The sequence below is a fragment of the Pinus tabuliformis genome, chromosome 6 (assembly GCF_031772625.1).
Source record: "Pinus tabuliformis cultivar Carrire ecotype Pingquan chromosome 6, CPIR1, whole genome shotgun sequence".
In the NCBI taxonomy this organism is placed as follows: Eukaryota; Viridiplantae; Streptophyta; class Pinopsida; order Pinales; family Pinaceae; genus Pinus; species Pinus tabuliformis.
The window spans coordinates 790,277,377-790,349,465 of NC_142292.1; the positions used below are offsets into that span (position 1 = coordinate 790,277,377).

A 72,089-nucleotide genomic window follows, 5' to 3' on the forward strand; every position below is an offset into this window, starting at 1 on the left:
AAACTCTCTCCAATGCCTCTTTGAGGCTCTATGTCAGCCCTCTTGGCCTTTTTGTCAGCCTACAACCCTCTACATCAGCTTATAAAAACTCTCTGCTGACTCTCTGGCCCTCTGTGTCACTCCCTCTTGTTGGCTTCGCGTAGCCTTCTCTTACTTTTCACTAGTATTTTGGCACTATCTCTACCTCTCTTTTATGGACTCACTACCGCTCACTACAAATCTGATCACTGGTTAGATTTCTCTTAGCAAACCCCGCTCCAGAAAATTGAACTGACTGATCAATCTTGGTGTATCACTAACTGACCCTCAAGCCTCCTCTTATACTTTTTCTGTTGAGTCTTTAACAACTAGTGTTAAATCTCTAATCAATAGATAATATCATATTTGGCTTGATCTATTTCATTTAGAACCTTCTAACCCAGCTTTATATTAATACCCATTAATATTTTTATTTTCCTAAGTTTAGAGTTAGGAACCCATTAAAACATTAATTATTTTAATATCTCTCTCACCAGGTAGAATTTCCCCAAACAAGTTCCGGGTCTTGGATATCTCATGTGCTTTAGCCTCTCCAACAATTTTCGTGGCTAGAGCACATCTGATTCTACCCCAAATCAACACTCCCTCTTAGCGGGAAATGTGCTCTAGTAATGCTTCACCACTGAACATCACTCTAATCATTTGGCACTGGTACCTATGTTGATGCTTGGCCTACTGCCTAACATCCTCTTCACTGTTGCATCCTATATTGTTTCCCATGGCTCCACCATTTCCATTACTACATATGTACCACACCTCCCTCTTCATTTGTGCTACTACTGGTCCTTTGTTCCAACATTGCATCTACACTGCAACCCTCTCTCGTCATGTTCCACCTTGTTGCCTATAGCACTACTACTGCTATTGCTACACAGCAACTTAGCTACTGAGATGATGGTAACTGATCTACCTAACTAGTGACATCCTTGTCTGGCTACAAACCCTCCTAATGCTAGAGCTCTCTCTATTGCTATCGTGCGCTCCCTCTAATTCCTCTGTGTTGCTGCAACAATTTTGTGCCTTCCCCACTGCTACAGACCCCTCTGTGCCTTCCTACACTACTGTAACCTCCTTTGTGCCTATCACACTGCTGCAACCTCCTCTATGCCTCTCACACTGTTACAACCCCCACTACTATACTATATATCCTTGCACTCTAGAACTCTCTGTTGCTCCATTTGCATCCGCTTTTACTGACATCCGCCATCCTGCTATTGTAACTTCGCGGCTCCCATAGCTAGATATGATCCAAGAGTTTGGGTACCATAAGGATCCTTCCCCACATCCCCTATAGTCCTCCTAACTATAGCTCGATGTCTCTCCACCTCTTCTCTAGATGGACATGAGCACTCATGGCACAATCATCATCACCTTTTACCTGCTTCTCTGGCTTAGCTAGCGCTGCCTTGGAATCATAAGCCTCTCCTTTATTATTATTTCTGGGACACTGGGTTGCATAATGGCCCAGCTCCGCACAGTTCAAGCATTTTATCTTGGATATTTCCTTCTTCTTCCTCTTCCCTTGTTGCCCCACAGATGCTAGAGCCACATCCTCTTCCTCCTCTTTCTTGTTGCGACCTCCTTTGTTGCTACTTCCTGCATTGGTGAGCCATCTGATCTCTTTTTGGTGAAGAGCTACCAACAATTCTTCCCATCCTAGAAGATTCTCTCTTCCCAAAATGCCTTGGATGAATGTCTCCCACTCCTTGGAGATTACGTTCAGAGTGGTCCTCACCATTAACTCTTGATCCGGTGTCAACCCTATGGAAGTAAGTTGGTCCCGAATTTGATGAAACCTGTTGAGGAATAGATCTATTTTCTCCCCCTTCTGCATCTGATACAACTACAGTTGTTTCTCCAGTAGCATCTTCCTCTACATGGAAGTTCCTTGATACAATGTCGTCAAGGTATCCCACATCTCCTTTTTCATATTCTTCTTGGCAATATGTTGAACTACATGATCCTTGACTCCATCAACGATTAGGCACTTTGCCTTGGCCATCACATCCTCATACCTTTCGTTTTTAGCTTTGTCAATTGGGGTAGCCACAGTTCTCTAGGCGAAGGGCTTGATGCGATGTCTATCTAGAACAGACAGGATCCTTGCCTTCCAGATGACAAAGTTGGATTCTCTGTCTAACATGTCATGATCCCTCATTCTGTTCATTCCCATTTAGGCTCTTCTTTTCGACTCTCTCTGAGTCTCTACATCCCTCTTGGAAGTTCTCTCTTTGACTCCCACTGAGTCTCTACTTCCCTCCTAGAAGTTCTTCTGCCAACTGTCGAATTACTCCTCTCCAATCCCTTTGCTCCTGTAATGCTGATCTAGATTTCTTGGCTATAAATCCACCTAGGTAGCGACTCCCTCTACCTTAGTTTTGTCCCATTAGGTACTTTTCTATTTCGACAGCAAAAACACCCCACTAACTTCACAATCCACAATCTTCCCACAACTTCCTATACCCCAGCAACTGAAGAAACTAAGCCTCTTGCCTTTGCGCAATCTGGGTAGTGGTTGAATTGCTCCTCTCGCCAGCTACGTCACTCCTACCTAGCTGAGCAGGATGACGTGGCTCTTCCTGAGCCCCTCACTACTTCTGCACTGACCCTTTCTCTGGCTCGGAATGATGACATAGGCCCTCTATGTTACTCCTTCTATATTGCTTTCTTCCTAGGAATAATTTTGTTTCTCTCTCTACCTTTATTTTATATTCTATATCCTCACACGTTCAACACAATTAAAATCCAAGTCTAGCTCCACAAATAACAACACAATCATTGTCTTCAAGGAATAGTTTTAAGGCCATCCAAGGTTACCCCACAGTATTGTGGGTAACATCTGCCTCCAACTTGGATACAAGTGTTTTTCTTAGGAGCACTTGAGGACCCCAAAATCTCATCCTTACAACAATATTTCTATAGTGAAATTTGTGTTCCAGTGTAGCCACCTCAAGCTCTCAAGGAGGAAATATCCTTTTACTATGTTATATTAACATATAAAATAGGGAAATGTCGAAGTTTTCATGCTTGTAGGTTGTAACTTTGTTTAATATTGTCTTAAAAAACTAATTAAAGCACCTTTTCACCAAAAATATTTTCAAGTTTGTATTTTCCTAAGATGTCACATATCTTTTCTCCAGCAAGCCTTACATACCCTTTTGATAGTAAGGATTCTGCATTATATGTATACATATGGTTGCTTCCTTCTGATGAATAAAAAAAATAAAGACCTAAATCTTCGCACAAAATAATTTATCTTTTGCTAACTATACAAGGCTTATGTGTACAGTTCATTGATATGAAATTCAGAGATAGGTATAGAGTAGGTTCATCTTTTATTTGGAGTAGACTCATGAACCTTGATGGTTATCCTTGAGATTGTGCAAACATTTATACTTATGTTAGTGTCATGATGGCATGTTTTCTTAGGATGGATGTCACTCATCCATGTATGAAAGTTCTTAATTTTTCAAATGTTTCATATTTGTTCTTCAATAAATAAACCCAACAATTTATGGTGTAGTCATCAATAAATGTCATCATATATTTATTTCCATTTACAGAAGGAACAAACATAGGGCCACACAAATCAGAATGAATGAGTTCAAGCTTTCTATGTTCTTTGGAATGAGAATCATGAAATCTTTGTTTGTTGTGATTTCCTAAGGTACAAGCAGCACATTACTTACGTTTCCTAGGAAGAGTTGGAAAACTAGTAGCACCATTTTTCCTCAACAAAAAAAGTTTTCCATAGTTCAAATTTCCAAATCTAGCATGCCATAAAATACTTGATACAAGTGTGCCTTCATCATAATGATAACTATATGATTTTATTTGTGCATTAGCAGAGGTTCCTTGCAGATTCGGAAGTACTTCTTCTTCTATCCCACTCATGATTGTAGGTTTTGTCATGGTGAAGATGCTAAAGGTTGCGAGGTTCATTCTAGTGGATGGAAAGGAAAATGATAATTCTTCTTCACTGAGGAAGAGAAGATTAAAATCCTCTTCTTTGGTGAGAGATATACACAACATGGGGACACTAGAAAATACATTTGTGCCTTTTCATGCCATCATCGATCACATTTTCTCCTCCATGGGTTGTCGTGTTGGTTAGCTAGTGCTGGGGCACAATATGATGGAGACAATCAGGGATGGGGTTCATCAGTGTGAAGGATGTTGTGATGCCATGGGCCTTGCACCCTTTTTCTCTGCTTATTTGCTAGTGTGTGTTTTTAGATTGCATTGAGGTGGCCATGGTTAGAGATTCATAATCAGTTTGGTTCCTATCATATATGGTTTGGGTTATTCCATGGTGGCTCTATTGGTGGCCTTGTGCCATTTTCTTCATGGTTATATGTTGGAATTTTTACCTATTTTGTAATGGTTTTATACCAAAATTTGAGAGATTTACCGTTTTCTAACGGTTCTTTTATGTAGGCCTACACCCCAATTTGCTAGATTGCAGGTAATAAATTTTACTAATGGATGAAGGGTGTTTAAGGCTATTATAGTGGTTTTAGGCCCTATATTTTGAATCTGGGCTCTGATACAATGTGTTATTCCTAAGACAAGGCATCAAGAATTTTGAACTAGCATGTGCCCATGTTACATTTTGTATATTCATTTGAATTAACAACATTTTTCAAGCATGTAAATATATATGTAGAAATATGTATTCACACACATAATATTCATAAACTAATTTAGACAACATCAACAGTAAGAAGAGTACATGGATTTTGTGAGGTCCATGAAGTCAGTTTCCTTTCCATGAGATTCAAGCCCACCTAACTGAATTTGTGGCCCAACGAAATAGGAACAACCTTTCTGACATCCTAGCCCTACGAAACCTCCACAAATTCCCTTACCCTATGTTCCCAAGCCCTAGTTACCACCCATAGTGTTTTCAAATTAAGTGCTTAAATCATGAAGTTCCTATGACCTCTCTTAGCCTTCTTAGAAAACCCTTAATATCCAAACTCTTTCAACTTTATTCCTCTCCTCTCTCCCAAAAACTTCAACAAACCCTAAGATGAAAAAGTTACCAGATTTCCTTCTCGCCATCCTCTCCTTCCAAGACTTATTCCATATCCTTCCCCAAAATGTTTATTCCCCATGAATGGTTCACCAACCCAAATCATAAAATGAAAATATAATTTCGGCTTAAAATTACATCTTTCAAAAGATTATTTTATATTAATTTTTATTTTGATGTCTAAGTTATTATCCATGAAAGAGCTACCCATTATGTCTTTGGGAAAAATAGTAGAAGAAACTGATACCTATTATGCTTGGGGAGGAATTGCGCAAAAAACTTGCTACCTGTTATTTCTGGACTCCTAGCAAGATCATATGCCTTGTGAAAAGGGATTCATGGCCCCTAGGAATGGAATCATCTTGGTCGATTTGATCCATAGCCTATCCTCTAGGGAAATCTATGAAGTAGACCAAGGTAAATCTGCAAATCCATGGATGCATCTGTGTCGAGTGGGGAAAAAGGGGCTAAGAACACTTTGGCTATCTTGGTGGAGGAGCATGCCGAGACTGAAGCCAACCTAGACTCCCTATTTAGGGCTATGGGATTTCAAATCCATGGACACCCCAATGTCTAGTGGGGACAAAGGCGATAAGAAAAACAATGGCTATGTTGGTGGAGGGTCATGAAGAGACTATGGCGAACTTGTAATCCATGTTTCAAGCTATCGGATGAACGAGTTACAAGCTGCGAATCCATGGATGCACTGGATGCATCGGTGTTAAGCGGGGACAAAGGGGTTAAGGACAACACTAGTTGTCTTGGTGGGGAGCCATGCCAAGACTGTGCCAAAGATGGAATCATTGTTCATGGCTATGGGATTAGTGGCTTATCTGGGGCATTCATGCTCAGGCCATAGCTGCAAGATAGCGAATCAAATTATGGTTGTGACCAATCTGGGAGGTCTGAGCGAGGGCCTTGTATTTCCTGACAAAGTTTGGCTGGATGTGTCCAAGTACATGTCTCATTCCTAAGGAGAAGCAGGGTCAAAAGTGATGGAACATCTATTTGGAGAGAGGCGCATTGGATGAGATTTTTCGCTTGGTTTTTTGCATATTATATGATTAACGATATGTGTATATTGGTATGGCATTGCAGGGCACTAAGTAAATTGGGATTTCTCTACCCTGGACTACATTGTGTCACCAACTTTATCTATCTATGAAGGCTAATGGAGATGGGCGGTTGCATTTTCATCCGTTTATTATTGCCACTGAGAGGCTTGGAAACGATTCTTTTTCAGTTGCACCACTCTCAATCTAACATTGCGACTATCATGGCATGCACTACAAAATGGAGGTTTTCCACAGCCTTTGCTCCATCCAATGTCTCCATGATTTTCAACAATCACGACAAGGGTAATATTTTCACAATATCACCAGAAATGAAGTTATTACTATTAATTACATGTTGAGGTATGGAACCTCAACTAAAATTAGGGTTTTATGTCTTAATTATACTTCTTTCTCAAATCTTATAGATTTTTTTCCTTTGCTAAAACCCTTGGAGATGACATTGATAAAAATTTCCCTTTGTGACCCATTGCTATATTTTTGGTTTATTTTAGGGAATTTTGAACTCGATTTCTTATATCATGATTAACATACATTGTATATACATTAGAAGGATATATATCTCATTTAGTTGTGTATTTTTTGTGAATATTCACCTCCATTTTTCATGTCATGGGTAGAGTCGCAAATTAGAGACCTCGAGATGCATGCTTGCTCTTAGAATTCTTTGTGGTGTTATATTTGTGTAAAATAAAAAAAATCCTCGTTCCCTTTTGAAATTTCATTCTGGTTGGGCACACCATAGTGAGAATTAGGGCTAGAGGAGCTCACAAGTTACCAAAGTTTAATTGGAATTTTGGGTATGAATGAGGTTTCCATTGAAACCGAGCATATTTTCCAATGTTTTCTTTCATCTAGTGACTGTAGAAATGTATCCCTAATAGACATTGTCATTTTTTATTCATTCGTAATCAACAACTGAATAGAGTGGCAGTACAGAGTGTGGTTTACTCCTACTAGTTTTTGTCTCAGCAATTCTTTCTGGGAATGCTTTAAGAAATCTTCCCTAAAAGCTACATTGCCTAATGAAAACTATGCAGAAACAAGTTGCATGACTTAATCGCTTGTCCTGGATAATAATACTTTGAACTATTGATAATGTCAGTAGAGGTGGCTCTCATGTCAACCACTCAATGAAATGAAATGTAGTGCATAGTTTCTTATATTAAAGACAGAACATGAAACGTCCAAATGGAAATAGGAATACAACAAACTGATGAAAGTAATTCCCTTAGAATGAGGTATTACTGATTAGAAGTAATTTTCCAAATTTGGAGGCATATGTAATATAATGGTCCCCAGGATGTCTTTATATACATAATGGATAGGATTAGAGATGTTTCTTGAATTGGCAATTTACGCTGTAAAAGGTGTGTCTATGTTTGTTCCGCACATGTTCATATTTCTATTGATGTAATAATCAAACAAATCCAACGAAGCACTCCTAAATAATCTATCATAGGAGAAAGTTACCCTGTCACAAATATGTTGTCATCTATGGGCACTAGTGGTATTTCTTTGCTTCTTATCTTCACCTCCTTCATCACAAGAAACCGCTTGTCTCATGGGAATGTGAGGAGGTCAAATGAAAGGCAACCGTGTTTCTATATGCAAAATTTAGATGAGTGGACTATGAAAATTAAATACAACGAAATTTTAGTAATGCCAAATTTCATACCCAAAAGCATGTGAATTTTTCGAAGCAACATTTTATGATTCAGATAACATATCCTTTTTGTAGGGTCTCCTGGGAATGCGAGTAGGTCATATGAAAGGTAACCATGTTTTTATATGCTGACTTTAGGTGAGTGGATTATGAAAATTGTAAATGTGATTTATTCGTCGAAGACATAGAGAGTTATTACATAGTGCTTGAATTTTTGCGAGTTATTACATAGTGCTTGAATTTTTGCGAGTATAAATAATTGGAGGTAATAATTATTTCAGTTAACTGTGTAAAATTTACCATTAGTTAATTGTAATAAAACAAATTTTAATATTTTTTAAAGTGTATTTTTAATAATTTAATATGTTTGTTGTGCAGTAAATTTTATTAGTCTTCATAAATAGCAGATTACATGAAAGATTATCATGTCCCATTGATGTGTCATAGGAAGATGAAACAATAATCAAAATCGTACCTCTAAAGAAAATTGGAAACTAACAAAACTAATAGAACTAAATTCAAATGAGCTCAGTTAGGATATTGGTATATTTGGTCATTGGTATATTTGGTCATATATATAATCAGTTACAAAAATAAATCAATAAACATATACATGATCCATCACATGGACCAGGCCACTGAGATAGGCTACTGCTAGGTTTGTCGAGGGTCTATTGACTGTTGGAGGGATGTTGAAATACAGTTCAATTCTCACCAACCTGGCATCCATCATTTCCAACCAGCAATCATAATGTTTCAGGTATCCATACATATGATCTAAGGATTGTAATAGGTCCTTCATAGACTCATGGTTGTCCAATAGTGTGCACCTCAAAAGGAGATTCAACTGGTAGTACAAATCTATTGTCTACATATATTAATTAGCTCTAACTAGTATGTGTCCCCTCTCAAGGATCCATACTCTCGACTCTACCAACATTTCTGAATATGAGAGGGTTCTTTGAGAAGAGGCTTCCCCTTTAGACCCGATTAATTCTTCCTGCAAATACATACATACATACTTCCGGACTTTTACTCATATTTTTTTACTTACTTCAATCTCTTATTTATTAAATTTGCAGTTTTATTTTTTGGAAAGATATCCTTCGTAATTGTATCACTATATATGTCTTTCGTCCATGACTTCATTTGGATATTTGACCACTGCATTTATAGATAATCATATGGTTGTGTACCAATTTTCCTCTATATTTTCTGACAACACAAATTGAAGATGCTGACACTTGTATTTTTCTTCGGATGCTTTCTGCAGAGAAGCTTCATCTAAAAAGTGAGTTTTATTTCTTCCATGGTTCATCTCAATATTTTGGTTTCTTGTATATATTTCATAGATATAGATTACTGATTTACAACTTCATAGATAGATTTTTGCCACATCCTCATTGGGAATGGATGTGATAGCATTATTTTATTCTGAATATCGTTTTTCACAGGAAATCTTCCAATGTGCATACTTGCTAATTTTTTTTAGAAATGCAACCGCAATAATTTGTTGCATGCATTATTGAATATCTCGAGTCGTAGGATAAAATGGATCAATACCAATTTTTCTATGTGAACATTATTCAATTCTTAGTGTTCAGTGTCCATAGGTGTTCATACCCATTCTCTTATGCATTGGTTTTGACTCATTCGTGTGTGACTTGCAAGTTACAAAACCCATGTTTGCCCATTTAATATTATTGACTAAGGGTCATTGTTGCTAGTTTACTTCAGTGATGAATAAAAGTATAAAAATGGTTGTTGTACTTATCTTACATGAATAGTTTCGAATTACTTCCATCACGAGGTTGTATATCATTCGTATGTACCAAGTATTGAAATCTTGTTTCATTTAGAAAGCTCTCTTCCATATACAAATTAGATGTTCTTTGCTAGAGTTTGAAATCCTTGTGACCTTATGATGGGTAAATGTGGATTTATTATGATAACGTATCTTTTATTCATTTGATAAAAATTTTGATCATTACCTAATTATTGTTAATACCATGTAAATTGTTCTCATTTTGTGTAGTAGAAATAAAGGTGTAATCAAGAAATTACTTTTAGCCAAAACCCTTTAGTACATAGCTTACTCTGTTTCTATCAAGTATTTTGAATGCATTTTACTTGATTAATGGAGTATTATGTACGAGTGAGACAATGCAGGAGCTAAAGTGAAAAAATACACTCCAGGATGTAGAATCAGCATTTGAAATTACTAAATTTATCTATCCATTCTGAACAAGAAGAATAGTATATTACGAGCTGAGGAAGATCCACCAAAAGTCAAAAGAATATGTACTCGAGTATAATAAGAGATACATTACTCTACATTGTACTCAATCGTCTTAGCAGATTACTATAGTGAGGCGTGAAAGATGATGTCTCCGAAGAAACTATAAGCATTTTCACTGTTGATGCAACAATACTTTCAATCCAAAGAAGAAAACATACTACAACCCTGTTTATGCCAACTTCCCGAAATCTAGGCTCCGACAGAAGAAGTTACCCTCAACAAATAAATTATCTTCATTGGTTTCTCATCCATTGTTAGTGATACTTCTTATAAACTTTTCATTTATTGTAAACCTACATACCTGATATACATACAAGTATAACTTGCAACCAGTGTTGCCTAATTAAGCATTAATGTTGCCTCGGAATGACCCCAAGGCCTTACTAGTTGCTGCTCTCAAAATGTACAGGTGGTAGGCAACAGCTAGTGCAACTCCCACAAAAGGACCCACCCAAAAAATCCACTGCACAAGCAAGGCATAGTCATCAGGGTTCTATATTTCCTAAGCAAGTACTAGTCCAGATGAATAATCTTAACTTGAATCAATCAACTGGTATTAATAATATTAATAAGGAAAAGCTTCACAAATTTTCAGATATAACAAGTACTAAGATCTAGAATATAAAATTCATTGGTCCATACTGAATAACTTTTAAACTGTAAAGCAAGTCATGTGCATACATTCTAACATATAGAATAGGCACATTGCATCTACCATTATAACTTTCTCACAAGAAACAAGTTGCAGTCACATGAAAACTCAAAAGATCCCAATATGGTGTGTTAGCTCCTTCTATTGTCCTATACTACACTTGTTGTATCCAAGCACTCTCTTTATATATGTCAAACCTTAAGCTCCAGAATGCGCTTATAATATACTATCAATATACCCTAACAAGGACAAAAAAATGGAAATAAACACTTACATTGTCATCTCAGGATTGTTTGTGGACATAAATCACTATTTCTCTGAAGTTCCTTACAGGGTTGATGCCGGTCCCAGTGATGGGAATGGTGGCCAAATGTACCATGAAAACAACAAAACCAATAGGAAATGGAGCCAAGACCTACACACCAAAAGCAGGTCTAATAAAAATTCCTACACTTTGTATGTCCCTATGCAAATATGAAACTACCACATATATGTATATTTAAACATACAGGAACATGGGAGTCCCAAGCACTGCGCTTGGGGTCAGTTGCAGAGAAAACAGTGTAAACAATCACAAAGATGTCTATGGATTCAGCAGCCAGACCCACATCCTTGGCATATCCAAGGTGCACAAAGTTAGCTTCGCCTCCATATCTGTCTTAGAAAATCTTACGAAATGCTTTAACCAATCCAGTCCCACAAATGGCCCCCAAACATTGGGCTATCATATACAGAATAGCCCTTGGCAAGGAAACCTTCCTAGCTAAAAACAGGCCAAAAGTGACAGCAAGATTGATATGCCCTCCTGCAACACCAAACACCAAAAACAAGCAAAAAAAAATTCGGAATCACAACCACAAGAGTGTCTCTGTCACTATGTTTCTCCAAGTCTTTCAGCGCTAACAATATTTATACATGATAATTCATCGTCTTCGAAGCTTTACTAACCTGGAATACAAGTAGTGCAGTAAACCAAAATGAAAATCATGCCCTCTAACGACCAGGAAATACCGAACACCCCAAGACTCCCACAGTGAGATGAGGTTCTAGCATATCCAAACATGGTGGCAATGGTGATATAGAGAAAAATAAATGTGGCAGTGGATTCTGCTATCAGTGCTCTATAGAATGACCAGAGTTTGAATTCATTAGTGTCAATGAGATCAAGACAATATATTATTTATCTATTCATTAGTGCTTAACACTATATTAGAGTTTAATATATATTCTTTGTCTATACAAAAATTTAGTGCTTAACACTATATTAGAGTTTAATATATATTCTTTGTCTATACAAAAATTGTGTGCATATGCTTCATTCTATTTATTACTTTGGTCCATAATCAAAATAACAAGAAAAAAATAGATAGCCAAACATAAGAACATCCACATACCACATTACACAATATAATAAGGTTTTCACTAGAGAGTGCTCATAGGTAGGAAAATTTAGGTCATATTGTGAGTTTGTCAATCCAATGATTGACAATCATTAAGAAATATTTCATTGATCTTTAAATTGTTGTGGATATTCTATTAGAATAGTTTGTCACACTAGTTCTTACATTGTTTTAATATATTTTATTACGTAGTTTATTATCATAGATCTTAGACTAAATATTACTAGTGTATCACTCCAAGTTATGGATATATTTTAGATAAAAATGGATGAAACAAGAAAATAAACAAACCATACACACAAATGAATATAATATATGAATTGGGAAACCTAATACGAGAGAAATCCTAGCTACAAGGTGAGGCATATGCTCTAGTCTCTCATTTTCAATTATGAAATATAAGTACAAAGAAAGGGTCACTCACTATGGAGTGGGGATGGACATTATTACTACAAAATTGTTAGTTGAGTAAGCTACCAAATAATGTTGTCTCATCTTGGTGGAATTCATGGAGTTTCCCATGTAGTTATGTTATTTTTACTTCTCGATGGGTGGGTTATGATAGTTGTTCCCACTTTACACACATAGATTGTGTAATCCGTGCCAAACAAATAATTGAAGGTACTAGTCTTTCAACAATTTTTTGGGGAGTAGATAAGAGTTTGTAAATCCTCTAGGTTTTCTACTTAGTTTTATTTCTTGTTTTTGTTAAGTTGGTTTTGGAGAAGAGAGTTAAGCTTAGTGTCTTGTAATTATTGACCAAGTGGATATGAAACATATCCAATTGGGACTGAAAATTATGCATCACGAGTTTCTTAAATTCCATGGTATTTAGTATCAATCTTATTTGTTGAATTTACAATTGAAGAAGCTATTCAAAAATATTGAAAATTGAAATGATGTTGAAAGCTTATATATATTTGTTTTATAAAGCTTGACACAAATTTTAGAATTTAGGTTTATCATATTCTAGCTAGATGAGAACTTAAACAAATTCTATTACTACCAACGTGTTAATAAATCCTAATACTATCAATATGCCACTTTGTTGTGATATTTTTAGTCGTTTAAAATAATTGTCGATTCTCTTTAATATGCATATTAGGATGTTATATGTTTACTTATTAACTATTCAAGATATGGGAGCATGGTGTAGGGACATATAAAATTCTTTTCAGGTGTACGGTTTGTAAGAGGACATTAGAACTATTAGGGTGTGTGAAGGATGTGTTTCAACACTATGCCCCTGATTGTGATAGGGAATCCCTCATGAAGGAATTTGATTGTCATCTTTGTTGTGATATATTTAGTCGTTTAAAATAAGTGATGAATTTTTTTAATATGCATATCACGATGTTATATGTTGACTTATTGACTGTTTAGGATATGGGAGCATGGTATAGGGTCATCGGAAATGCTTTTTAGGTGTAGGGACTGTAAGAGGACATCAGAACTATTAGGGTGGGTCAAGGATGTGTTTCAGCATTGTGCCCCTCATTGGGATAGGGAAGCCCTCATGAAGGAATTTGATTATGTTCGGAGGATATTTCATGGAAGTGAGGACTCCAAGGGAAGAAAACTATTTTGGAAGTCTAAAGAATTATTTGAAAGTTTGAAGATTGGAGCTGATGATGAGGCTACAATTTGCAAAGTGTCATGCAACATTTCGTTCAAGGTTTAGTTCCTCCAATACATGGAAATTTTTTTGTTATATCAATTCTTTTGATGCACGATATTCAGTTGTTAAGGATACTATTCCATCTAATGGTGGTAAGTGCTTATTACACATAAATAAATGATATTTTCTTTGAATATAGGGATGACTATATTTGAAGGTTAATTGTGGGTAAATAGGGTTACAACAGACATAAGAGAGTCCACTTGAGAAGAGTAGGGTGCATTTTTGGGTTTCAAATGATGTAGGAGAGAAATGGGTGTAGGATTGGAGGAAGCATCATATGCCAATGTTTCCTTAACATGCATTAAATAGGACTCACAAACCTGTAGGGGAACATTGGTTAGAGCTATGACAAAACTAGACAGAGGGGTAGCTAAGTGTGTTAGGTTTCCAATATGGAAAACATAAATGGTAAAATGCTTAGGTGTAGTTTCAACAGGAAACATTGGCATGCATAGAGAGGGCACAATTTTGGTGAGGGTGCACACATTAAGGCCGAAAAACTAATGGCTTTCAAACATTTCAGTACATTATAGAGGAACCTACAATGATACCAGGTCAAACACACATAAAATTGATAGCAAATATTTGAATAACTTGTGTGGATTTATTATATTCACAAGATTTACATATTAATACATATTTTTATGATGCTTGGTTTTCATCCTCCAATAGATCACTTGGACTTCAATGACTATTGGAATTCCTCCCAACCAATCCTAATATATTAGGTGTCTAACAAACGTTTTTAGAAACTTGGCAGTAATACCGGAAACAGTTGCAAACTACAAAATGGTTTGACCATTTTACCAACAACTCTGTTAGAAATTGTTGGAAATTATTATTTATAGACCCTTATAAAATATGGTTCTCCTTTCTCACACTAACTATTAGACAAATCTTCTAGGACAGTGATGACTCTTTGAACTACAATTTTTCTTTGGCATGAAGAAAACATTAAAATTTACAAGATTTAGATATAGAAACTTTGAAATCAAGTATTGTGTCTACACCATATATTTTGGAATAAAAATCAATTACAACATACGATAGTTGGAATATTTTTAGAGAATATGGTTTGCAATCTGTTATTTCACTCTTTTTTTCCGCATAGGATGAAGCAACTTTTTTTTTCAATTTGATATTTTTACTAAGGTATTAAAGATATATAGTTTTTTAAACTCTTTGTCATTGATTCAATGCATTTATCTTTGTTACCTCTTCTATATTTCTTGCTATTCAACAAGATTTTTTTAGGTGCCTATACTCATTGAAGATCATGCATATCAAAGACATTCTTAAATTTTAGAATTTTTTTGGGAAGTACGTTTTCGAAACTGGCCTTTTTCAAAATTCTTCTATAGGAAACCATCCAAATTATTGCATAGGAGGCTACTTTTGCATCCTGGGTTAAATTCAATGTTTTGACGTATCTTTCTATGGTTTCTCAATTAGATGGAATAATTCCTCTGCTAATAATTATTGTGGAAGGATAACTTCTACTATTTAGCAACATATAAGAAGGCTAGGTTGGATTTAAAAAATATCCCATAATTTGGTACCTCATAATATATGTGCATGGATGATCTTATGCTATGGGGCTTAATGTCAAGATTGAAAAATATAGGATCCTAAGATTTCTTCTAGGTTTTGAGGAGTGCAATATTTTACCGAAAATATTTCATAGCAGGAGACTATCATGGTGAAACAAAATACAAAGTTGGTTGGTAACATGTAAACTTTAAAATCATGAGACCCTGTAGCATCAAGGAAAACATAGGTCAAATTCAATGCATAGGTAATATAAGCAAAGGTATAGAGCATCTATCATAGTTTATTTTGATAATTATCTTTTCCAAGTTGATCTCTTTGCAAATTATATATTTTTGTGGAAGAATGGATAATCTCCCTTAATGAATAAGATAGAAGGAAGTATCACTTGGTGTTGGCTTTTTAGAAAGGACATGGGACGAATACCTCTGAACTAGGGTTATATATGTGCTATTCTAGGGCTTAATGCTTGGTGCTATTAACATTCAATGCCCATTATTTTTCTTTAATTCTTTTCCTTGATAGCCTGGACCTTTTGCAATGGCCCTCGGCATTTAACGTTGTCACAACACATTATAGAACCTAAAAATGGGTGCCCTTGGGCGTGAATTCAATTTAATGGCTCAACCATTTCTTTGTTTATTCATGGACGTAGAAATTGTAACCATTGTTTGTCAAAAAACTCCAAGTAAGGTTGTCTTAAAGGGATTCCTTAAGGTAATAGAATCCCTTCTAATGAAACTCCTATAGACATATTTGTTGGTTTTAATTTTGGTGTATGTGATAAGTTTAAGAAATTCACACGCCATGTACTTTTTGTTTGAGTCTATCTAATTTGATTTTTAAGGCTTGGGTATAGGAAATTTGGAAACCACGTCTCGATGTAAGTATTTTTGGGCTAATAAACTATGTTTTTTGTTTTCATTTAAAAAAGAATTTGACTATGCTAATATTGTTTCTTGAGGCCCCTAAATTTGTTGTAATACCTTAGTGGTTTTGTCTCCATGTGATGGAAAAATTGTTAGCTGAGTAAGCTACCAAATAATGTTGTCTCATCTTGGTGGAATTCATAGAGTTGCCCATGTAGGTATGGTATTTTTTGGACTGGTTTTAAGTGGAGAAATTCGCTTCTTAATTTCTTTTATGTGATGCTTATGCATAATTACTTTTCACTTTAATTATCCATCTTTCTAAGGAGCCACTAGCTGATCAATGCACCAAACATATAAAATTCCACATGCATTACAACCAAAAATTGATTCATAGGCACTATTGATTTGCAATGTTATTGCACTAAATTGCATGTTTCTGACATCTTCACTAAGCACTTGCCAAAGACTTGCCTTGGGGTTGAAGTTGTCCTTGTGATGGTAGGGAGTTAGTATGAGTTCTCCTTTCCTCCTATTTTTTTAAGACGCTTTTTTAGGTTGAACCTCGCTTTCATGCCTCCCTAGGTATCACTTGAGACAGGGTGCTAGGAGGACATCTCAATGTACATAATTGTAAGCACACTTAGTAAGTAATTTATTGTACAATTGGCATATCAACCAACTCTCATTTATTATCCAATTGGCATATCAACCTGTTGATCTCAAGATGATCTGAGGTTGTCATTGATGTCAACCCAAGCAGCACAAAGGACTACCCTGATCTTGCAAGGGAATTTTGACTTGAAAACCTACTCTATTTATAGCCAACAATCTTCTAGATAGATTCTACTCATCGAGATGTTTCCGTTGATATATGACACGCCAAGTAATTCTTCAGGGTTTGAGAGATATTCATGTTTGAATTTAGTAACCCTAGGTATTGGGCTAAAACCATATGGGGTTGTGGCATGGCACTCATAATTGGTTTTTGTCATTGAATAGTCATTAACTAATAATTTTTTAAGCTCCTAAAATCCCTCCAACATTCTCTATAGAAGCCCCTCTGAACTCTATTAAAGCAAATCTCACATATCCTCCAAATGTAGTGATCCTCTAATGTTTGCTATAGATTCATTTTTGCGAAGTCTTAGATTCTGAAATAAAAACCCATTTGATTAAAAATATCGATGAATGTCGTGACCGAATATCAGATCTTTGTTCACTATATTTTCTGATATATGATCTATGGAACTTAGGGTTTTTTCAAGCTCCAAAATTTCATCTCAAAGAAGTGACCTTGGGAAAATCATCATAGCTCTCTCTAAGAAGAGGATTGGAATTCTGTAAAAAGTAGTGGATAGTGCATAGAACATAGTTTTCTATGTATCGGTTTCAGATCTTAAGGAGGAAACATTGACATGTGGAACACCATACAAGTTCGCTCTACTAAACTAGCCCATAATTAGGCCATTGTGAGAGATTCGGCATAACTTTGCCTTGAAGAGTCCAAATCGGGTCATACCTATGGCATTAGAAAGAAGACTTAGAGGTATAGTACAAGACCAAAGATCACATATTAGGGATCTGAAATCGTAGAGATACATCATATTAAATATCATGCTCCTAGAAGGCAAGAAAAACTAGATCAAATGCTATCAAGGGGTGCAAAGGACGAGACTTTCTAGGGTGGAAAGGAGCAAGGTGGAGCAAAATGATGCACCAGAGGTAAGCTATAGGTAAGTACCTTCTGCATATGCATGTTCATTCTTCAATTGCATTAGGTTCTTTGTATTCTAATTTGTTGTTTTTGTTTAGCACTCAAATATGCTCTTCAGGATGAGGTAAGTTTTGTTATTATCATGTCATGGGTATTTCCTTGAAGACTTTTTGCAGGTATTATATATTCATCAAGAGAAGACTCAATTAATAATCTAATGTTTTGAAGAGTGAGAAAGGGTAGCATGAAAAGAGCAGCAATCAAGGTGCATAAAAATAGCAAGAAGTTCACCATATGAAGTCTTCAAGCTGGAAGCATTGCATACAATCATTGTACAGGTATCATTGTGCAGAGTCATTGTAAAAACATCATTGTAAAAGTTGTACAAGTGTCTATCTACCAAGAGTTGACGAGGGAGTGTTGGGGGGTCTAGGATCATCACTAGTTGGTTGTGTCATAGTTAGGGTTATGGTCTAGTGTGTCTTCTTCTTCGACATCATTGTATATCATTATAAAGTGGGCCATTTTCCCTAGTACGGGAGTTCATTCTTCTTTTATTCTTCTATTGGGTGCTAGGCTGGTGGATGAAGTCACCAATAGGTTCAATCCTATAAAAACTTCATGGTGGTATGGTGGTGCTAGGGTGAGTTGTAGCTCATTGGGTGTTGGGGCATCCATTCAGTTGACTAGTGAAGAATCTCCGGCGTTGGCGAATCCATCCATTGGGAGCTGCAGAAGAATTCTTTTCTACAATTCAAGGAAGTTGCTGCTTTCATTTTAGTTGGGGTTGAATATTAAAGAATTTATTAGAAAAACTTTCGGTCGTTTTTGACCCGGAGGGCGTTTTCCACCTAAAATTTTTGTGCCTCCTCGGTTATTATAGTTACTGTTATTACTGCATAAATGTTAATAATAATTGGAGATTAACTAATTTTGTAAAAAGATTTAAAAGTTTTAATTTCTAAGGAATACTAATTTACCACACCCCACCCCAGTATTTTCCAACAATTGGAATTAGAGCTTGGTTCCTTCAGTAACAGCTTAACCGCTGGAAGTCAGTTTTTTTAGCATAGAGATGGGAAAGTCAAAGAAGTAGGTTACGAGGATTTCAAAGGAAGGTACAGGTACAACAAAATCTCAAGAAAGCGAGTTTGTGTACAAACCCCTGTTTTTTATGCAGATAATTACTGGATATGGGAATCCAAGATGGAAGTATCTTTGCAGGCACATGGAGTATGGGAATCAATTGTTTCTCGAGACACATCTACCAATGAAGCTAAAAGGTACAATTCAAAGGCCATGAATGTAATTTTGAATTTTTTTCCAAATTCTGTGAAAACAAAAGTCGGTCAATGTTCAATAGCTAAAGCTCTTTGGGAAAAGCTTCATAATCTCTATTCAACAAAGAAATCAGGTCAATATGTTATTGAAAACTCAGATCCTTCTGAGTATGATGAAGAAGGGTTGACCATAGAATAATTTTCTAATGAGGCAATCAAGCTTATAAAAGAGCTCAAGGCTATGAAGATCTATTCCAATGCTCTTGAAGAATAAGTTCAAGGTCTCAAAATTGAAGTTGAAGAACCCAAATGTATTAAAGAGTCACTTCAAAAGAAGTTGGAAGAAATCAATAAGACAACGACATGAAACCTCAAGAGAGAAGTCCAACAAAAGCAACAAGAACTCAACAGATCATTTGCAGAGATTAGAAGGATTACACAACAGATGCAGGAATCATAAATTGAAAGGAATGAATGTGATCAAAGATACATATCTTCCGTTGACCAAAAGAAAAGGAAATTATAAACATCTTCAACAGAAATAAGCATGCTAAGGATTGAAAATGAGAAGCAGTAGGAACAGATAAAGGTTCTCAATAGAGAAGTAGAGAAGACCACTCTTCTCAAGCTACAGGTTGAGAAGGCAAAAAAAAGAAGGGAGATCTTGAAAACATGGTTTAAAGAATATCTCGCTCAAAAGAAATAATAACTTGATGCAACTCGTGATGAGATCAAGAAACTCAAGGGATCACACAAATAATACATACAAGATAAGACACATGAATAAGGAAAATGAAGGCAATTAAGGATGGTAAAGCTCCAATTGATCAAGGTACAATCTCCACAGCTTCGTAGGATGATTTTAAAAACGAATTTGATCAAAGTGAGAAGCCAAAGAAGAATGTTGCAACTCCAAAGAACAAGACCAAAGTGACCAAGAACAAAGGACCACAAGAAACTACAACACCACCTCCAAAGAAGAATGAAAAATCTTCGAGGTATGTTCATTTATTTAATGGTTATTTCTTTTTATGTGCTAGCTTTGGACATATGGCTAGGGATTTTGAAGTTTTTGAAAGGTACAATCATTATCTGCAAAACCCTAGAAGCAAGTTTGCAGGATCACGAGATAGGTTCCATGATGATTTTGTCAAAAGAGAATACGTGCTAGATGGGCAAAATATTGAATGTTTCAAATGCAATAACTATGGCCATAACACTTGTGGTTGCAAATATTAGATAGAATTGCCTATGGACAACATTTAATGCTTCAAGTTTCATAACATGGGCACATGGCTCGAGATTGCAGGAATAAGAAGGCCTAGAAAAGGAAACAGGTACAGGAAGACAAAGCAGATAACAAGGTTTCAGTAGTTATGCTTTCAGGAGTTGTAAGAGAAAAAGGTCATGAGGAATTAGTAGTTGCTTCAAATAATGACTCAAGTCAAGATGGCATGTTATGTGACTCACTATTTTGAACAATATGGCTTATCGACACCTTAATGTTTGTACAAGAGGAGTCTATGCAGTAGTATATGGAACAAGTCTACGATTGACAGGAAGGTAATTTGAAGAAGATGGTAGTTTCATTAAAGGTTCAGGGGGAGCAAAAACAGTTTCAGGATTACAGGTTACCAAGAACAAGACAAGATTAGTCTGCAAAGGATATGCACATGTGGAAGGAATTGATTTCGATGAAACATTTGCACCAGTTTCCAGAATGGAAGCCATTCATATGTTTCTCGCCTATGCATGTTCAAGAAAATAAAAGTCTACCAAATGGATGTTAAGTCAACATTTCTGAATGAAGAATTAGAAGAAGAAGTTTACATTGAACAACCTGAAGGTTTTCTACTATCAGAAAAAGAAGACATTGTTTACAAGTTAAAGAAGCCACTGTATGGTCTCAAGAAAGCTCCCAGAGCATGGTATGCTCGTCTTGATGGATATCTACATCAACAAGTATTCAAGAAAGGTATTGTTGATAGCAATATTTATGTACAAATAGATAAGGATAATTTAACAATTGTTGAGGTATATGTGGATGATATAATCTTTGGTAGAAATGATGATCTACTAAGTAAGAACTTTTCTAAAAAGATGCCAAGTGAGTTCGAGATGTCTTTACTTGGTGAGCTGACATGCTTCTTGGGGCCTCAAATATCTCAGCAAGAGAAAGGAATATTTATATTTCAAGCCAAGTACATCAAGGAAATGCTCAAAAAATTCAAAATGGAAGATTGCAAACCTGTCCTTACTCCAATGGTAAAAGGTTGCAAATTGAGCATAGACGACTCATCTAAGGATATGGATCAAAGGTTGTACAAATCTATGATTTGTAGTCTTCTATATGTAATAGCCTCCCAACCAAATGTTACACAAGTAGTTGGACAAGTAGCAGGATTCCAAGCAGCACGAAAAGAATCACATATTATGGTTGTCAAAAGAATTCTTCAATATCTAAAGGGCACAACAGAATATGGCTTGTGGTATCCCAATGGCAACAATCTCATTATTCAAGCCTTTACAGATGCAGATTGGGTAGGAAGAATTGATGATCATAAGAGTACTAGTGGAGAAACATTCTATCAAGGTGGTTGTCTCGTATCATGGTTGAGCAAAAATCAAACCTCAATCTCATTATCTACAGCAAAAGTAGAATACATTGCAGCGACAACTTGTTCTACTCAAGTGCTTTGGATGAAACAAACTTTTCAAGATCTTCAAGTACAATTCAATGAGCCTATGCCCATCTTCTGTGATAACACCAGCGCCATCGACATCTCCAAGGATCCTATCATGCATTCAAAAACAAAACACATTCCAATAAAAAATCATTTTGTTAGAGAACAAGTCACTCAAAAGAATATCAAACTTGAATATCTTCGTACAAAAGAAAAAATCGCTAATATCTTCACTAAACCTTTACCTCATGAAGCATTTGAATATCTTCGCCAGAAGCTTGGGATTTTCCCAAGTTCTCATTAGATTTTCCTTATTCAGAAAATAAAGGGGGAGTGGAAGTGTGTACAGGTCCATGGGATGGTTGTGTGTCAGGGGGAGTTACCCTTTGCCATTGATTTCAAAGGGGGGAGAGAAGGTAGTAGGAAGAGGTGCCCTGATCGCAGGGGGATTACTTGTGTTTCCATCAATTCCAAAGGGGGAGATTGTTGATCTAAAGATGATTTGACGTTGTCATTGATATTAACCCAAGTGGAACCATGGCTACCCTGATCTTGGGAATTTTGACTTGACTAATTACTCTATTTTGAGTGAAGTATCTTGTAGATATATTCTACTTGTCGAGATATTTCAATTGATATATGGCACGCCAAGTAATTCTTCACTGTTTGAGAGATATTCATGTTTGAAGCTAGTAACCCTTGTTAGTCGGTTAAAGCCCTATGGAGTTGTGGCATGGCACTCATAATTGTTTTTGGTAATTGAATATTCATTAATCAATAATTTTTTAAGATCCTAAAATCCCTCCAACATTCTCTATATAAGCCCTCTCAACTCTATAGAAAGAAATCTTATATATCCTCCAAATGTAGTGATCTTTGAATTTTTGCTATAACTTCATTTCTGTGAAGCCTTAGATTTTGAAATGAAAACCCATGTGATTTGAAATATTGATGAACGTCCTGACCAAATTTCAGATCTTGGTTCACTATATTTTCGCAGATATGATCTGTAGAAGTTAGGGTTTTTACAAGCTCCCGAATTTCATCTCAACGAAGTGAGCTTGGGAAAATCGTCATAACTCTCTCGCTGAGAAGAGGATTGGAATTCTGCAAAAAGTGGCGGATAGTGAACGGACGATAGTTTTACATATATAAATTTCAGAGCTGAAGGAGGAATCAGTGACACATGGCACGCCATACAAGTTTGATATACTGAACTAGTCCATAATTAAGTCATTGTGAGAGATTGGGCATAACTTTGTCTTGAAGACTTCAAATCGGGTCAGACCTATGGAATTGGAAAGAATACTAAGAGGGATAATATAGGAATGAAGATCACATATTAGGGATCTGAAATCCTAGAGATACATCATATTAAATATTATGCTCTTAGAAGGAGAGAAAAACTAGATCAAGTGTTGTCAAGGGGTACAAAGGACCAGACTTTCTAAGGCAGCAAAGAGCAAGGTGCAACAAAATGATGCAGCGGTGGTAAGCTAGAGGTAAGTATATGTTCATTTCTTTATTACATTAGGTTCTTTGTATTCTAATTTGTTGTTTTTTTTAGAATTGACATATGCTCTGCAGGATGAGGTAAGTTTTGCTATTACCATGTCATGGGAATTTCCTTGAAGACCTTTTGCAGGTATTACAAATTCATCAAGAGAAGACTCAATGCATAATCCAATTTTCTGAAGAGTGAGAAAGTGTAACATGATGAGAGAAGCAATCAAGGTGTAGAACAACAACAAGAATTTCACCATATGAAGTTTTCAAGTGGGAAGCAATGCATACAATCATTGTAAAAATACCATTGTACAAAGTCATTGTAAAATCATCATTGTAAAAGTTGTACAAGTGTCTATTTGCAAAGAGTTGAAGAGGCAATGTTGAGAGTTCTAGGATCATCATTAGGTGGTTGTGTCATAGTTGGGGTTATGGTCTAGTGTGTCTTCTTCTTCCACATCATTCTATGTCATTGTAAAGTGGACCATTTTCCCTGGTAGGGGAGTCCATTATTCCTTTATTATTCTATAGGGTGGTAGGGTGGTGCTAGGGTGAGTTGTAGCTCAATTGATGTTGGGAGCTGGAGAAGAATGCTTTTCTAGAATTCTAGGAAGTTGTTGCTTTCATTTTAGTTGGGGTTTAAGATTAAAGAATTTATTAAAAAAGTGTTCGGTGGTTTTTGACCCAGAGGGGGTTTTCCACCTAAAATATTTGTGCTTCCTGGGTTCTTTTATTTATTATTATTACTGCATAAATGTTAATAATAATTGAATATTAACTAATTCTCTAAAAATATTTAAAAGTGCTAATTGCTAAAGAATATTGATTCACACCCCCCTCTCAGTATTTTTTGACACAACCAATACCCTTCTTAAATGTGGGGCTTCTCACAAGTCTGATATAAATGAAGGGTTTCATGCTATATTTCTTGGTAACATATCTAACTCTCTTTTTGCTTGATATGGCCTCGAGTCAAATGATAATTGTGTTCCTTTTGTTGGCTTTTGAGTCTATTAATTTTCTACTCATTTATTCTTTTATGTATGGAATTTACTGGACAAATCTAATAAATGCAGTGATTTTTATAGACAAATCTAATAAATACAATGATTTTCTGGTTCCTTTTGTTGGTTTTGAATCTCTGCTAATTATTTGTTGTTCTCTATCTATGTACGGAGTTGAAGTGAATAATTATCCCATTTCTGATTTCACAAGAGCTAGTTAGAGTGATTTTCTTCTTCCTTTTTGTTGGAGTTGGTCTTGACTCTCTGTTAATTATTTTTTGTTCTCTTTATGTGTATGGAGTTCAAGTGCATAATGATCCTACTTCTGATTTCATAAGAGATCCCTCAGTCTATGTTATCCTTGGTGCATTGATCAGCTAGTGGCTCCTTGGAAATATGGATGTGTAAATTCAATAAATGGATTGATTTCTATAGCCAACTACTATGCTTAAATATGTAATTTTTTTAATATATATCCTACTCATATAATATGGTTAATTATATAGTACCAGGATATGGGAACAACTGTACAATGTCTAACGATAGCATATTTTTTTCCTTAATTACATTCCCTAGAATTGAGCTTTACGAGGCATTGTCTTCGGAGCCTCTTCAGAAAAATATTTTATGTTTCAATCTCTACCTTTTCCTTCATTTCATGTTAGTGATGAAAATGTATGTCCTTTGTAGGTTGTCCTTGCAGTGATATCTCCAAGTTGGGCTTCTTCATTTGCTTCTCCAGCTGCAATGACATTAGCAATGACATTTGTTGCGACAAGTGGTGGTGATGTTACATCTTCCAAAAATACATCCTTGAGACATGAGATGCCAGTTTTGGAAGGAAGAGAATGAAGTCTTTGTAGCTTTACAATATTTCAAAAGGAACTTACTTTATCATGAAGTCCTCAGCTTGTACCAAAGGACAAGGTAGTTGCAAAGGCGACAACTTTAGCAGTTGCACGAGATCTTGAGCGGAGTGCCAATATTGGATCTGGAAGGGGTCTAAACACTGTTGTAATGGCAACGTCAGCACAGATGTAGTAATTTTGAGGCAATGGGAACTGCATGGTTGGAATGTCGTGAATTAGCTGATCTTGCTATGGCTTTAGAAAATGATTTTTATATGATTGTATTGAAATATATTCAAGCATTGGCTATGATGGTTGATAAAGCAAGAAACATGAGGTAAGAAGAGGTATATATATTGCTTTATGATCGAGGAAAAAAGTTTTTTGGTATAATTTGAATTATAATTTATAATTTTGGTTACTTCTCTCTTATTATATATGCATATTGACAGGCGTGCATTAGTTGTTGCTGCCGATGGATTTCAGGCAAAAGGGGGAGCACGTGCATGGCATATACTTATCTGTCCTTGATTGAACATGAAGCTCTCTTTGGGCTACTAGGATACCATCTCAGTAATCCAGAATGAGTTAGTTTTGAATCATTTTACTGTATTTTTCCATGTCTTTGAAAGTAGATAATATAATTCAATGCCTTTATATGACCTTTACTTAAATAAGAATTGTCTTTTCCTATAGAATGTTTCACAGGTTATTCATTTCAAGCATATGTATATTTTTTAATTGAATATGTACAACATATACACATTTACACTGGAGGTTGGATTTTGTGGAAAACTCTCTTCTTATGTGAATACTTATTAAGAGGAACTACAATGGAACAACACATAAAGGAGCATTTGCAAATTAAGATGATTTTAAACCTATGGGTCAACACAACATTGAAGGGAGCAGGGATTCCGGCAATGAGGGTGAAATTTCATTGGGAAATTCTCTTCCTGCAAATGCTTATTTGTTATTTCCAGAGGAAAGTTTTCTTGAAGAAGGACATGAAGAAGAAGGAACTAGAAGTGATTTTGAAATCACTGAAGATAAAAAGGATTATTTAGAGCATGGTTTTGTATCTTCAGAGGATATATCTGAACCATAAGATGAATCAACACTGGACTGAGTTAAATATAATAAATATCAAGGAGATTGCCAATAATGCCATAATACTATCTGGATATATAGTGATTGGAGCAAATGAGAGGATACTTTTGGAAATTCCAACAATGATGGTCCGACCTTTGAGATTAATGTAGGGAAGATTTTAGGTGAGTGCGTTTCCATTGAATATCTCTATAAGGAACCTCTTGATAAATTGCTTCCATGTGCACCTTGGTTATTCTCTGTTCTATCTGCAATGCCTTCTGATTTGGCAGAGTATTTATGTTATTATTTATTTCTTTGGTTTTTCAGCAAAAGTTTTGTATGTAGTATTTAGGATTGCTTTTTATGTCTATGTGCTTTCTAATCTAACTACTTTTCTAATTGTGCTTAGAATTTTAGTTAAAACTTTGCACTTTTCAGCTAGTTTTCATAGATTGTAATTCTTGTAAAATGGATCTTAATTTCATTGAAGGTATGACTATCACTAACTGGCTGGATGATGGATTTTATCAGGGTTGTGTGCAGTCTAAGCATGGAAAATTTATGAACAAAAACGTGCTAAATATTATTTCTCATATTGTTGCATGGGATAAAAGTCCTAAACGAACTATTAGGATATTTCCCCAAAAGGGCAATGTTTGGGCCCTGTACAAAGTAGAATTCTCCTCGGAATGAAAACACTCCTCTAGAAGTTATATGCAAGTATGAAATGAGAGAAATTGAAAATGACTTATGGAAGAGGTTGGAGCAAGTGTGGTTCCTCTTGTCAGGATTGATGGTTTCAATTCTATGTATCAGAGAGGAAGTAGGCGGTTAACCTGTTTCCCAGGAAGGAGCTTCTTAGATTTTCTCATAAAGTTCTAGCAAAGAGACTTTTGGGGGAAGAATCCCCAAATTTACCCCAAAATTGTTATGAGTTGGACCCTACTACAACTCTTGAGGATGAATTCAAGGCAATTTGATCACTTTTCTTTTTAATTAGGACTTCAACTTTTGTGGTTTCGAGGTGTAATTTGGATATGTGGTAAGACAAAATATACCATACTCTTTTGGCTGCCATGCAGTAGGATTAAATCGAGCTTTCAAAGCTACGCATGACATCTTTGGAAGTGTAATTGCAGAGTAGGTTGTTAGCTTTAGTTACATTGAATGGCCAAGAAGATGCTCGTTCTGCACTAACCTTCTCTTCTAGGGTGCAAGTTAAACATGAGGACATGGTTGACCCTCATTTTTTATCGTTACTAATAGGTAATGATAATTGTGCTGGATTATCTAACTTACTGCAAAAAGTTTAGGGATAGATACGAGGATGGCTATGCCAATTTCTCTATACTTTATCTTTAGTTGATGTGAAAAATTCCTTGCAAAAAATCATATTGCTGGAATATATGAAGAGTGGAAAGATGCTAAACAATAGTTGTGGCAAGATATTGAAGGCTTGTGATAATTCTAGTTACTTTTTCCTACATGACTAAACTAAATAGTTTGTAAATTATCTATAATAGTAGCTTGTTGTTTGAGCCATGCTACATTGGTGTGACATTGAACTAACTCCATTTAGTTATTTTTATCAAGTTAAAAATAGGGGCTACATGATTTTATATTTTACAAAGATTACGCGATTATGTGTGAAGCATTTTTTTTAAATGAATGCCTATATATGCAATTTGAAGGACTACCATAAATCTCACATAATTCTTTAAAGGGTGCTAGGTCAATGGAAGAGCACCTACGTTATAAGCAGCAGGTGAGTGGTTTGATTCCAATGTGCCCTAATATGAATTAATCAATGATATTTCAGTTTATTTTTAATTAAATACTTTTAATATTGGTTTATTTCAATGGTGAGATATTTTTCTAGATTCATTATTTTATATCGCTTCTAAAGAGACAAAATTGATATTGTATTATCTTTGAATGTAATTTTTATTGTATCTAGAGAGACAATAGTTAGGATCAATGACATTGTCTATTTAAAGACAATATGTCTTTAATCTCAACTATTATCTCTAGAGAGACCAAAATGCCTGTGTTATATAGAGACAATATTTTAAGACAATTTAAGTTGAGGCACCCCTTAAAGACAATATTTAAGACAATACACAAGTTTTCTTTTGTGTCAATTTAAGACAATTTGTCCAAAAATTATTTTAGATATTGTCTTAAAACGTCCTTTATGTTGTAGTGGTGTAACCCACTCGTACTAACATTGTAAACTAAAAAAATAAAATACCCTGTATAATAATAATAATAAATGTTTAATTAACCGAGAATCGGTATTAAAACAAAATGAAAATCCAAATTACATTTTTTTTTCAAAATAATCTTTTGATGCCAAAACTACAATACATTATAGTAAAAATAGATGAGCTTTGTCCCTCTATCCTGAACTTAAATCGATTGCGGGTTCCTGGAACCAACATAAAGTTGCTCGTCACTCTACGGTCTACCTCATCTTTCGTTTATTTTCCTTTTCTTATTAATATTTTATGTCAAAACTGCTAAAAACTACACTAATGAATTATTCAAATCTTTCTCACCTCCACCTGAACATCTGCCATTTGAATTGTTCTTGTTGCAGTGAGTTAGAGATACAAGGAAAAAAAAGAACATCACCTCAAATTCATTCAATTGCTTTACGTTAATTTTTTTGGCAGAATGCACGTATATGTGTGTGTGCGCGCGCTTGTTTTTGTCGGAAAAATGTGTTAGAATATCGATTCTTTTATTAATCTTGATTAACTATATTAGATAATTCAAAATGTTTAAATACAAAAATTTTAAGATTATTTTCACAAAAACAATTTTGTTAGGGATTTGAGGAATAGTAGTATGTAATATGTGTGATCAGTTTAATTTTTGGAAGGGTGATTCCATCTATCATTAAGGACAAGAGACAGATCCTTGTCCCTGATGATAGATGAAGTCTCCATCTTAAACGTTGAATAAGTCAAACATATTACACAGTGCTATTCCAAAATTTTCTAATAATATGAATAAGAGTGTCCAATCACTTGAAAACAATTTTAACACAAAACAAATATAATATTCAATTAAATTTATTAATAGAATTTATCTTTATTTATATTATTATATTTTTTTATTTGATCTTTAATTATAAAATTTTACCAAAGTGTAACTAATCTAATTATAATTATAATTTAGATTTTTCCAACTACAATTTGTATGTTACTTTGTATCTAGATGGTTGATCGATCAAATAAAAAAACACTGCAAAAATATTGCCATACCACTAGGATTCTTACCGATAATATGTAGACAAATTCGCGGGGTCCATTCTTCGTACTATATATATAAATTTTCTAGTCAGGTTTTTTTTCCAAGGAAAAGGCGTAATTTTGTTAATGAAAAAAAAATTACATGTTGAACTCGCTAAAATGCCACTTCATCAAGTCAGAGACCAAATGATAAAAAGATACAAGCCGAAAAATTCAAGATAACATACATGATGGGAAAAAGCTAAACTTTGCACCCCTTCTTTTTCTCAACCCTTTGCCATTACCCTTGGGAGGGCACTGAAGGGACAAGAGAAAGATGATTCCCTGCATCAATTTTGGCATTGTCCTTGTCTGAGTTTGAATTATCTAATGATTTAATGCACTTATTCCCACTGATGTCCCCCTTGTCAGGGATCAAGTCGGCCTGCACCCTGTGATTCCGAGCTTCTATTGGGTTTTGTGGGGTTCCCCTTGTGTTTCAGGTTCCAATGGATTCTGAATTTTCCCTTGTGGGGATGGTTCATCCCCAGCTTCATCCTCCTCCTCTTCAAGTTCTAGTGGGGGGTATTGCCATCCTTTGGGCTTTTTCCATAAATTCCTTTTCCTTCGAGTATCCTTTATAGCTTCTGGACACAAGTTGTGTAAATGCCCTATTTGTCTACAATTCCTACATCTGAAAGCTGCGTTCTCATAATCCAAAATCTGTGTCTAGATCCGCTTATTGTGGATTAGTCAGATGTTGTCGAGAAGGCCTTTACTGAGGTCTACCTCAACACATATGCGTGCATAAGTGAAAACCCTTTCCTCTATTCTTTGGGAGTCTGTATTTATGAATTGCCCAAATTTGTTGCCAATTCCAGCTAGAAATCAATCCTCCTAGAAATGAAGGGGGAGATTGTGCATTCGGACCTAGACATGTATTTTGGAGACAACCATGGTGTTTTCATCAAATTCAGGGAACGAGGGAGTGGTGAATAGGCCAGCTGAGCCCCAGAACCATGGTCCTTCCTGTAAAACTTTGTCTCTAGCTTCAGGAGTTGGGAATTTTACAATAAAGAAACCTTTTGAGCAGAGATGAATATCACATTCTAATGACCAGTTTGTTAAAATCTAGTGGAAGAGCTCTACTGGTTTAGGCTAGAAGCAGTTAAAATGACAAATAATTGTCAGGGATTCATAAGAGGTGCATTTCTCATCAGTTTCTGGCATATCTATGTTTAATTCTGGGGTGTAGTTTAGCTGCTCCACTATGTGTGGGCTTGGAGCATTTCCTACCTGATTGGATGGTTCTAAGGCTATCTTTTTCCCCTGTAGAATGTTCTTGAATGATAGTCCCCTATTTACGTGCTTCTGTTTTGATCTTGAGCCTATCTAGGTGCTGCCTCCCAAACTGTTTTGCCCTTGGGTAGCCCCACCGCATAATCTCAGGTTGAGTGTAATGGTGGAATCAACTTGGATGTGATACTCTGTCAAGGGCTGGTGGTCTTGTAGTATTTTTCCTTCAAAGATCAAGTTCTGTGAATGGCCAGGGCATCTGTATTTCCCCATGATGCTTTGCTTCAGATCTAATACTTTGTCTGTATTTTTGACCCAAAGTAAACCTGAAGACCCAGCAGGAGTTTTTAAAAAAAATTGGAAACAGTTTGAGCTTACCTGGTTCCCAGGTCCCATCTGTTCAACATAGTCTCTTCTTTTCCCCTGGAGAATATTTTTGAATGAGGGGCCTCCATTCATTTGGTTTGTTTTGTCTTCTGAGTATTTCATTGTATTTCTCATGGAACTCTTTCCAGCCATAGAAGGATGTTTGACCGTCCCTGCCCCCCTCTCTTAATCTTAGGTTGTGAACAATGGTGGGTGCCGGTTGAATATCATAAATCTAGTTTTATGAGCCAGCTTCCCCTTTAATGGTAGAGACCAACTGCGCAGCATGGGGAAGATCGAACGTCACCAATGATCGGACCGAACAGAGCATATTGGGCCTGTCAGAGTAGGTGTATTCTCAAAACCCCTTTACCCAGCACAAACAAATTGGCAGCTTCATGGGAGACATTGGCATGCGCATGGAAGGGCATTGGTTCAGGCTATTTGCAGCCACAAATTTCACAAAAGCAGTAATTACATGGAGGACGAAGGAGCCAACATCCCAGAAAACAAGTTTCCAAACTAGGTAGAGCATCCCACCAAAAACGATTCCCAAAACACTAAAGCCACCTTAGGCTCGCCGCAAATACCCTTGCAGCCAACGTTGGGAAAAAATAAATGAGCCCGAGTACATATGCAGTTGCCGAGCAATACCCAAGCTGGGTCCACCTCCTCAGTTCAAAACCGTTCGAAGTTAGAAGTTTTCCACAGTCGTCGGGGAACCGAAACCACCTGAGTCAGCAAGTAGCTACACCTGTACATCCTGGGGGAGCAGACTATGGGGAGCCCATGGGGTAAGTCGGTAGGAGTAGCTGCGAAGGCCTAGCCGAGTCCTTGCCTCCATGAACGGGGGTCTTCATGTCTACTCTTTGGGCCCTCCAAGGAACCGGTAATGGCTGCCAAATCCAGAAACTCATTGACACGCAGGAAAATTCCTAGCTCCATGCTCGCCGATTTTAACACTGATCTTTTTACCCTAGTAAGTTTTTTATTTAGATGGTTGATCGATCAAATAAGAAAACACTACATAAATGCTTTCATTTTACTAGGATTTTCACTGATGATATTTATACAAAGTCGTAATATATAGAAATTTTCTAGTCAGTTATCGATATCTGTGGCTTATTTAACTTAATACTTTTAATCATTTTACTGTTATTGTTACGGATTTTTTTTTATTTTTATTTTATTTTTATTTTTTTATAGATTTAATTTTTGTAGATTTTTCACAGATCTAAGTTAATTTAGTTTCTCTTTAAATTACATTCCAAATCAATATTATAGTTTGTCAATATCATGGGTTAGTATTATGATCATTTATATTTTTATTATAATTTTATTTTTATAAAATTATTTTATTTTTTTATATTATAGTAATGTTTATATTACATTAATTTTTTTATTTAATTTTATTTTTATGTAATTTGATTTAGTGTCAATTTTAAACATGACATTACAACATCTTTACTATATTAAATTAGAAATAACTACACACTATTAATATAAATATTATCATTAGCCACTTAATAATTACTTATATTAAACTATGAAATAAATTAGTAAAAATAACTTTATATTAAAATATCAATAAATATTTTATATTAGAAAATAAAATCCAATATCGCCGTATGTCCTCAGGTTTAAATCATCTTTCCAAATTTAAGACTATATCTAATATATATATTGCCATTTGTCAATAAACTCATTATAAAATAGAATCCGATATGACCGGTATGTCCTAATCTTTGAATCATGCTTCCAAATTTAACACTGTATACGTAATATATATTGCCATTTATCAATAAACTCATTATTAAACTCATTACTGTAATGTAGAAGTCTTTGTTTCAATCCGGACATTACTTACTTTATTCGTAGGCGTGCAAACATCAATCTATCGGCTAAATCAATTGCATTAACCCAACAATAATCAAGATATTTTACCGGATTCATTAATTTAATGTGAATATGTTTCAGTGTGTAAAAGGAAATTTATAAAAGGTTTTTCAATTTGTACGCATCATGTTTACAAATTAGTGGCCACATTTCAAAACACCATATATCAAATTGATTTTAAACACGGCATTACAGCTATTTAAAAAATGTATTTTGAAGTGGACTTCTTTATCATTGCACTGTACTGAATATCCGGAATTACTTCTTTACTCTTAATAAAAAGGTTTGTATAACCTATTTTATACAATAGACCTCATCAACGGGATTAAAACCATATAAATTTTCTGTCAAATCTATCACCTTATATCTGAGCTCTGGTAAAAAATAAAAATTGAAATGGACTTCTTTTTCATCACGCGAAATTTCTTTTTTAATTTTTAAAAAGGTTGTATAACCTATTTTATACAGCATCTCTCATCCACTGGAATTAAACTATGTGACTTTTGTGTCAGGCATGGACACCACCGAATTTGGTGGCACTCATCTATACGTGAAACTTAACCAACTTTTGTTATCGTTGAAAAGCAGCTAAGTTACCGTACCAACTTTAAAAATTCAGGTTCAATGAGAGAAGCATGATGTTCAACTTCGCACTTCATCGCGCAGGAAAAATGTCAATATTTATTTATCTTAAAAATCTCATAGTTGCATTTTAATATCCAAATGTGATTTCAATTAGGCTTGCCGTTCTTTCTGCAAGTAATAAGAGTTTGAGTATTTTTTGAGTACAAATATTCTTATTCTCTAAAAGTTACTTTTTATTTTATTTATTTTACATTAAAATTTAATATCAATTGAATTGTATTAAATATAAAGTTTAAGATAAAAACAATTAGAGACAAAACTTTATATTTAAGACAAAAATAGTTTAAGACAAAAATATTTTAAGACAAAACTTTAAATTTAAAACAAAAACATATTTTAAGACAAAACTTTAAATTTAAAACAAAAATAGTTTAAAACAAAAATATTTTAAGACAACTTTATATTTAAGACAAAAGCAGTTTAAGACAAAAGCTTTATATTTAAGACAAAAACAGTTTGAGACAAAAATATTTTAAGATAGAACTTCATATTTAAGACAATGGTCACTTAAGACAAAACTCATTTAAAACAATTAACAATTAAGACAAAAACATATCAATTTAAGAAAATATTATCTAACAACTACAACACTGACTCTCACAGTGCGCCCTAAGACTACCAACTTGCACACTACTACTCACCCGCGCCTATACCAAGGCTATTATTTCACTTTCCATTCACGTTATCTAATATAAATACAATGATTTGTTGGGCTATTAATTTTGCGAGGGTAGTTGACTTTGAAGAATGTGACAACTTTTCCTCGCAAGATTTCTCATACATCAATTCCTCTTTTGTCCCATAGATCTCTACTGATGCGATTAGAGACAACTTGTATGTCATTGGAGTCGACACTACTACATGGTGGGGGATTTTAAGATATTTTTTTAAAACAAAACAAATCTTTTGTCTTAAAATTTTCAATATGAGGTGCTAGTAAAAAATGTAAAGGATTAGGGGTCCGTCTTTACGCTATTAATGGGTTCTTCAGGAAGCAGAGGGATGGAGGCCGATAACAACTTATGGGATTTAAGGTGATGGAGGCCAACAACATAGGTGTGCTTCATGAGAGGAGCGATGGAGGCAATTTCGATGAAGGTGGATAGGCAGTAACATAGTTGGAGTAATTTTCAGTTGTTGGAAATACTGAGAGGGGGTTGAATCAATATTCCTGTCAATTAGTATTATTATTAATCTTTCAGAGCATTACTTAATCTTCACATATTATTAGTGTTTGTACAATGATAGCAGTAAAAAAAGGAACACAAATGCTCACAGTTTTTAAGGTGGAAACCCCATCCGAGACAAAAATCACCTCAACGCATTTCTAATAATTCTTTAATCTTCAACTCCAATTGAAAAGAAATTTCCAACTTCGTAGAATCTAGAAAAACATTCTTCTCCAGCTCCCACTAGATGGATGCTCCAACGCTCGAGATTCTTCAGTAGTCAATTGAACGGATGCCCCAACATCGAATGAGCTACAACTCACCCAAGCACCACCCTACCACCCTGATGTTTTCACAGGCTTGAACCTATTTATAACTTCGTGCACCAAACTAGCATCACCCTACCAACCTATAGAAGAATAAAATAAGAATGGACTCTTGTACCAGGGAAAATGTTCCACTTTACAATGATATAGAATGATGTAGGAGAAAAAAACACACTAGATCATGACCGCAACTATAACACAACCACCTAATGATGATCCTAGACCTCCCGACACTACCTCTTCAACTCTTGGCAGATAGACACTTGCACAACTTTTACAATGATGATTTTAAAATGACTATGTACAATGATACTTTTACAATGACTATATGCAGTGATGCCCACTTGAAGACTTCATGTGGTGAACTTATTGCTCATGTTTTGCACCTTGATTGTTGCTCTTGTCATGCTACCCTTTCTCACTATTCATAACATTAGATTATGCATTGAGTATTTTCTTGATGAATATATAATTCGTGCAAAACTCCTTCAAGGAAATACCCATGACATGATAATAACAAAACCTAACTCATCCTACAGAGCATATGTCAGTGCTAAACAAAAATAACAAATTAGAATACAAAGAGCCTAATGCAATTAAAAGAAGAACATGCATATATAGAAGATACTTACTTGGAGCTCACCTTTGCTGCATCACTTTTCTACCCCTTTCTCTTTGTTGCCCTAGAAAGTCTGGTCCTTTGCACCCCTTAACAACACATGATTTAGTTTTTCCTTCCCTTCTAGGAGCATAATATTCAATCTGATGTATGTTTGTGATTTCAGATCCCCAATATGTGATCTTCAGTCCTGTAGTAGCCCTCTCAGTCTTGTTTCCAATGCCATAGGTCTGATCCGATTTGGATTCTTCAAGGCAAAGTTATGCCCAATCTCTCACAATGACCTAATTATGGACTAGTTCAGTAGAGCGAACTCGTACAACGTATCACGTGTCACTATTTCCTCCCTCATATTTGAAATTGATATATAGAAAACTACAATCCATACACTATCCGCCACATTTTATAGAATACTAATCCGCTTCTCAGAGAGAGTTATGACGATTTCTCCAAGGTCACCTCTTTGAGATGAAATTCGGGAGCCTACAAAAACCCTAGCTTTCACATATCATATCTCCGAAAATGTAGCGAACCAAGATCTACAATTCAGTCATGCCATTGGTCCAGATTTTAGCTGAAATGGGTTTTTAGTTTCAACATCTAAGAGTTCATAGAAATACAGTTATAGCGAATATGCCACGATCACTACTTTTGGAGGATATATGAGATTTACTTTTATATTGTTGAGAGGGGCTTCTATAGAGAATGTTGGATGGATTTTGGGAGCTTACAAAATTATTAGTTATTGACTATTAAATGACCAAAATCAATGATAAATGTCATGCCACAACCCCATGGGGTTTTAGCCCACTAATTGGGGTTACTAACTTCAATCTTGAATAACTTGCAAACTGCAAGGAATTACAAGGAGAGCTATATACCGATAGAAATATATTTTTGAGTATAGTATTCCTATAATGGTTATGATACAGGAAACCATGAGTGATGATGCCCAATGTGCCATGGAATTTCAGGGTCATCCTTGGTGCTTCTTGGGTTGACATCAATGACAACCTCAAATCATCTTTAGATCAACATTAGGGTCTCCATAAAATGTGTTTTAATATGTGTTTTTTACTGTTTTATTTATTTTAAACGCTACTTCTATCCATTGGTTGTTGTTATTAGCACATTGTTGTGTTGGAACTCCTAATTTTCATTGGGAACATGGATCAGATTCACCTGAAGGATTGTTGAAAAATGCAACAAGAAAGTCAAATTTCATTTTGCCTTGATTACATTGAGAAAATTTGAATTTCCATATCAGCATACAACTTGGATGCAATTAACTTGTATAACATGGCTTATGTCACCCTTTTTCCTCTGAAAATTTGAGATATAGAAGTTAGATTTTAGCTAAGCATGTGTGATTGCTAATTTGTAGCAATAAAAGTGAGTTATCTCATGTTGTTTTCAGTTAAACTAGTTCTAATTATTGGAGGAACTAATGGAAGGTCAGTTGGGCAGTGGGACATCAGTGAAACTCAGTGATCATCTAGTTAAATGATCAATCAAGCCAAAATAGCTAGCGCATGAAAATAATTCGAGTTCCCTAGTTGTGGTGGAGATTCCAAGGTAGTGTAACATCAGTTATAGACTAGTATTGAGTGTATAAGCATTGCATGCAGTCAGGTGATCAACCTTAGGAATTTCACAATCCATTTTGGAAAATTTCCTAAATAATAGCGGCCTAATTTCTCAAGGAATTGCGCAAGGAAATAGGGGCATAAATTGACTAAGTTTGGGTTAGAGGCATAAATTCACTAAGTTTGGGCTATATCTTCTTAATGTGCAAAGAGATAGGTTATTAACATGTAGGTTGTGCTCAATTGGGAAAATAAATTGTGGTACATCTATATTCATCAAATTAACACAAGAAGGCATTGTTATTTTTAGAAGATTGCTTTCCCTAGAAAAAATATTGTGTGCATGTTTTTTTATTTCTTATTGCATGTCTAAAAGATTTGTTCTAAATTGTGATTTAACTTATGCAAAGAATTAGGGCAAGTTTGTGTCTTTTGATTTTAAAAAAAATCATGATCAGTTGAAAATATACATCATAATTTATACATGGTATCATAGCAAGATTCACATTAGAGTATAAGTTTCAAAGTTGTTTCTCAGGAGGTTTGAATTTGCAATTCAGTGTAGCAGGATCTCTTAAAAGCTGAGAAGATGACCTTCAATAGGCTGAGGTTAGAGTATGCGTTGGAAGGCAGCTCTAATTTCATTGCATGAAAGGATCACATGGAGGAGGTATTCGATGACAATGGATTGCTAGAAAACATTAAGGGAGATGTTGCAAAACAAACAAAATATGATGCTGAAAACATTTCTCAATGGAAGAAAGATGTAGCCAAGCTGTGCAGAATAATATTGGAGGGAGTATGAGACTGCATTTTCACCAGTTTCCATGGGAAAGAAAATCCTTATGCAATGTGGTAGGAACTGACATATATGTTCTGGAATAGTGGTGTCCACAGGAAATTGGTGCTCATGAATAAACTTTTAAATATCAAGATGTAGAAGAATGACCTTATCCCGCATTATCTGAGGAGGTTCACACAAGTATGTAATGATCTTGTAGGAGTTGGTGTTATTGTTTCAGAGGATGACTTGGTAAGCATAACCCTTCTGGGCCTTCCCAAGATTTGGCATAGCTATCAAGATTCAGTGAACAGGATGTTGGAAAAGGTAACTATGTGCCATCTTCAATAATGTACTTGAGTCATTATGTAATGTACTTGACAAAATAATAAAGAAAAGGATTTTTATTATTATTGTTGTGACTTATTAAAGCATGGGTTCCATGCTTAGGTCACCATGTTTTAGGTCAAAGTCCCCATTGAGGACTTCTAGGATTTATTCTAGGTCTATAGAATTATTGTATATTTAAAGAGACCCTTCTTGGGATTTTGAATCATAAAAAAGCTTTAGTATTGATTCAAATATGACTTATGGAACCTTCAAAGCATGTCGGCCTAAGAGAATATCAAGTTAGCCTAAGGACCCATTCGATCCCAAAAGAAGCCTATAAAAGGGAGGACTATGAATTCATTTGCAACATCACTTCTCATTCTCTCTCTTATGGGCAGAAGTGCGAAAATCTATTTGCTGGGAAAAAGTGTGAAGTAGGAAGTTGGGAAAGTCTATGTCCTGGAAGTCGAAGTGAATGAGAGTTTTAGGGAGTCTAAGGAGTCAAGGAAAATCTAAATTTTGGTGGTGGTTTCTCTGATTTTTTTATTTTGGTTCGGGAGAATGAAGTCGCCCAAGTTAGACTATTATCGGAAATTGTTAGCTGCTACAAGTTGTTGCATAGTCGACGTTGCTAGGAAGGGATCAATCTTCTGGAGGATGACTTCGTGTAGAGGTAAGGCATGGTCAAGGTCTAGGGCGAATTGTCTTAAAAAGTACTAATGAAAGGAACAATTAATTTGACTAGGTTTTCCCCTCGAGGGGGGTTTTGTTGTGGGATGTGCCTACATCTTGTGTCCATTTTCTATGTGTTGTTTCTTTTTGTAATTTCTTGATGAACTAGAGAAAGGAGATACAAAGAATTGTAATAACAAGAAACATCGCAATTAATTATCAAGATGAAGAAAATATTTACTACCTTTCTTATTTTCCAACATGGTATTGGAGCTTTGGTGAAGAAAGAAGAAAAAGGAAGATCCATTCAAAGGCACTATCTGAGGGAAGGAATCTATCACATTCAAGGAAGATGTCTAACTCTATAAAGGGTGAGAACAAGATTGAAGGAGAATCTAACTCCATATCCTAAAAGAAGACCATTGACCTGATCCTCGAGAAGAACAAGGTGCTAGATTTAGTAAAAAGAAATGTAAAGAAGGCTACAAAAGAAGCCATTGATGATGACAAAGCAAAATTCATTGATCGAGAATTGGTGGCTATGGCTCTAATGGTAGAAGGGATAAAAGATCATCATGTCCCATTAGTAGCTAAAATAAATCATGCTCAAGAGATGTATGAAGCCTTGTCAAATCTAGTCACTATTAAGAACATCAGTCAAGTGGCAAGTTTGAAGAATGAGTTGTCAAATATAAAGAGGACAAAAGAAGATATTGTGGAAACCTTCTTTGTGAAAATAGCTAGACTTAGGGACGTTCTTTTGGCCATTGATGAGATTATTCTAGACAAATAATTGGTGTTCACTACTATATTAGGATTGCCACCATTTTGGAGTGCATTTGCTTCAGCTCTGAACAACTGGAAAGTAGCTCCCACCTTTGAATAATTGTGGGTTTCATGTAGTCAAGAATAATTAAGGATACTTATGTCTACCAATCACGAAGGAGTATTAAATTATTATGTTACTCATCATAAAGCAAAGAGATCCAAGGGACCAAAGAAGAAAGTTGACATGTCTAAGATATAGTCCTATCAATGTCACAAAAAGGGTCACAATAAAAGTGATTGTCCCGAGAATATGAGGAATAAGAAGAGAGGAATAGATCAAGCCATATTTGTAGAAGAAGGAGACTCAAAGAAATCAAAACCTAAAGAGACCGACATTAGGGAATTACAATATTGAGTCCTTTTCTTTTAGTTTTATATATCTTGTTTTATATGTTTTAGAATTTATAAGAAAAAAACAAATATTCTTCTTTCAGTGATTCATCTCTTGGAAAATCTACCCACCGCACACTTATCTAATATTATAGAACCCTTGAAAGGTTATGTAAAACGCTAACCGAAGGGTATGATCCTACTAGTGTTGTACTAAGTGTGGATTTTTCCAATTTAGTTTGGGTTTATCAAGGAGAAGAAAGGAGGCTTCCACCATTTGAATTTGGGTTTATTGAGGAGAAAAAATGAGGCTTATTTGTTGTAGACCTGATTTTAGAATTTTTCTTTGCAGTTTAATGTCAGACAAGGAGGTAACTCCTCAAATGTAATTGTTTTATTCATTCAGGTTGTTCATTATTATATACAAGAGGGAGTGTCTATTCAGTTCATCTCTTAATGACTCTCCATTTCCTTGATTATTTATTTACACTAGTTATAGTTGTTCACCCAATCCCTATGATTAGGTGTCAACATTCCCCCCCTTAATCTGAAGGGATGTTGGTGAGTCCAAACATCATTCTGTATCTTTCAAGGTTTTCTCTTCTAAGCACTTTGGTGAAGATGTCTACAATCTGTTCATTAGTGGAACAATGGCGGAGATGGATTGTTTTGGCCCTAACATGATGTCGAATAAGATGATATTTTGTATTGATGTGCTTCGTCCGATCATGGAACTTTGGGTTCTTGGCCAGCTTTATTTCCGAGGTATTGTTAATCATGGGTGGAGTAGATTGTACTTGTTTTACCTACAAATCTTCAAGAATTTTCCTGAGACGCACAATTTCTTTTGATGCCTCAGCTACTGCAACATATTCTGCCTCTATTGTGGAATCTGTTGGAACTGATTGTTTGCGTGATCTCTAAGAGACAACTGCTGATCCAAGACTCATGGCATAACCTGAAGTAGATACCCCAGTTTCTTTGTCTCCATCGAAGTCTGAATCAGAGTATCCAATCAAGCTGAAGTCGTCCACCTATGTATAGTTGATTCCAAAGTCTTGAGTTCACTTCAAGTACTTTAGAACTCTTTTTGCAGAAGACAAATGTCCCTCACAAGGCTTTTGCATAAACCTGGAGAGGATTCCAGCAACAAACGAAATATCTGGTCTAGTAGTAGTTAGGTAGTTGAGACTTCCTACAAGCTATCTATACATTGTTGCATCCTCAAATTATTTTCCTTCAATGGATGTGAGATTTAAGTTTTATTCCATTGGAGTAGTCAGAGGATTGCATTCATTCATGCCAAACCTATTCAATGGATCTCCAATGTACTTCTTTTGAGAAAGGAATATGGATTTCGGATGTTGAGTTACTTCAATACCAAGATAGTAATGAACATAGCCAAAATCAGTCATTTCAAAACCTTTCCTCAATTCCTTCTTTATGGACGAAATATAGATCTCATTGTTCCCTGTCATCAAAAGATCATTTACATAAACCACAAGATATACCACTATTTTTCCAACCTTCTTGACAAACAAAGTTGCATCATCAAGATCATAATGTTTGAAATTGAGTTTCAGAAGATGCTCAGTTAGTTTTTCATACCAAGATTGCGGTGCTTGTTTGAGGCCATACAAGGATTTCACAAGTTTGCATACTTTATTTTCATTTCCTTTCATAGAAAATCCTTCAGGTTGGGACATAAAAACATTCTATTTTATATCTCCATTCAAGAAAGTAGATTTTACATCCATTTGATGGATTTTCCAATCATTCTAAGCTGCTAGGGAAAAGAGTGTCTCGATGGTAGCCCATTTTTCTGTGGAGGCAAAAGTCTCCTCATAATCGACCCCTTCCTTTTGTGCAAAACCTTTTGCCACAAGCTTGGATTTGTGCTTGTCAAGTGAGCCATCATCTTTATACTTGTTCTTTTAGACCCACTTGTAGCCAATTGGTTTGGTTCCCAATGGAGTATCAAGCAGCTTCCAAATTCCATTCTTTATTAAGGCGTCATACTCCTTTTTCATTGCTTCTTTCCATTCATCATGAGAAGCAGCTTCTTTGAAGGAAGTTGGCTCAAAATCTATCGACAAATTCAATTCACGGTCATAAGAAACATCCATATCAATAGGTGAATCAGAGTCATCTACATCACCTCCATTTTGTTGGTTTGAATTTCTAGTTCCTGTCTTTCCAACCTTAGTAGGATGAACACTTTCAAGTGTCTTTGTCAGCCACTTTGGGGGACCTTTCTCAGATGGTCTAGGCTGCTCCATTGATTGAGTTGGAACTGAATCAACATTGAGTCTCCCAATTATGTCAATCACATCACTTAAAGTATCATCTGTTTTTGGAGTTTCATGCAGCGGAGAGAGTGCTTCAGAAGAAGATTCCATAGGTTGATCTAGTATAGGAATCCCCCTTCAAGATGTGGAATCTCATTATCAAATTCTTGAAATTATTTTCCATTTGCGAATCTACCCAAGTGATCAATTTGTTGCTCAACAACAATGTTAGTTTGGGATGATTCAAGAAAGATTACATCTCTAGATACAACAAACTTTTTATTGACTTCATCATAGAGATGGTATGCTTTGGAGGTGTTTGAATACCACAGGAAGATACACTTATGACTTCTTGCACCAAGTTTGTTTCTATGTACCTTTGGTATCAAGGAATAACATGTGGAACAAAAAACCCTGAGTTTCTTTACTGAAGGAATGTGCCCATACCCCATTTCATAAGGAGTCTTGTTTCTACGAGCATTCGATGGACATCTATTCTTTACATATACAGTACATAGAACTGCATCAGCCCAAAACATCAATTTTACATTTTTGAAAAACATCATGGAGTGCACCATATTTAAGATTGTACTATTCATTCTTTCAGCTACTCTATTCTGTTGGGGATTCTAAGGCATGGTTGTTTGAGGTTTGATCCCATGTTGGCGAAGATAGTTTTCAAATTCATTTGAAGTGTATTATTTTCCATTATCAGTGTGAATAGATCCAATATGAGATTGTGCATCATTTTCAATCCATGTATGAAAGTTCTTGAATGTTTGAAAAGCATCATAATTGTTCTTCAATAAATAAAACCAACACATTCTTGTGTAGTCATCAATAAATGTCATCATATCTTTATTTCCATTTGCAAAAGGAATAGGCATTGGACCACATAAGTTTGAATGAATGAGTTCAAGTTTTCTATGTGCTCTGGAATGTGAATCATGAAAATACTATTTTTTATGCTTTCCAAGAATGCAAGCATCACATTGCTTAAGTTTCCTAGGAATTGTAGGCAAACCAGTAACACCATTTTTCTTCAACAAGTGGAGGCTTTCATAGTTCAAGTGCCCAAATCTAGCATGCCATAATAAACTTGATGGAAATGTACCTTCTTCATAATGAGAATTGTATGAGAGATTTTGTGCACGAGTAGAGGTACCCTATAGCTTGAGAATCCTTTCTTCTTCTATTCCCGTCATGACAAGTGAGTGGCCTGATGCTTTTCTCACCTCAAGCTTGTCATCAAACATATGAATGGAGTTTTCTCGCTGGCGGATGTGGACCAAGGACAAAAAGTTTTTCCTTAGCTGTGGGAGATATATAACACGATGCAGAAGAAAGTTTGGAAGACCATGCAATTTAAGCCTGATTGTGGCAAGCCCTGATGGCTTGATTTTTGATTTGTCTACAAAGTACTCTGCTCCATAACCATTGTCAGTGAATTCTTAAAAAAAATCTCTTCTAAAAGTCATGTGGTAGGTTGCTCCTGAATCACACAACCAATCATTTTTCCAAGAAGCAAGTGAAGCATTAAATAAGCCTTTATTTACTCCAATATTAAAATGTGCCACAACATAGTAAGTCGATTCAGGTTCTTTACCTTTCTCTTTGTCATTAGTTTTACCTTTGGGTTGGTTTCTTTCCTGCTCAATTCTTTCCTAAGGCAACTTGCATGTGGATGCATCATGTGATCCATCTCTTTTGCAGCGTATGCAGTGCAAATCTGACTTTTCTCTTTAAGAGTGTCTTGCCCCTTACCTCTGAAATTTCTTCCTCTTCCTCTTCGACCACCTCTTCCTCTGGAAGAATCTTGAGCAAGATTCTTTTCTCTATGTGCAAGGCACACAACCTCTTTAGAAGACTAAGGATTTGCCTTCTTCCAAGAAGCTTTCTCTCTTTCAATAATTTTTTTTACAAGGGAGTCAAAGGTAATCTCTTGGAGGTTTCCATTTGCTTGCAATGACTCAAGATAATTTGAGTAAGTGGGATAAAGTGCCTTGAGAAAAGCTATCAGAAGAATATCTAGTTCAACATTAGTGACCTTGATATCATGCATAATAGATTTTACTTATGATGCAAGAGCAAGAGGATCATTATTTTCGAATTCAAGGGTGAACAATTTAATCATGAGTTGAATAACTTCAAGAGCAGAGTGTGATTCATAGAGTACCTTCAGTTTTTGTAAGGCTTGGAAAGCATTTGAAAATGGCCAAATGTGGTGACTCACGGCGAATTCCTTGTCTGAGGTAGGCTGTTATGGCTCTTTGTCTCCATTTTCAACACACTCCTTTCCATAGCTCATTAAAAATGAGAGTGAGTTTAATTTTGCGTGACCATTCTCGATAGTTCTCCTTGCCTGCGAGAACCACTCTCATAATAGATATCAATGAATGCATTTTAAAAACTGTGTACTGTAAAAAAATACTTCTGCTGCAAAATTTTACTCCTATTGGAAAAAAAAAAAAAATATGATTCTGATATGACAGGACCATAAATTCAAATATCAATATGCATTAAACTGGAAAGCATTAAAGTATGGAATATATGGGTGGGGCAGCGTAAATATATGGTGAGCGTATTATGGAAAAAGTATATCAGCATTCAATGTAATACACAAAATTTTGTATTAACTGGATTCAACGTAATACAAGAGTTGTGTATTCAAACTAGACAACATTAATATAACTGGGTAGCATTAAAGTATGCAGGGTGTGATGATGGCAGTATATGTAAGCAAGCATATGAATGATGTATGCGGGTGGAGGCACAACTAAGGGAAGGTCTGTGGAGAGGTGTAAAATGGTGTATACCACAACATATACCACACAGCCTCCAAACGTTGCTCCACCTGCTCCTAAACACAGCCTCCAAACAATGCTATGTCGGCTCCTAAACACAACCTCCAAACACTGCTCCTTCCAACCAGAATGTGCACCAGAACCACTATTAAAAGAAGAAAAATCCTCACCTACTTGAAGAGCAATACTAGTCGCCTGGTCTCACATCTGAGCAATCCTTCCAACCAGAAATTGTAGGCCGGACTTATGAAAATGCAGAGACCGCGTATTCGGTGGAACCTCCATGATGGTAATGGGAGCGAGGCTAAGGGGAGAGGGTCATGTCCCACCGGGCATGCCAACTATTAGGAGGGAAGAGAAAATGCAGGAGAACAATTATGCATGGCCCAGGGAGTGCAAAGGGTGCAAACAATGATTGAAAAATATGATATGGCAGAGAGCCCAGAGAGCGCAGAGAGTATGAGAGAGAAAATATGGCAAAAAAACTGATACAAGGAGTTACAACTAATTTTGGGAACTTGGCTCTGATACCATGTCAGACCAGGAGGTAACTCCTCAAATGTAATTGTTTTATTCATTCAGGTTGTTCATTATTATATACAAGAGGAAGCAACTATTCAGTTCATCTCTCGATGACTCTCTGTTTCCTCTATTATTTATTTACACTAATTACAATTGTTCACCCAATCCCTATGATTAGGTGTCAACATTTACATTATTATGACCTTCTGCGTACCTTACCTTGACAAAACAACATTATTGCTAGTACACGAATGATAGATCATTGCTAAAAGGATAGTTTATTTTCCAGTTTTGAATGCCATGAATAAAATTACGAGTGCCTCTTTTCATAGAGAAATTTTGAAAGGCAGGGCCCCAAGAGAAAGCACAATAGAAAGAGTGATCTGACTGACAAGGATCAGGCTTCTTTCAAAGGCGCATTAAGAGGGAAACATGCAACATAAGACAAACAAGCCCCAAATCTAACAATCCCAGGTCCATACATTATAGAAAAGATGGAAAAGGCTCCATATCATTCCCTTGAATTACTAGAAGTAAGTGATTTCTTCCCAATTTTACACACAAAATCCATCATTTGTCGTTTTAATGGGTTCTGGCCAAAATATGAAGAGCTTAATGAATGGATCTACCTCAACTGGACCAGAGAGTGTGATATTTACCTGTGCACAAAAGGTTTCTTTTGTTGAAATTTCTATGTCTAACTTGTTAGAAATTTCCTGCACTATCTGGTTTATTTCACCTACTTTTTTAATTACTGAACAAGTTAATTAACCATATAAATAATAAATTAAATACAAATGCAGTCTCAACCATCTACAAATCATCAACTAAAAGAAATAGACAAACACACAGGGGACATGCTTATTTTTTTACAATTGTTGAAGGAAAAACCCTACATGGGAAAACCAGTGCAATAGTTATGAGGGTTTTTTATTAAGCAGCTTTTCTTGAGTACAACTGGGTGCCAAATTGGCTCACCCAATAGAGAAATCAATCTAGCAATAACACCTCTCTTCGGAAGCATATATTTGGAAAATCTTCTCCATGAAACTCTCTCCAACACCTCTTTGAGGCTCTGTGTGAGCCCTCCTGGCCTCTGCGTCAACCTAGAACACTCTGTGTTAGCCTACAACAGCTTTGTTTTGGCTCTTCGGCCCTTTGCGTCACTCACGGAGGCCCTCTGCCCCTCTCCGTAGTCACTTTGGCCCTTTGCGTGGCTCTTGTTGACTCTGTGTAGCCTTCTTTGCCTTTGCGCTGGTCTCTCGGCACTATCTCTACCTCTCTGCTATGCACTCACCACCCCTCGCTGTAAATTTGATCATTGGTTTGATTTCTCTCAGCAAACCCCTCTCCAGAAAATTAAACTGACTCATCAATCTTGGTGTATCTCCATCTGACCCTCAAGGCTCCTCTTATACATTTTTCGTTAAGCGTTGAACAGCCGAGATGAAATCTCTAATCAATGGATAAGATATGATTTGGCTTGATCCATGTCATTTAGAACCTTCTAACCCAATTTTATATTAATACCCATTAATATTTTTATTTTCCTAAGTTTAGACTTAGGAACCCATTAAAAATATTAATTATTTTAATATCTCTCTCACCGAGTAGAATTTCCCCAAACCATTTATGGGTCTTGGAGATCTCATGTACATTAGTCTCCCCATCAATTTTCATGGCTATATCACATGTGATGCTACCCAAAATAAACAGCCACTCTTAGCGATGAATGTGCTCTAGTATTACTCCACCAGTGAACATCACTATGATCATCCGACACCGATACCTGTGCTAATGCTTGGCCTACTGCCTAACATCCTCTACATTGCTACATCTTGTACTACTTCCCATGGCTCTACCACTGCCACTTCTACATCTATACAATAGCTCCCTCTACATTCGCATTGTTGTTGGTCCTTTCTCCCAACACTGCATCTGCACTGCAACCCTCTCTCTTCATGCTGCATTGTGCTGCCTATAGCACTACCAATTCTATTGCTACACTGCAACTCAGTTACTGAGATGATGGTAACTGATCTAACCAGCTATGGATAGCCTTGTCAAGCTAGAAACCCTCCTAATGTTCAAGCTCTCTATGTTGCTATCTTGTGCTTCCTCTAATGCCTCTATGCTGCTGCAACAATTATGTGCCTCTCGCACCGTTATAGACCCCTTTGTGCCTTCCTGCACTGCTGCAACCTCCTATGTGCCTCTAGCATTGCTGCAACCCCCATTACGCTGCTACAGATCCCTACACTCTAGCGCTCTCTTCCACTACATCTGCATCTGCTTCTACTGACATCCATCATCCTGTTACTGTCACTTCGGGGCTCTCGAGCCAGATATGATCCAAGATTTTGGTTACCTCAAGTATCCTTCCCCACATCTCTTATATTCCTCATGACTACAGCTCAATGTCTCCCCACCCCTTCCCTAAAGGTACATGAGCGCTCATGTCACAATCACCATCATCCTCTACCTCCTTCTCTGCCTTAGTTGGCGTTGCCTTGGAGTCAAAAACCTCTCCCTCATTCTTTTTTCTGGGACACTGGGTTTCATAATGGCCCAACTACCCATAGTTGAAGCATTTAATCTTGGATATGCCATTCTTCTTCCTCTTCCCTTTCTACCTCGTAGACGTCATAGCCGCATACTCTTCCTCCCTATTCTTGATTCAACCTCCTTTGCTTCTACTTCCTGCCTTGGTCAGCCATTTGATCTCTTCTTGGCAAAGAGCTACCCACAATTCTTCCCATACAAGAAGATTCACTCTACCCAAATTTCTTTTGACGAATGTATCCCACTCCTCGGAGACTGCGTTAAGAGTAGTCCTCACCATTAAATCCTGATCCGGCGTGGCCCCTATTGAGGTAAGTTAGTCCTGAATCTCCTACAACCCGCCGATGAATAGATCTATCTGCTCCCCCTTCTACATTTGATACGACCGTAGCTGATTCTCTACTAGCATCTTCCTCTGCACATAAGTTCCTTGATACAATGTTGTCAAGGTGTCCCACATCTCCTTTGTCGTATTCTTCTCAGCAATATGTTGAACTACATGATCCTTGACTCCATCAAGGATTGCGTACTTTTCCTTGGTGATTACATCCTAATACCTTTCATTTTCAGCTGGGTCGACTCGGATAGCCACAGTTCTTAAGGATAAGGTCTTGATCTTGGCCTTCCAGATGACAAAGTTGGATGGTCTGTCCCAATCCCTCCGTCCATTCATGATCATTTCTTCTCTTCTTTTCGAATCCCTCTGAGTCTCTACTTGTTGGAAATAATACTGAGAGGGGGGCTGAATCAGTATTATCAAATTCTTTTCAATATGCCTTCCAGATTTATACTTTAATTTATTCTTCAGATATTGATCATTAATTTGTATGTCAGTGCCATATAATAATGAACAAGAACAAGAAAAATAGATGAGCACACCAAAGAACACCAGATATAAGGTGGAAACCCAATGTGGGTGAAAACCACCTGCTGCAATATGTCTCTATCTTCTTTCAATTAGAAACTTCTTTTACAAGGATTTTGTACTGGTGCAGTCCTTTACCAGTACGCAGGCTGCAACCTGCAGAGAGCTACAACTCTCTCTCATTTTCCAGTCTCTCCTGGAAGGGAGCTACAACTCTCTCTCATTTTCCAGTCTCTCCTAGAAGGGAGCTATAACCCCCTTTGCTCTTTTACTTCTTTATGGACCACGTTTCATAAATTTTCAGACTGGATCCAAGAAGATCAAATAATCATCAAGTACATGCAAATCACCCAATCTCCTTATACAATCAACCAATGAATCACCCAACTTCTCAGAATGTTGTAAACAGAAAAGTAATACCAGAACTCTGCAGCAATGGATAAAAGACAACCAATAAATGTTTCAAGACAGGTCCGCAACTTCACCAATAGTGGCCTGCGATACCCGCACCTCTTCTGCGTCTAAACTGCGCAGATCCGCACCTGATCGGTCTACTGCTCTGCGTATCTCCGCACCACTCGTTCTGCTGCCCTGCGTACCTCTGCTAAGATACACACCTGCACTGCCCGCCTGACAGCGTACCTCCGTGACTTGTTCTTCTATTTCCCTACGTACCTCCGCATTGCGCCTTCTCCTGCACTGCGTACCTCGCACTGCGCTTTCTTCTGCAGTGCGTACCCCCGAACTACGCCTTCTCCTGCGCTGCGTACCCCCGCACTCACGCCTTGGATCACCTGCGAACCTCTGATTAGGGTCAAATTAACAGTCCTCCATTGTGCCACAGTCAATCAGATCCACAGGTCTGATCGTGCGCCCCAGAGATCACGAATTATCAATAGATTCACCTTAAATTTTCTCCTTGATTCAGATCTAGCTTTTAAAACCAATCACCCAAAAATTTCAGATCTTAAGATATTCAAATTTCACAAGTGTCTAGCCAAGTGATCTCTTTTTCCTTTTATAGGAAATCCCTTATTCAAACCATGAGACAAAACCATCGAAAACCAATACAAGGGATCCAAACTGGGGTTCAAATAATTTAGATCCTAAACCACGGGCCAAAACCATAGGATCATGAACAACGGGCTAAATACCAAGGGCCAAACATAAGAAACCCCACGTGAGCGCGCTTCTCTACATTGGAGTGAGTGAACTGGGGGACCACACCTTATGAATGGATAACCTACGGGTATGTTTGCACTTCCTGGACAGCGAACCTGCGGATCTGCACCTTTTGAACGATGCACCTGCGATCCTCTTATTTTCCATCATTTTGAGAGCTTGAACAGAATGTTTTCACTTGAGTGAGTTGCCATCAAGTACAACACCAGTACCATAGAGCCAAACCAGAATCATAATGCCAAAAATCTCCCCCTTTGGAATTGATGGAAACCTCAATATCCTCAACGTCATTCTCCCCCTTTGACATCAAGGGCAAAGGGTTATGCCCCTCCTGAGAACATGCTCCCCCTGACTATAAACCAAATCTACAAAAGGAATTTCTTCAAGAAGAACCATAGTCCACCAAACACCATAATTGACCATGAAAGAGATAAAGACAATTGCAGCACTATTCAGATCAGCATCCATGATCTCCTTCTATGCTTCCTCCAAGATCTTCTACCATAATGCCAACAATGCATTATATGCTCCCCCCGAACCTGTGCTATTTGATCTTCAACCAATCCGCAACCCAGCAAATGTACGTGTATACCCCATATGAACCTTGCGTACAACCAACAATCTCTGAAACAAATGAGATTCAACAATAGGATGATGCATCAACAACCCCCAGCTTTTTCCTGAGGTATTCAAAGGTCTCCCTGGGCAATGGTTTGGTGTGTATATCAGCAACTTGTTCCTTAGAAGGAACATACTCCAACTTGACCTTTTGTTCAAGCACTTGTTCCCTCAGAAAGTGATACTTGATTCGTATGTGCTTGGTCTTTGAATGCATGATTGGGTTCTTTGAAATGTTGATTGCACTTGTATTATCACATAAGATGGAGATAGGTGGAGTACAAGTGATCTGAAAATACTGCAAGGTCTGCATCATCCAAAGGAGTTGAGTGCAGCAAGATGCAGCAGCCACATATTCTGCTTCAGCTGTAGATAAAGCAATCATACTTTGTTTCTTGCTGAACCAAGATACTAATCTGGAACCCATAAAGAATGCATCACCACTTTTGCTCTTCCTGTCATCCATGCTTCCATCCCAATCTTCATCTGTATAAGCATGAAGTGTGAAATCTGTATCTCTAGGTTACCCTAAGCCATAGTTTTCAGTTCCTTGAAGGTACTTGAAAATTCTCTTTACTGCCTGAAGATGAGTTTCCTTTGGATTTTCCTGAAATCTTCCAACTATTCCCACTGCATGCATGATGTCTGGTCGGGTACCTGTCAAATAAAGTAGACTTCCAATCATAGATCTATAGGTTGGTTGATGCACTGCTATTGATTCATCATTTGCACTGAGGCTACATCCTGTGACCATGGGGGTACATACTGGTTTTGCATCTTCCATGCCATATTCTTCAAAATCTGCTTGAGATATTTGGTTTGATACAAGAAGATCCCGCCTTCATTTTGTTGGATTTTCAATCTAAGAAAATATGTCAGTTCTCCAAGCAAAGACATTTCGAATTCTTTCTGCATCACCAAGGCAAAACTTTGACTCATAGCTTCTTCATTGCCGCCAAAGATAATATCATCTACATACACAACAAGTATTAGCAATTTGTCATTTTCAATTTTTATATAAAGATTGCTCTCTGTTGATCCCTTTGAAAAGCCTTGTTGATGAAGATATTTGTCCCAACAGTAGTACCAAGCCCTTGGAGCCTGTTTAAGACCATAGAGAGCCTTTTTTAGTCTACATACAAGATTTGGAACATTCCCAAGGATGAAACCATCTGGTTGGTCAATGTATACTTCTTCTTCTAAGTCTCCATTCAGAAAGGCTGATTTTACGTCCATTTGAAACACTTTGAACTTTTGAAAGCTTGAGAGAGCAAGGAACATTCAGATGGCCTCAAGTCTAGCAACAGAAGAAAAAGTTTCTTCAAAGTCTATTCCTTCTTGTTCAGCATACCCTTTACAAACAAGTCTGGCCTTGTTTCTAATTACTTCCCCATTTTCATTCAACTTATTTTTGAAGATCCATTTTGTCCATATGACACTCTTATCTTTTGGTCTAGGAACCAACTCCCAAGTGTTGTTCTTTTTGATCTGCTCAAGTTCTTCATCCATTGCATTGACCCAGCATTCATCTTTGCATGCCTCTCTTACGTTTTGTGGTTTAGTGGAGGAGAGTAATGCCAAATAGCTTGAGGCTTCTACAATTGTTCTTCTTGTCTGTACACCTGCCTCTTTCTGCCCCAAAATCTGAGATTCCGGATTATTCTTCTGAATGTACCTGGATGGAGTCTTCTCTTCTATCCTTATCTGTTCCTCTGGTGCCTCTTGAGGTTCTTCTTCATCATCAATCTAATTTGGAGAGTACTCTTCATCTTCTTCGATATTTTCATAATTTACTTTCCTAGGAATGTATCCTTTTTCATCGACCACTACATCAATGCCGTCAACAATTCTTCCAAGTCTTTTATTGTAACACTTATATGCTTTGCTTTGGGGAGAATAACCAAGGAGAATGCCTCCATCTGCTCTAGGTTCAAGTTTGCCAAGCTGTTCATCATTATTCTTAATATAGCATTTGCCTCCAAAAATTTTGAAATGCTTTCCCGATGGAGTCTCACCATACCAGAGCTCATGAGGAGTTTGAGTGATGTTCACTCGGACATTTGTTTTGTTGAGAATAACAACCGCAGCAAAAGCAGCTTCACCCTAGAAGGTTGCGGGAGTCCCAGACACACCAAGCATAGCACAAACCATTTGTTGGACTGTTCTGTTCATCCTTTCCATCACTCCATTTTGCTGAGGAGTCCTAGCTATAGAGAATTCCCTTCTTATTCCATGTTCTTCACAGGAATTGAAAAATTCATTTGAGGTAAACTCCCCACCTCTGTGGGACCCGAGGCACTTAATTTTGTGATCTGATTCGTTTTCAGCCAAGGCTTTGAAAGATTTGAATTTTTTGAATGCTTCGTCCTTGTGTTTCATAAGTCCCAACCAAACCATCCTGGAGAAGTCGTCAATGAATAATATAAAGTATTCTTCTCCTCGAGGTGACCTTGTCCTAAATGGACCACATACATCTGTATGGACTAGTTCAAGAGGCCTGCTGGCTGATCCTTCCTTCTCAGGGAAGTTAGTTCTGGTTTGCTTACCAAACTGACATGATTTGCATATGTTGTTGTCTGGAATTTTGATATCTAGAAGACCACGAACTGGCTAGTATTTGCATGCTTTCCTTATTTGTGAGAAGCTTAGATGCCCCAACCTCTGGTGCCATAACCAATGCTCATCATCTTTGCTCAAATAAAATTGTTGTTGTCCTTCTTTAAGTATGTATAGATTATTTGGAGTTCTTCTGCCTTTGATCACTCTTTTTCCTGTATCAAGATCACGAACACTACATCCATTTGATCGAAATATTACCTCTGTTCCTTGATCGCACATCTGACTGACACTTAGTAGATTATGCTTCAAGCCATCAACATACAAAACATTTACAGCTTTGACCTTTTCCTTTTATGGATGCAAGGGTATCATTTCCAAAAGAAACTTTCTTTCCCTTTTCTAAAGCAGTATATGGTTCAAGTTTTTCTTTATCGTCTGTCATATGCTTCAAACATCTGTTGTCGATGTACCATAGATTTTCTTGTCCTTCTGCATAAAATGTTATCCCACATCTTTCTGTTTGTGGTTCCTTTATTCTCCATGTTCTAGTGCTTGAGGCTTGTTCTTTTGTCTGCCGAAACCTGCTTCTGCATTCAGAATCTTCATGATCGATGTTATTACAAATAGAACATTCAATTTCATTTTCAAGGGCAGAAAAGTTGTTATAGGTCCTTTTCGTAATCCCAGTCATACTTCTTTGTTTTTGAGCTTCTCTAGTCATGATTGTCTTATAAGAAACACATTGATCTGCTTTGTGACCGAAGTTATGGCAAAAGAAACATTGGCCATTGAAGAAACTTCTGTGATTGTCAACTCTACCAGTCAAATGATTGTAATTTCTATTGTCATCCATTCTTGAAGCAAATTGAGAAGCTTTTACCTGTGGCAGGTTGTAGCTTTTGTTCACCCTTAAGATGGATTGCCCCTGGTTTACCTGGTAGTCTTTGTTTGTAATCCGTGACTGCCTTACCTGGTGATCTCCATTGGGCTTTTACTCATTCCTCCTTGTTGCATCAAGATAACTCTTTGAGGTGGATGCTTGAGATGTTTCTCCATTATAACCCAGACCTGTCTTGATTAGTGGATAATGTTGTACATTGATAATCTCATCCAGAGTTTCAGATCCTTTAACAAATTTAAGATTAAGAGCCTTTGTTTTCTCAATTTCTTTTCTAAGGCCAACAATTTCACATTCTAACCTTTCAAGAGATTTTTCTTTTTCATCAAGTTGGAATTGCAGAGTATCAATGATCATATCTTTTTCTTCTAAACATATTTTGAATCGAGAAATCTCTTCATAAAAAACATCTACATCTATACCGTCCATGTAATCATCATCTTCAAAGGCCATTAAAATTTTATAATCATTACCTCATTCATATTCGTCACTATTTGATAGGCCATCATTATCTTCATGAGTGTAGTAACTTTTCTTAGTTGCATTCTGTTTCTTGTTCCATCTAATAGGTTCCTTCCCTTTGTCAATCTTATCCTTGTGAGGACATTTGGCAGCATAGTGACCGACTCTTCCACAAGCAAGGCATTTGAAAGGTAACTTAGCTCAGAAATGACTAGTACCCCGTTGAAGATTTCTGACAAAATTTGATTCTTCTTCTTCTTCTTTATACTTTAATTTATTCTTCAGATATTGATCATTAATGTTTATGTCAGTGCCATATAATAATGAACAAGAACAAGAAAAATAGATGAGCACACAAAAGAACACCAGATATAAGGTGGAAACCCAATGTGGGTGAAAACCACCTACTGCAATATGTCTCTATCTTCTTTCAATTAGAAACATCTTTTACAAGGATTTTGTACTGGTGCAGTCCTTTACCAGTACGCAGGTTGCAACCTGCAGAGAGCTACAACTCTCTCTCATTTTCTAGTCTCTCCTAGAAGGGAGATACAACCCCCTTTGCTCTTTTACTTCTTTAGGGACCACGTTTCATAAATTTTTAGACTGGATCCAAGAAGATCAAATAATCATCAAGTACATGCAAATCACCCAATCTCCTTATACAATCAACCAATGAATCACGCAACTTCTCAGAATGCTGTAAACAGAAAAGTAATACCAGAAATCTAAACCCAGAACTCTGTAGCAATAGATAAAAGACAGCCAACAAATGTTTCAAGACAGGTCCGCAACTTCACCAATAGTGGCCTGCGAATACCCGCACCTCTTCTATGTCTAAACTGTGTAGATCTGCACCTGATCGGTCTACTGCTCTGCGTATCTCCACACCACTCGTTTTGCTGCCCTGCGTACCTCTGCTCAGATCTGCACCTGCACTGCCCGCCTGACAGCATACCTCCACAACTTGTTCTTTTGTTTCCCTGCGTACCTCCGCACTGCGCCTTCTCCTGCGCTACGTACCTCGCATTGCGCCTTCTTCTGCGCTGCGTACCCCTGCACTGCGCCTTCTCCTGCGCTACGTACCCCTGCATTCACACCTTGGATCGCCTGCAAACCTCTGATTAGGGCCAAATTAACAGTCCTCCATTGTACCACAGTCAGTCAGATCCACAGATATAATCATGTGCTCGAGAGATCACGACTTATCAATAGATTCACCTTAAATTTTCTCCTTGATTCAGATCTAGCTTTTAAAACCAATCACCCAAAAATTTCAGATCTTAAGATATTCAAATTTCACAAGTGTCTAGCCAAGTGATCTCTTTTTCTTTTTATAAGCAAGCCCTTGTTCAAACCATGAGACAAAACCATCGAAAACCAATACAAGGGATCCAAATAGGGGTTCAAATAATTTAGATCCTAAACCACGGGCCAAAACCATAGGATCATGAAAAATGGGCTAAATACCAAGACCAAACATAAGAAACCCCACGTGAGCGTGCTTCTCTGCATTGGAGTGAGTGAACTGGGGGACCGCACCTTATGAACGGATAACCTGCGGGTATGTCCACACTTCCTGGATGACGAACTTGCGGGTCCGCACCTTTTGAACGATGCACCTGCAATCCTCTTATTTTCCATCATTTTGAGAGCCTGGACAGAATGTTTTCACTTGAGTGAGTTGCCATCAAGTACAACACTGGTACCATAGAGCCAAACCAGAATCATAATGCCAACACTACTTCCCTCCTAGAATTTCTCACTTCGACTCCCTCTGAGTCTCTACTTCCCTCCTGGAGGTTCTTATGCCAACTGACGAACCGCTCCTCTCCAATCCCTTTTCTCCTCTAATACTGATATGGATATCTTAGCTAGAAATCCTCCTAGGTAGTGACTCCCCCTACCTTGGTTCTATCCCATTAGTTGTTGTTCTATTTCGATAGAAACAATACCTCACCAGCTTCACAATCCACAATCTTCCCACAACTTTCTATGCCCCAACAACTAAAGAAAACTGAGCCTCTTGGCTCTGTGCAATCCTGACAGTGGCTCAATCACTCTCCTGGCCAACTGTGTCACTCGTGACTGGATGAGCAGGATGATGTGGCTCTTTGTGAGTCCCTCACTTCTTCTGCATGGGCCCTTTCTCTGGCTCAGAATGATGATGCGAGGCCTCTGTGTCACTCCTTCTCTACTTCTTTCTGCTTAGGAACAACTCTGTTTCACTCTCTACCTTTATTTTATTTTCATTATCCTCACACGTTCAACACGATTAAAATCCAAATCTGGCTCCACAAATAACAACAAAATCATTGTCTTCAAGAAATAGGTTTAGGACCATCCAAGGTTACCCCACAATATTGTGGTTAACATCTAGCTCCAACTTGGATACACTTGTTTGTCTTGGGAACACTTCAGAACACTTGAGAACCCCAAAATCTCATCCTTACCACAATATTTCTAAACTAAAATTTGTGAGCCAATGTAGCCACCTCAAGCTCTCAAGGAGGCAATATCCTTTTACTGTGTTATATTATCATATAAAATATGGAAATTTCAAAGTTTGCATGCTTGTAGGTTGTAACTTTGTTTAATATTGTCTTAAAAAAATAATTAAAGCACATTTTCACCAAAAATATTTTCAAGTTTGTATTTGCCTAGGCTACCACATATCTTTTCTCCAGCAAACCTTACATACCCTTTTGATAGTAGGGATTATGCATTATATGTATATGTATGGTTGCCTCCTTTTCATGAATCAAAGACAAGAAGACCTACATCTTCCCTAAAATAAATTATCTTCTGTTGACTATACAAGGCTTATATGTATAGTTCATTGATATGAAATTCACACATAGATATAGAGTAGGTTCATATTTTCTTTGGAGTACATTCATCAACCTTGATGGTTATTCTTGAGACTGTGCAAATAGGAACACCATTTATACTTATGTTAGTGTCACTGATGGCATGTTTGCTTAGGATGGATGTCATTGATCCATGTATGAAAGTTCTTAAATGCTTCAAATTCTTCATATTTGTTCTTCAATAAATAAACCCAATAAATTATGTGTAGTCATCATTAAATGTCATCATATATTTATTTCCATTTACAGAAGGAACAAACATTGGGCCACACAAATCAGAATGAATGAGTTCAATATTTCTATGTGCTTTGGAATGAGAATCATGAAATGATTGTTTGTTGTGCTTTCCTAAGATACAAGAATGACATTGCTTAAGTTTCCTAGGAACAATGAGCAAACCAGCGACACCATTTTTCTTCAACAAAGAAAGGTTTCCATAGTTCAAATGTCCAAATCTAGCATGCCATAAAAGACTTGATAGAAGTGTACCTTCATCATAACGATAACTACATGAATTTTTTTGTGCATCAGTAGAGGTTCCTTGCAGATTCAAAAGTATTTCTTCTTATATCCCACTCATGACCGTAGGTTTGGTCATGGTGAAGATGCTAAAGGTTGTGAGGTTTGTTCTAGCGGATGGAAAGGAAAATGACAATTGTTCTTCACTGAGGAAGATCATATTAAACTCATCTTCTTTGGTGAGATATATACACAACAAGGAGGTGCTAGCAAATACATTTGTGCCTTTTGATGCCATCGTCAATCACATATTCTTCTCAATGTGTTGCTGTGTTGGTTAGCTAGAGCTGGGGAACAATATGATTGAGACAATCAGGGATGGGGTTCGTCGGTGTGAAGGATGTTGTGATTCCATGGGCCTTGCGGTCCTTTTTCTCTGCTTATCTTCTAGTGTGTGTTGTTGGCTTGCAATGGGGTGGCAATTCTTGGGGCTTCATGTCATGCGGAAAGAGTCAATAGTGCGGACACAACCGACCTCCCTAGAAGAAAAAGCTTTCTAGTGACAAACAAGACAAATAAACACTACCTTTCTCTAAACATGCATTGAGAATACAAGTAATCAGGGGATCTTAACATACCTTTAGTCCAACGCTTTGTAGTAGTCTAGCCTCGCCGATCCGGATGAGCTCTTCCTTCTCTTCGAAACCTGCATTCACTAACAAGCCAAAAGATTAAATAGCACCTGATAAACTCATAAAACAATACATATCCATCATACAGACCAAGGAGTATATGAAACAAATCATGAATAACAATCTGTTGAGAAAAATGAGTTCATTTGTATTAAGAGGAAACAAAAGGAACCATTACAACCTGAGCCTTGGTGTTGTGCAAGTCCCTCCTAGGGTCCAGCAAGAGTTTTCCTTTACTTTGATCAACTCACTCACTCTCAAATAAGGCTAGGAAAGGATGGGAATCTCTCCTCTCAAGCTTTACAAGGGAGTCCTAATTCCAGGAACATCTACCCTTAGGAATGTTCAGCTTTCAACCTCCCCTCCCTCTGGCCCAATTCCTGTATTTATAGTGCTCTAGAGTAAGTTATTCAGGTCCACCATCAATGGGATAAGCCCCTCTTTGGATGGGATAGCTCCCCTCTTGATGGGATAAGTTCCTCTTTGATAGGGATACATGAACCATCTGGAGGCGCTCCATACATGTCAAACAAGCTTCTAGAATGCTCTAGAAATGACTGCAAGTAAATTTTTTGGAGTGAAACTTGTGCCTTTTGACCTTTACAGGAGTACGCACCCTCCCCTTTACATACAGAGCGTACAAGTACGCAGGTATTGTGAACTTGGGGTGCGTACACGCAGGTAAGGCTAAGAGAAACTGCGTACCCAGAGATATATAGATTTTTAATGACTTTCTCTCTTTCTTGGAGTTTGACATGGAGAGCAGAGGTATGAGGCTTGCCAAGGAGGATAGTATGACAGTTGATGGAGCCATACTAACTGCAAATAGTCATGGTGACAAATTTTAGTGTAACAGATTGCCCCCTAAAGTGTGAAGCCTGTAGTAGATAAGGGTTTTATATCATCTAGGAAGGGTGAAGTACTTTATCATTTCAAGGATTATCTTGTGGAGAGCCCAGTCGGAACCTGCAAGTATTCAACACAAAATACATATATAAGATCATATCATCGCTGAGGTAGGCATTCCCATACTCAGATTGAGAACTTTAACTAATTGACTATCTACTGCTCTGATACAGGAATGATTTTGCAGTACATCATAATCATAGACTTTTTGTGGACACAGTATGGGCGCAACCATCTGTTTATAGTTGGTCTATTATATAATGAATACAAAACTCCTCGCAGCCTGGATGGTGGAAACTAGATCCAGGGTCTTCATTTCTACTTCGGGAACAGGTACGATTCTATCCATGCGAATAAATGAGTTGATGTCGAACATGGTAGAAACCACTTGATTACCGGTCAATGATGTAAATTGTTAACAAGCGTGAGAGAGACCACTAGTGATGTCAATGGTTCTCAAAGTACCTAGTACAATCCATGAGATGTGAATGAATGAGTTGATGTCGAACATTTCACGGAATCCTTCGATCGAAGGTCAATGATGTAAACCGTCGTCAAAGGCGAGAAACCTGTCATTGATCCATGCAGACTTCAAGGTACTGACGATTCCTACGTCATCTTTCTAGATAATGTGCTGATGTTGATAGAAAGCGACCCGTTGCAGGCAAGCCCACAACATGAAATCATAGATCAAGTTGAAGAAATGTAGCTGTAAGGACTGACTCAGGGATGGTCAAAATGGATGACGGGTATTTTGCGGATGAATGGTTTATATGTAGAGACCTCTTGAACACATAACGACACGACAGATGGCTTGGTGACATTTGACCCAAAGTTAATACCCGGCTGAAGGCTTTCAATGTGGTTTGATCAACTGTGAGGCAAAGGATTTCCCAACCCAGGCGAATGCAAAGTGTCATGTTCAAGAGTGGTAATAAGGCTTCTTCTGAGACAAAGGATGACAAATGGGCTCATTTTTCTCTCTTTTCCCCCACCATTTCTGGCAAGTACCTCTTTATTTTTTACAAGCTTGAGGAGGATAACATATGCTTGATTATAAGCTCATCCTTCGGATGAGTCCAACTTAGTTTTGATTCGAACCCTAAGAAGGAGTTGTCTGTTCCTATTTGTAATCAAACAGGTCCTTTACTGTGAAATTTTAACGAGTCCAGTATAGGAGAAACTCGGCGTTTTTCATTTTTAGAGAGTCTGAAAAAACTTAAGAAGACTTCAGGTTGAACTTTTTCGTAAAGTTGTGTCTCCCAAGCCTGAAAAAGTATAAAATAATACTTGAGAGAACCGCTTGATCTTGCGACCAAGGACTACTTTCATGATTAGTGTCTTTGACCTGAAAAGTAAAAAGTGATCAAGGACACGTCGTTTTATTTCCAGTATTGAATTTGAAACGACAAAAGTCCGGCAATATTTTCCTGTTTTTACGGTCAGAAAAGGGTTGTAAGAGGACCGTCTTTTAATTTCGTTTTAACGAGTGTAAAAGAAACGCTCGGAAATCTTTTCATGTTTTAGGAGTCAGAAAAGGGCTTAAAAGATGACTCTGATGTGTCACTTTTTCGTAAGTTTTAACGAGTTCGAAAAAGGGATAAAAATGTACTCATGGTTTTCACTTTTTCGTAAATTTTAATGAGTTCGAAAAAGGGATAAAAATGTACTAATGGTTTTCACTTTTTCGTAAATTTTAATGAGTTTGAAAAAGGGATAAAAATGTACTCATATGGCCGACTTTAAATTTAATTTATGAGCAGGAAAAGACGGAAAGAACTCGGCATTTTCATTTGTTTTACGAGAATTAAAGATAGAAAAATAATCTCGAGATTTTCATGAGTTTAACGAGTCTTGAAAATAACTAAAATTGACTCGAAATAGGTTTCATTTTTACAAAAGCTTGAAACAGAGAAAAACTATGCTTCAGAGTAGTTTCATTTTTACACAAGCTTTAAACAGAGAGAAAACTGTGCTTGATGCCCCCTAAGCGTAACTGCTAGAGCGCATGCCCCCCAGCTTCATTTCCTTCAACTAAGTGGATGAAATGAAGGTTTAGTTACGAGACCATTTGAAAGACTCGACCTAATACTGTAAGAAAATTATGCAAAAAACTGAAATAACTAGCCTAAATATACAACTTAACATTTATGAGATCTAGTCAAACTCTCGACTCAAGTAGAGGAGGATTTGTTTCATTTTTTAACGAGCTTGACACAGGAAAAGAACTATGTCCGGATTCAGTTTCATGTTTACGCAAGCTTGAAATGAAAAACTATGCTTGTTATAAGTTCACATGCCCCCAGCATAATGACGCAAAACGAGGTACATGCCCCCCAAGCTTGATTGCATTCAATGAGGTGGATGGAATGAAGCTTTACATTCAAGATCTTGGAAATACTTGTGGGAATTGTTTCATTTTTTAGTGAGGTTGACACAAGAAAAGAACTATCCTCAAAACCCTTGTTTCATTTTTTAAACGACCTTGACACAAGATAAGGAACTATGCTCATAACTACTCTCTACAATCTACCTAACAAAAACTTTACCCTAAAAAACCTTGATTCATTTTTTAACGAGCTTGACACAAGAAAAGGAACTATGCTCTAAAATCCTTGTTTCATTTTTTAAAGAGGTTGACACAAGAAGAGAACTATCCTCATACCTGATTCATTTTTTAACGAGGTTCACTCAGTAACAGGAACTTTCCTCGTACCTGATTCATTTTTTAACGAGGTTGACTCAGTAACAGGAACTTTCCTCGTTTAACTGATTCATTTTTTAACGAGGTTGACACAGGAAAAGAACTATCCTCGCTAGCTTGTTTCATTTTTTAACGAGGTTGATACAGGAAAAAACTATCCTTGTACCTGATTCATTTGTTAACGAGGTTGACTCAGTAACAGGAACTATCCTCAATGCTCACTGATTCATTTTTTAACGAGGTCGACACAGTAAAAGGAACTTTCCTCGTAAGCCTATTTCATTTTTTAACGAGGTTGATACAGGAAAAAACTATCCTCGCCTAATTCATTTTTTAACGAGGTTGACTCAGTGACAGGAACTTTCCTCGAAACATTGATCATGGCTTCCAACTGGAAGAAAGACATGTCAATGGACACACCTTGATCATGGCTTCCAAGAGATCTTCATCAGAAGGAAGAATACTTCTCTGGAAGGAACACATGTCAAGGGACTCAAAAGGGATAAGAACATTGCGTTCAAGTAATCCCATAGAGTTTTCCATGTCAATTACCGGATCTAAATCAAAGGAATATGAGCAAACAGTGAGAGGCTCACTTACATCGGTAACTAAAAACATGGGACCAGTTGCCACATAATTAACCCGTGGCAGGGTAGATACCACTTTAGAATCAGGAACATTTAGGGGTGTCATATTATTGGTAGTTGAGACAAGACTAGGGAACGAAAGCTGGTCTACAGTCACAATACTGCCATTGTGAGGGAAAGACATCACACGAAAGAGTGTCGATACGACAGCTTTCATTGCATAAACATAGTCTCGTCCAAGGAGTAAATTGAAATCCAAGGGACCTCGAACTACCATAAGATCAATACAGACAGCTTTACCTTCCAAGGTAATAGAAAACTTAGGAAGGATCCCTAAAGGTTCACTAATGGTTCTGTTAAAAGCTTTCAGATTCTGCGTAATAGGTGCAAACTGAGGGGAACCCAAGGCTTTCCAAACAGTTGAGGATAAATTACTAACAGAACCACCTTCATCTACCTGAGTACGATGTATGTCCCTACCACCAACCTTGACAATGATTTGGAAAGGGATGGAGGAAGGAAGACGAGGTTCTATCAGTTTATTCCAATCAAAGGAAAAGACCTCAGTATTTGGAGGGGGTTCTGTAGAAACAGGTGAAATTCCCCCCGGCGTAGAAGAATCTGATGTAACAAAAAGAACCTCAGTGGTATGAAGTTCACTCTCTAAAGGGAAAGTGGGATCGACTGAATGTAAAATTGAATCGACCACTTGATCAACTAACGGATCATCAACCTGAGTGACATGAGTTTCACTCTCCAATGGAAGAGTGTGATCGACTGTATTTGAAATTAGATCAATCACTCCATCAGTTGACGGTAGGTTGGGAGAAAGTTTACGGTAACCAGTTGGAAATTCTTGCTGCGGAACAGTAAGCTCTTCCAACAATTTTGAGGCTTCATCCATGTGAGGGAAAATATGAGTTTGATGACTCCCTTTGCATAACATACAAGGAAACCTAGCTTTACCCTTTTTCCCAAAAACCTGACTATCACTGGTTGATGGATCAATGGAAAGTTGATGAGATTCTTCTGACCATACTTCCAAGACCTTTGGAATACCAGGACAATTGACAAGGAAGTGGTCACCCTTACAAAGCCTGCAAGGGTATTTGGGTTTACGATGCATGTTGGAGTTTTCCTCAACACAACTAACACTTGCAGCCATGGTTGGTTGGTTGACTTCGTTTTTATCTTGCTTCTTCTTCTTCTTTTTCTTCTTCCCTTTCTTCTTCTTCTTAGCCTCCTGGTTACTAGCATCAAGGCTTTTACCAGGCGAAGAGAAAGAAATGGAGGAAGAAAAATTAGGCGAAGAAGGTAAAGGGTCAACAGAAGGTTGGTGATGTTGAGATGGTGAACTCTGTTGAGGTGAAGCATCCGGTTGAGGTGGAACAATTGGAGTATTTTGGGCCAACGAAGTTGAAAATAACCATATCGGTAATCCTATTGTAAATCCAGGTAATGACAAAGTAGCCATATAAGGAGGACCAACATTTCCAAAGTAAGGAAAAGTACTAGGATTCTCGTTAGGAGGGGTTCCTAGGTTGGTAAATTCAGGAACATTTTCCATTATATTCAACTTCAGTGAATTTTATCAACAAATTTTTAAAACTAAAATTAACAATTCACAATTCACACCTAACAATTAAAATTCACAATTCACACCTATGGTCTCTAAAAGTAAAAACAAACAAATTAACATGCGCTATCAAATCTAGGAGTCAAACCACACACAAACAGTAGCCTTCCGGACCGAAAACACTAGTTGGTGATGAAATCCAACATCACAGAATTCAGTACAGAAGTGGCGGGTGGAACAGTTACCCCGACAACCCGCTTAATGAATAGACTGGACCAAGTTCCTCCACTTTAACCGTCTCGAGTGAAGGGAGATGCCCTCCCTCCTCTGTGACCCTCCATGAGGAGCACCGTCTCTGACTGACAAAAACCCTAGACGCTCGCTTACTCTGTTACTAACCTCCTCAACCTACGAATGTCGTTTTCATCAAGGTAATCGATTGAATAATAATTTCTAGGAATAATTTTCCTCTTCATTTTGCTTCAAAATCATATCAGGTTTGATTGGATTCCTTCAAGGCTAGCCTGGTCTAGTTTTGGTCTTATATTTAATGTTATTTGACTGAATTTGTAGCATGTACTTCAACACTAGGATGATGATCAATGTGCAAAAATCATTGAGAATTGTCACAAGGCTTTGACTGATAACGGTAAAGTCATAGTGGTAGAGGTAGTGATGTGTGAGAAGCCAAGCCCAAGTCAGGAAGTACGGATGATTTGTGATCTGATGGCCGAAATGGGTGGAGGAAAGGATCGGAACAAGTAACAACGGAGGAGATTGTTTGAGAAATCAGGCTTCTCTCCACTCAAAATTGCTGAACTACCCGTGATTAGCTCTCTAAGCATTTTGGAGGCTACCAAAGCGAAGTTTCTGTGAGCACTAGAAGGTTAGACCTGAATATTACTGACTTGGATGGTTAACTATCATATTTTTGAATGAATGCGAGGACTGTGTTATTGATTTAAACATGTAAAATTTTATATTTCGAAAGAAAAACCGACATGAACATTAATGGATTGAATGGGTACTAGCCATTATTTTTTGTTAGATTGCAAGATAATTATACATTCTTGTTTTATGAAATGGATTGTCTTGATTGAATGAAAAATTAGATTATCTTTATGGATTGGCACATACTCACACTTATGCTTCCTATATTTTGTATTCCTTTCTAGTTGTCAATGGATAGTTAAAGCATATGCACATATAGAACTCCAATTTCATCACGTCTAGTCATTGCTTGAGTAATGAATAAAATCAAACCAATGTCTTAGTTTCTCCTTTTTTCATGCAAGTGAGATTAAGTTTACACTGATGAAGAAGCACGGCTATCGTTCTTAGTTATAACTAGTTATTAAAGTTTAAATCTAGGAACAAGTATAATTTAAAATTGACATAATCATGGTTGGTGTAGAAAAAAAAAACATTAGTATTTAAAAAAATTAGTTATAAAGGATACTGACCCTCCCAGAGTAGACTATCTGCACTGTCAGCCGTCAATTTAATGGCGAACCAGATTTTGGGCATATTCACTAAACGTGGAATGAAATGTCCACTTAAGGATGCCCTGCCCTGAAATGTCTACTAGGGGTATTTTTTTCCAGCGTAGTTTGTTAAATGAAATGTCGAGTAGGGGTATTTTTTATCAGTGTAGTCTAAAAAAAAATTAAAATTTTAATAAGATTTTGATAAAATATAGTAAAAATATTGAGAAATTGGAGTTATAGCTATCAAATTTGAAGATTTTGGATACCTTCGCAATTTAATCGTACTGAATTTATTTTCACCATAAAAATAAAGATAAAATTCAATCAGTCAAATTAAAAAAAAAATAGCATGTATTTAATGATAAATGAGCTCGATGAGAAGCCGCTTGTGTAGTTTTTTATGTGTTCTTGGTTTCATTAGGACAACACCTTTTTTTACGGTCATGTTTATATTCCCTCGAGGAAGATGATGCTTTGTAGTTTTAAGCACACTTCCCGCTGAGTTTGAATACATTCAAATCGTTGGCTTCTTTGATATGTGGTGTCGTGATAGGTAGTAGATAGATTGGAGCAAGGGATTGTTTTGGCCTGAAAATTTTATTTTTCAATGCGAACCAACTACATCCTCCTGTCTGAGGATTTTTCATTATAAATTGAAATTTTGACGGGATAGTGCACTTTCAGTCTACTCGGAAGGAGGGTGAGAATTATACATTAGATTTGGTGATGATCGAGAAAAGGTTCCTCCGGGGGGCACTTGTTGTAGTTGAAAATAATTAATATCATTTTGTATTAATGGAGAAATGGTTAGACCAGTTGTAACATACCTCCTTAGTTTAGGATTTGTTCCTAGAGTTTAGGAGTTTGGTTGGAACTTCTTGATCTCTAGTAATGTGCTTAATGATGTAATTGCTCATTTGATGTAAGTAGAGTGTATGGAGAGAGTTCTCTTTGTTTGAGTGGAGTCTCCAGGTGCAGTACTCACCTGTGAGCTATAACTCCTTCTTTTTCAATTCAAGTCTGATTTTTATCTTGGCATCAGATCACAAAGTAGGGATAGCCTTATTTTTTTTAGGATGCATCATTGATTACAAATCTGTAGTGGCGGTGGAGTGTACAGAAGCATTCGTAGAATCAGGTGGACTGCAGTAACACCTAAAGACAGGTCTCAGATGACTGATCATCTCTGGGCGGAAAAGAGGGTTGGCGCGGTTTCGTCGTGAATAGTCGCGCCATTTTTGAGCGGAACGAAGCGTTGGCGCGATTTATTAAGAAACAGTAGCGTCATTTGACGCAGTTTTGACAGCAATAGTCGCGCCAGCACGCCAGAAAGTGCTATTAGCGCAGAAAATCAAGCCTGAATCGCGCCAATTTCGTAAGATGTGTCGATTTTGGTTTCAGCGTGGGTATTTCACTATCGAAAAGCGCCAGCCTCTTTCTCTTTGGAAAATCTGCAATTTTTTGCAGATCAGAGCTGCCCAGTGGTGGCACTTTGAAATTTCAGATCTGTTTGGTGGTAGCAGATCGGATTTGCCCGGTGGTGGCCCATTGGAGTTCCTGATCTACTCAGTGGTAGCAGATCGGATTTGCCTGGTGGTGGCGCATTAGAGTTCCTAATCTATTCGGTGGCAGTAAATCAGATTTCCTGGTGGTGGCGCATTGGAGTTCCTGATCTGTTCGGTGGTAGAAGATCGGATTTGCCCTATGGTGGCACATTGGAGTTCCAGATCTGTTTGGTGGTAGCAGATTGGACTTTCCCGGTGGTGTCTCATTGAAGACTTATTCATCAGAGGATCATAAATTTTATCAGTCCAATATGAATAACAATGATGAGTACTCCCTTAAGCCAGAAAAGACGCGGTCTATTATCAGGCCAGTAGATTATTTGCTCAGAGAGCAGCGGCTACTATTTATTTTGATAGGAATCGCCATCGCATAAACTTTATTTATCCTTCAGCCTAGTTTTTTGGCTTCTAATGTTAATGAAAATGGAAGGTTTGTGCCCGACAAACCTCATCGGGTTGTTTATGAGACGCCTGTTTCTCGGTTTGCTCAGTATCATTTAGGTTCGATGGTGAATTCGGGGGTTAAATTTCCCCTAGGTTTGAAGAGAAAGTCCCTGTGAGTTTTCGTGATGGGTGGAGCTAGCTTTGTTGGCAGTCATCTGCTTGATAGGCTCATGGCAAGAGGTGACAGTGTTATTGTTGTCGACAATTTTTTCACAGGAAGCAAGGAGAATGTTTTGCATCATTTTGGCAATCCGAGATTTGAACCGATAAGGCATGATGTTGTGGAACCCTTATTGTTGGAAGTTGATCAGATCTACCATTTGGCTTGCCCCGCTACCCTTGTGCATTACAAACACAATCCTGTGAAGACTATCAAAACTCATGATGTGGGAAGCTTGAACATATCTAGACTTGCCAAGCGTGTTGGGGCATGTTTTCTGCTTACAGGTACTAGTGAGGTTTATGGAGATCCTCTTGAACATCCTCAAACTAAAGCTTACTGGGGCAATGTTTATCCCATCGGAGTCTGTAGTTGCTATGATGAGGGAGAACAGCCGAAACTCTGACTATGGGAGAAAATGTTGAGGTTCGGATTGCTCGAATTTTCAATACATACGGTCTGCGAATATGCCTTGATGATGGTCAAGTTGTAAGTAATTTTGTAGCTCAGGATTTTCACAAGGAGCCTTTGACAGCCTATGTAAATGGGAAATAGACACGGAGTTTCCAGTTCGTTTTTGATCTAGTTGAAGGCCTTATGCGACTTATGGAGGGCGAACATGTTGGTCCTTTCAATCTTTGGAATCTTGGGGAATTTACAATGTTAAAACTAGAAGAGGTTGAAGAAGGAAAGGATGACTCTAACAGTGATTGGCACATTCCATTGCTAATGGAAGAAAACAAGGAGGAAGATGAAGAGCAAGAGCAGAAACAAGAAGAAGAAGTAACAGGAAATGTAATCAATAATGCAAGCCCAGAAAAGGCTGAAATAGACAGATTTGAGGTAAGCCCCCTACCAAGGAGATCAAGTAGGAATACTCGATTACCTTCTAAATTGAAAGATTATGCATTAATGTCAAAGGTTTTAAACATTGTAGAACCTGCAAATTATGAGGAAGCAAGTAAATATGATGCATGGAAGGCTGCAATGTATGAGGAAATAGAATCAATAAAGAGAAACCATACTTGGGATTTGGTTGAATTGCCTGAAGGTAAAACCCCCATAGGATGCAAATGGCTGTATAAACCAAACTTAAATGTAGATGGGAGTATAGAGAAACTTAAAGCTAGATTGGTAGCAAAGGGTTACTCACAACAAGAGGGAATAGATTTCGATAACACCTTTGCTCCTGTAGCCAAATTAAACACCATTAGAATGCTAATTTCCTTCGCAACAAAACAAAAATGGTAGCTACACCAGCTAGATGTTAAGTCTACATTTCTGAATGGTGACTTGAAGGAAGAAATTTATTTAGTACAGCCTGAAGGTTTTGTGAAAAAGGGGCAGGAACATCTTGTGTGTAAATTGAAAAAGGTACGTTATGGTTTAAAACAGGCACCCAGGTTGTGGTATGAGAAAATTGACTCATTTTTTGTACAACATGGCTTTCATAGGAGCTTGAATGATCCAAATCTGTATACCAAGTTTAATAAATAGAGGCAAATTATTTTGATTTCTTTGTATGTAGATGATATGATCATAACAGGGAATGCTAAGAATCTGATCAAAGAAATCAGATGTCACAAGTGTATGAGATGGAAAGACTCTGGAAAAACCTTTCTTACTCAAGGGAAGTATGCCAGAATCTTTTTGGAAAGGTTCAAAATGGAGCAGTGTAGATCAGCAGCAACACCATTAAAACAGAACTTAAAGTTGAGCAGTGACGACGGTACTAAAGAGGTTTTTCATATTCTAATTGGGTAGGTAACTTGGATGATCGAAGATCTATCACAGGTTACGCATCCAACATTGGATCTGGGGTCATAGCATGGAGCAACAAAAAGCATAGCAATGTAGCTTGGCTTCATCGAGAGAAACTACTATCAAAAGAGATATGTGTTGAATATTGTAAAACTTGTGATAACATGGCTGCTATTTTTACTAAGCCTCTTGGGCGTGTAAAGTTTGAATTGTTTAGAGGGATGCTATGAGTTCAGGATAATCCTTTCTGCATTAAAGGGGGGAGTTGAAAATAATTAATATTATTTTGTATTAATGGAGAAATGGTTACACCAGTTGTAACGTACCTCGTTAGTTTAGGATTTGTTCCTAGAGTTTAGGAGTTTGGTTGCAACTTCTTGATCTCAAGTAATGTACTTAATGATGTAATTGCTCATTTGATGTAAGTAGAGTGTACGGAGAGAGTTCTCTTTGTTTCAGTGCAGTTTCTAGGTGCAGTACTCACCTGTGAGTTGTAACTCCTTTTTCAATTCAAGTCTGATTTTTATCTGTTGATTCGATACGACGGTTCCCTGTATGATCTGCTCATTGATTTGGATTTTCATCCTTCTGATTCAATCTGTGTATTGAAACAATATAACCTTCTTTCAACAGTTATAATAATTTTCTTTCGGTTCTTCCGCTAGTAACATATTTTTTCCGTTAACACGATTTTGAACTATCTTCAATATTAAATCTTTGGAGAAATTGTAGAACCACGTTACACATTTTTCCCTTTGACGGGATTTTGAACAACTATAGTTGATATTAATTTCTTGGAGAAATTCGAGAATGGCGTAGGCTTTTCTTGACTCGTATTTACACAGTATTTTATGTAGTACATCTTTTTTGTTTCTGGTTTGTTGTGTTTAATGATTTTTTAGGAAAGTGTTTGCACAAGTTTATTGGTTATTTTTTATTGAAATTTGGGTAAAAAAAATTCAACAAATCTTGCTGAAACAATGTTTAAATCATGTTTTTGAAGGGGGCAATGGAGCACCATCAAAAATCTTTGGAGCACCCGAAATTTTTAAATTTAACAACTTTAATTTGTATTTACAAAAATCTCTACCATAATTTATCAAAATATTACTAGAAATTTCATGATTTTCAGGGCAAAATGGAAGTCTAGCTAGACAACGGCAACGTAATTTAATGATTTTCACGGCAAAAAAACACTCAACGTAATTTAATGATTTTCAGGGCAAAAAAACTCAGTCACTAAAAGATATGTCATGCTTCAAGAAATTTTTCTGTCCATTTTTCTAGAGGACATAATTTTTCCATTTGTATTGAGATGTTGTGGATAGACCTACTCTTATAGTATCTAATCTTGCTACTAGAGCAAACGTTTCTCTAAAATCTATTCTTGGTTGCTACGAAAATCCTTTTGCTACAAGTCTTGCTTTAAATCTATCAATTTCACCTTTCTCATTCAACTTTGTCTTGTACTCCCACTTTACACCAATGTGATTTTCATCATTTGGTAAATCAATCAACTCCCATGTATCATTCTTTTCAAGAGCCTCAATTTCTTCCTCCATGGCTTGCACCAAATTTTCATCTCTGATTACTTCTTCAAACGAAGAAGGTTGGAATGACAACAATGCAAAATTTTAACTAACAT

General features: G+C 37.0%; 2 pseudogenes; one reads left to right on the plus strand and one right to left on the minus strand.

The window, feature by feature from the left end:
- Nucleotides 1–10,455: 10,455 nt before the first annotated feature.
- On the minus strand, nt 10,456–56,327 carry LOC149261134 (putative aquaporin PIP2-8; annotated as a pseudogene).
- Nucleotides 56,328–68,330: 12,003 nt separating this feature from the next.
- LOC149261135 (UDP-glucuronic acid decarboxylase 2 pseudogene) overlaps nt 68,331–72,089 on the plus strand; it is a 6,664-nt pseudogene continuing 2,905 nt past the window's right edge.